Below are 72,089 nucleotides of genomic sequence, written 5' to 3' on the forward strand. Positions count from 1 at the left end.
CCCTGGGCTGCCCCACAGTCTAGCCAAGACCCATTCCTGGACACATGGTCACCTGGGCCAGCTCTGTTACAGCCCAGTGTCCATCCATTTCCCATCACACCCTCTACATCCAGGTTTTCTGACTGAAGCCTCAGACCCTCAGGGCCAGGCTCCCTCCTCCTTCCAGAGCCACCTCATTTATGGAAAAGCTGCCTCAGGTGACTGAGATGACACCAACTCTGCCTCCATCCCCTTTCCCTTTGGGAACCAAGATACCTAAAGAGAGCTTGTGAACTCTGGGCCTTTGGGTGTGGGAGACAAGGCACCAACATCATGAATAAAAGCACAGAAGAGACAATGAAAGTTGAATGGGACATTCTAGACAATTATCTCAGGGGCTGTTTCTGGTTATAGGCTAACAGGTGGGGGTTCTCACGAGAAAGCCCCTGGATGGATTCCACAATGTCCTAATCCTTGAACAGGGGGTCTTCTCTTTTCCCTAAAAATATCTGTATGTGGGCCGGGTGCAGTGGCTCAAGCCTGTAATACCAGCACTTTGGGAGGCCAAGGCGGGCGGATCACGAGGTCAGGAGATGGAGACCATCCTGGCTAACACGGTGAAACCCCGTCTCTACTAAAAATACAAAAAAATTAGCCGGGCGTGGTGGCAGGCGCCTGTAGTCCCAGCTACTCGGGAGGCTGAGGCAGGAGAATGGCATGAACCCAGGAGGCGGAGCTTGCAGTGAGCCGAGATTGTGCCACGGCACTCCAGCCTGCGCGACAGAGTGAGACTCCGTCTCAAAAAAAAAAAAAAAAAAAAAAAAGGAAAAGAAAAAAAAACTGTATGTTACAATTTTTTTGAATTTAAATTGCTTCTCTGGGGTTTGGAATCCACAAATTGCCATGTTGCAGATGTGACGATGATAATTATCAACAGTGTCATCATCATCTTTATCCTTTTCTGAATTCTCTCTATGAAGCAATTTATCATCATCAAAGTTCTCTTATCTCTATTGTTTCAGCATGTCCTCTAACATCCCTATGATATCGTCTAAATAGATATTAAAATCTACTTTTAAAATATTCAAAAACTGAGCATCACAGGATGCATTGAAGCCATACGGTTAGTTATGAAGCCAGTACGTTCTTAAAAAATCCATTCTAAATAATATTTGCAATGAGGTATACTAAGGCCAATAACACAAAACAAGATTGACAAGCTAAACCCTTGCACTAAAACCAGCTGGACAATTATTTTGAAAATTCTTAAGTGATAGTTTTTCCAACAATAAATCTTAGAAGAATAGACTGGAGGCATTCTAAATAAGATAATTTCCATGGAAAATAACCTGGAGGTTTTAGTTGAGCCAAAATCAATAAGAACCAATGGCACAAAAAACCTTTCACCAAAAAAAGCCCCTTTAACTCACGCTTTCTTAACAGAAGCCCTGGATCCAACAGGAAATAATATTCCCAACTCTCTGTAAGTTTACCAGAAACATAGATCAATTCCAGGGACTAGACTATAGGAAATATTGGCAATTTGGAGTGTTCAGTGGAGTGTAGCAAAGAATATGAAGGGAGTTTGTAAAATAATTATATATTATTATACATTATATAGAAAATAGTGAATGAACTAAATAAAAGCTTCAGAAAAAAGCTGCTTGGCAGTTATACAGATCTGAAGAAATTTGCTATCAGTTGATATGCAAAGCAGAAAACAGACAAATGGGTACATGTTTCAGAAATTTCTTCACCATGAAGGGAAATCTAAATAAGATATCCGAAGATGAAAGTGGGTAATGACAGCAAGAGAAGACTAGTGTTTGAAAAGGGAACTTAGAAAGCTTGATGACTTTAGCCATAAAGCTTGACGATTTCAACCATGAGTAAAACAGAGGTTAAAGTTCAGGCAGGAGAGTGATGTGAGGAGAGCTAATGTACCTTCCCATTTTACTAGTTTGGAATTCTGACTTTTGGTCTCACAGTAGGTTATCGGCAAGATCGGGACCACATAAAAACTTCCATGTGGTTTTTGAGAGCAAATGTTTTAATCTGCCCCCTTCACTCTCAGAAGTATCTCCTCCAGGAATCTTCTTCAGTGCTTACATTTCAAACTCTTAGGATTTAGGGTTTTATTAATTAAGACTCTGTAAAACCTGTGGTTTAGCACACATGAAACTATTTACTAACACCTGAAGCATGGACATGGGAGGTGATATGAGTATGAGGGAGAGAGAAACAGGCTAGAGAAACGGGCTTGAGAAAGTGCATGCACATGAGCAGGTCAGGGTTGAATCTCCAGGCAGCAGAGACAGTACAGCTATCTCTCCCACCCTCTCCCCAAGGAGACCTCACAAAGGCATTATCCCTCCCAGCCAGTCTTGATATATACGGTGGAGGGTTGAGTAGTGAGCTGTCGAATGGGAAAATCGTGCAGTACAGCCTCACCTGACGGTAAGATTTTAAGGATGTGTGTAGGCCTCTGTGAATTCAGTTTTCAGATCTTCCTGTGGCATTTCTCCATTTTTGCTCATGTGTTTAGCATTTGCCCAGTTTTGCACTGTGTCATTTCATGAAGATCAAATGGGATGCGAAAAGGACAATAAAATTATTTAAATGATTAAATAATAGAAAGAATAATGCAAAGACATGCTGAAGAAACAGTTATTTTCCAAACATCCAGTAATCTTTCAGCGACTTGACTGGCAGATTTCACTCCAAATACCTCACATGAGCAGCTGATGGGACACATTTACCAACTGTGCTCACCTTTAGCAACCTTGCCCAAAATCTAAATTCAGTCTGTTCTAGTCCACACCTGAAGCCCATTTTCTCCTCTCCTTTATTTGTGCAATGAATGGTATTAAGGTGTTCCTTGTGCCCCAGCTAAGGATTTATTATTTTCTCTTAGGCTGGTCTCCAGCTCCTTGTGGGCCAGTCCCTGGGTCCCCATGATGGCTCATGAGCTCCAATAAAGAATCACTGGGGACAGGTCTTGTATTAATTCCAAACATTCTTTCCATTAGACTGAGAGTTTGCTTGAGGTCAGAGATTCATGACTATCTTGTGGACATGTGATTTACAGAGCCCAGCAGAGTAAACACAAAAAATTATTAAGTAAGTGAATTCTGTTACATACTCTTTACACAGAAAAATCATTTTCCCTAGCAGAATCACACATGAAAAATTGAGTAAATAGAATTTATTACATATCCTTTACACACACAAAAGTACCCTATCTTTTTCACAGTGTAAATAGGTCTGTGCAGAGGAATTTTTTTTGCTTGTTAAAACTTCATTTCAACATAACTTTGCTTACAGAAATACACTCCTATTGGTTAATAGAATGCAATTTAAGTTTAACTTATCCTACACAATTTGGATCAAAAACTTGGTACATGGTTTAAGATTTTTAAAAAGGATTTGCAATCTGGTTTATTTTTTTCTATTACAAATGTATAAAAGATCCTTAATAAAATGCTGCTAAACAAGGCAGCAAGAACCTTGAGAAATTTACCTTTGGTTTGCTTCAGAAAAATAACACTTATTGCACTGCAAAACTTTATAAAATTGGTGCAACAAAACATTGTTGTATGCCAGAGACATTGTTTCAATGCCAGTTTAGAAAGTTCAATAACTAATGGGTATGGAAGGGACTGGGAGAGAACCTATGTACACATGTGAAACTGTAAAAGCTATCTGATTTAGTTAGTATTGCATGTAGATTGTAAATTCACACAAACCAAAATTCAGATACTTTCTAGAAGCAGAACTTCCGTTCAATCCAGAAATCATTACTTAGTACATACCCAGAGGCATATAAATCATTCTACCATAAAGACACAGGCACACATATGCTTATTGCAGCACTATTTACAATAGCAAAGACTTGGAACCAACCCAAATGCCCATCAGTAATAGACTGGATAAAGAAAATGTGGCACATATACACCACGGAATACCATGCAGCCATAACAAGGAACAAGTTCATGTCCTTTGCAGGAACATGGATGGAGCTGGAGGCCATTATCATCATCAAACTAACACAGGAACAGAAAACTAAACACCGCATGTTCTCATTTATAAATGGGAGCTGAACAATGAGAACACATGGACACAAGGAGGAGAACAACACACACTGGGGCCTGTTGGTTGGGCAGGGGGAGAGAGAACACCAGGATAAATAGCTAATGCATGCTGGGCTTAATACCTAGGTGATGGGTTGATAGGTGCAGCAAACCACCATGGCACACATTTACCTATGTGACAAACCTGCATGTCCTGTACATGTATCCTGAAACTTAAAATAAAATAAAAAGAATGTAGGTTATTATTACTTCCAAATAGGCAGTAAATCTAAAACTAAAACTGTCAGCAGTTTAGGTTTTCAGAACTCAGTCGTCAGATTCCTGCATGGCAGGTTAGGCCAGAGGCACCTGCTTCGACTAAGTGGTCATCTTGCCTACTCCTGAGGAAGTCAGAAATGGTCATTGTTGGGTCTGTCTGAATAAGGCCGTGTGTAGGTCTGTAGACTCAGAGAATAACTCTTCTGTCACCCTTGGGTCAGCACCAGCCTGAGGAGGGTCTACAGAGGGGCCTGAGCACAGTTCCGCAAGGTGTCCGTGGAGAGACTCCTCTTCATCCCAGTCTGGCCTTCCAGCCATCCAGAGCACATCCCATGTGTAGGGAGGAGACATGGGCCCCAGTTCTAACTCTGTCCTGCGTGGAAACCACACTGTATGTGAAGGCTGAGACAATAGATGGAGGAGGTGAGACAGGAAATGGCTGTTGCAGCCACAGGAAGTAGTGTTGCTGCATACACAGGTAAATTTACAATAAACAGACTTGCTATCATATCTTGAGAAGGTTCTGGGAAATAGGCTCACATCAGTTGTAGACCACGGACTTCCTGGGGACATGCTGAGAGGCACATGAACAAAAACCTATACACTGTGTAATAAAGAGGTACAAACTTCTACAAATGGTGGGTAACACTGGTTTAAGAAAAATGCTACATTGCCAAAGCAAAGGAAGAACTGAAACTAGGAGGAGACATTGTCTAAACCTAAGTGCAAAGTGCTTGGGGTGGAGGTGATCCTGACTCTTGGAGCCTTTTCTTCCTGTCCTGACCCTCCTGGGCACACTTTGCTCCCCCATGATATTGAGGAATAGGTCAGAAACCAGGGGCTTTCAAGGGAACAGTATGGTTTGTGGCAAGGTGAGATAGGGATTGGAACATGAAGAAAAGGGGGCTGAGCGCCCATGTCTTTCAGCACAACCTGCCTCCTTGGTTATTTTGCACCAAGAGGGGGACAAAGCTGACATGCTGGCACCTCAGTCTCTGCAAGTCAACACTGTGTGGAACCTCAGGGGTCAGATCCCAGAACTTCAGGGCTTTTACAAACACAGCTTCCTGGACAGGGCACTCTATTCCACACCTCCCAGGGTTGGCATTGTCACTCTCTTGGTCTGGTCACCAGGTATGGTCTCCATTAGGGATCACAGGTCCTTAGAACCAGCCCTGTGCAGTTCAGCTGTGTTCCCACAGCTCTCTGAGAACTGAGTCTGTGTTGATGGGTCATTTGGCCAGCCTGTGCTAATGGGTGAGTAGAGTTTCGTGCTCACTGGGTAAGGTCAGAAATATCAGAGAACTTTGGATGCTGATGTGGGAAGAGAACTTAGCTCATCTCCCACGATTCTCACTTTAACCATAAAACAAGCATCATGCCCCCAACCTTCATCTCCTGACCCCCAGGCTGCTGCTCTTTCCACGAGGTGGTGAACTTGTCAGTGGGAGGCACAGGTGCTAGGGTGCTAATGGCAAAGTCCATGTTGATGGGCTCCAGTGGAAAACCAGGGCTTCCATGCTAGCGAGGAGCCCACGGATGCAAACACAGTCCTGATGGGTGCTACTGTGCCACTCAGAGAAGGAAAGAATGAATGTGTCAATGCACCGCAGCAGAGACAATGCTGGGGTAGGCAGGGGGAGAAAGTCCCTACGTAATTTAATGCAGTACAACAAGGGCTTTTGGAGTTGATACCCTTCCCTTTGTTAATATCAATACAATTTTCTTAGTAGAAATTCCAGTTTCTGTCACAGTATGAGAATGTCTCATTGTCATGAGTCATGCTCACAGGCAAAGCGGCTTTGCAACCATCTCTGATCGCTCTAGCCTGGCAGTCTGCATATGCCCTGAAATGTTCTCCACCACTCAGAGACAGAAATCATTGCCTATTCTCCAGATTAAATGAACTCCTAAAGCATTTTTTCCCATAGAGATGCTAAACTCAGAAAGGATAAGACCTAAAAGTTGGAGAAGCTGGGAGGGGGCTGGGCCCCAGCATGGTGTGTGCACATGCGCTCTCCGGGTGGAGGCAGAGCAGGCTCTGAGAGCAGACAGGCAGGGTCTGGAGTGGCCTTTTCAGGAAAGCCAGTGTCTCTGCTCTACTTTCTGACCTTCAGGACCCACTGATTCTGGGTTCAGCGTGGGACTGAGGGATGGGTGTCCCATGAGGTTGGATATTCCCTAAGGTAATGAGGCTGGGAGCTGGGATCAGGATTAACAGGACACCACGCAAGAAAGAGAGAGGAAAGAGGGAAGAGCAGTGAGACAGAAAGAGGCACAAACTGACAGTGGGAGAGTGAAGTACAGGGTTTAGGGAGCAAAGGAGAGGCAGGAAAAGGGGAAGAACAGGGAGACTTTCTGTAGCTAGAAGGGACTTCTCTCTTCACTTCTCTAACGAGTCTGCACCCAGCAGATCAAGATTATGTAGCTCAGACCTACCATGTGTGTTGCTCAAGAAGCCATGATCACCTAGGTTACAGTTCACACTTCTTGGCCTGAAATTGACAGCTTTTGTATCAGGCTGCAAACTTTCTTCACAGCCCCCTTGCTTCTATTCTGCTACCTTATGAGACTCACAGCAAGGGGCTTGGGGTAGACAGACTCCATCTCTGATTCTACTTTCATTCTCTGAGTAACACTGGTTGAGTTACTCATCTTTCTGAGCCTTATTTTTACTTCTTTAGACATGGACAAGATAATTTCTACTTCCTACTGTTGCTGTAAGCATTAAATGAGAAGAAGATATAAAACCCAGTGCTGAGCCAGAATGAATTAAGTAAGCGGTAGCTGTATCTGCTCTATAAGGGGTACCCATTTACTTTTTCTTACCCAGGCAATGCTTGTTTTTACCTTAAAGCCATTCACACTATTTCCTTCCACCTGTCTATTTGTCTGTCCCCAAAGTTCTCCACATTTCCAAATCCTCCCTTCCTTTAGTGCAAAATTCCTACATGAAAACCTCCACAACTTGAGATTTTTGATCCTCTGCTGTCTGTCAATCAATGCCTCTTGGACTCCATTTCTCAATGTGTGCTGGTTTCATTTCCTCAGCAACATGGGAAGACATCTGTAGAGATGGAGCCAGGTTGGTTTCTTCTTCTTTCCCCTTACTCCATCCTCTGCCACATGACAGACACATCAGAGATTTTAAACCTTACTTGGAGTTCATGTAAATAGCCCAGTCATTCTGATGGTCCCCAGGGGTGCTAGTTTATAGTATTAGCTCCTTTTCAGACTTACTGTGTATTAGACCAGTGGTTCTCAAAATATGGGCCATGGATCAGCAGCATCAGTATGAACTGGAAACTTGTTAGGAAGTATGGGCTCCATCCTTAACTCACGGAATCAGAAACTCTGGTGGCGGAGTCCAGCAATCTAAGTTTCAGTAAACCCCCCAAGTGAGTCTGATGCCTGCTAAAGTTTGAGAACCACTGAGCTAAAGCTTTGTCTGTTAAAGGACTCTCGCCTATGATTAAATCAGCTGAAATGGAGATCATAAGAGAGTTTTTAAAAGCACATCTGAAATGTAAAAGTTTTAGGTAAGAAAAGTCAACATAAGACCCTCTCATCTAAGATCATCCTAGAAGAAACAAAATGGAGAGGTGCTGTGGGCCATCAGGAAACAGCCTAAATGCCCCTGAAAGTTGAGATGCCTCAGAAATAAACCTCCAACTTTTATTTGTAGCTGGGCACAGGCCCCAATTCCACTAGCCATGGCAGTGGCCCAACTTCAACAGTGCAAATGATACAGCAATGTCCAAGAGCAGTGGTTCTCAAAGTGAGGTCCCCAGACCAGTGGCATCATGGGAATTGTCAGAAATGCTATTTTCAGGCTCCATTCAAAACCTACTAATTCAGAAATTCCAGGGATGTTGCCTAGCCATTTGTATTTTAATAAACTCTTCAGGTGATTCTGATGCAGGCTAAGGCTTGAAAACCTCTGTGCTAGCCACTGGGAATTCATCCTTTACATGCACTTTTCCATTTAATTCAGACTGGATAGTTTAAATTGTTCCCATCTTAAGATGAAGGAAATTAGGCTCAAGTTTGAGTAAGGACACTTAGCTAGTCAGTAGCCCAGTAGAAACTGGAACTCAGTTCTGTCTAATTCCAGAACCCCAGTGAGAATATGGAGGACGTATTTTGGGTATATGTGATCACTGATGGACTGAGTAGTTAAAAATGTATGTGGGAGAACTGCAAGGCAGGATGAAGAAGGAAAGTTAGAGAAAGGCAAATAGAGCAGTCTCTGCTATTTTAATGGATGATATTCAAGCCCAGGATCTGTAGCAAGTTAAACCTATAGAGGTCATCTCTTTTACCAGATGTGGCCAAGATAACAGGCAACAGACCACATCAAAGAAACTTTCCAGTGGATCCCCAGCATTTAAGGACTTGATTTTTTGTTTGTTTGTTTGTTTTGAGGCAGAGTCTTGCTCTGTCACCCAGGCTGGAGTGCAATGGCGTGGTCTCAGCTCACTGCAACCTCTGCCTCCCAGATTCAAGCAATTCTCTTGCCTCAGCCTCGCAAGTAGCTGGGATTACAGGCACCCACCACCATGCCCAGCTAATTTTTTGTATTTTTAGTAGAGACAGGGTTTCACCATGTTGGCCAGGCTGGTCTCAAACTCCTGACCTCATGATCCACCCACCTCAGCCTCCCAAAGTGCTAGGATTACAGGTGTGAGCCACAGTGCCCAGCCAAGGGCTTGAATTGTTAACTCTTTACTTGAGCTATTAATATTTGATTTGTATTCAGCTCCTTTGACTTCCTTCTCAGTATCTCCCTGTGTATTATTTTCCCCTTACCTAGCCACTGTCCTGATGGAAAACCTTTACCTCTGAGAGAGGAATGACAGCTCCAGACCAATGGGGTGCATGTTTTACAGAGGGGAATTTCAGCCCTTTCAGATCACACAGGGTAAGACAGTTATCTACCCTCTCTGAGGACACAGCTTGCCGCTATAGCAGCCCTGGGTCTTGTGGTTTTTCTTTCACACACTGAAGTTATTTTTCACACTTGACAAAACACCTAGAAACCAAATGCCTCTCAACACTCAAGGAGATGAAACTCAGGAAGGACAGCCAGTGAAAATGAAAAGATATTATGGGAGAGTTTTTGGAGAGGAAATGGGGTAGGGACTGACAGGGTTATGAGCAAAGGAAACAGAATGGGCTGGTGACCCCAGTGGGTTCACCTCAAAGTTTACAGCCAGGGTTCCTCTATGCTCTCTTTGACTCACTTGTTCTGTTTCCATGCACTCAGAGGGTGGAGTTGGTGGGAGGCAGAGCAAGTGGAGGAGGACCACAATTAAAGCGACCAAAATTCAGATTATGTAAAGCCTGATGAGGGAGAAGGTTTTGAATTCATAATTCACACAGCCCACAATTACACATATCTGACTGTGACATACCCAGATTCAAGCCTGGAGTGTTTTTCCATTTTCCATAATAAAACATTCAGGATCCAAACTTAATTATGAGTTTCTGTAAAAAATCATCTGCTAAAATCTCCAGCCTCGTTTCTACACAATGTGACTTCCCACCTTGAGGATCTAGCCATCCTTGGCTTTCTTTGATTAACTGAGAGCTCCATGTCTTCACTTACCTTGGAATATGCTTTATCTTCTTCCCGGAAATACTTCTAATCTCTTTCCCTAACTTCTACTCACTATTCAATTTCAGCTCAAACAATGTTGATTTTTCTAAGAAGTCTTTTCCCACTACTCCTACTATTAGTTTAGCAGATCCTCTATACACTCTTAAAACATCCTAGTGTTCTCCTTAATAACATTCATTATCCTACAGTTTTTGTTAACTGTCGTGTTTTCCTGAGAAAGGAGGTAGTGACAGGGAAAAGGTGGTGATGGTAAAAATAGAAGAGGGAGGCTTTTATAGGATGGGCACAGAAGAAAATAAAATATTTGATTGGTTACAGTTATACAGTTACCTTATTTGGTCTACCCTGTTGTAAAGTCCATAGTTATGTTTGCTGGCTACTTCTAATTAGTTGAGCTTAAGTTCTGCTTTTATTTAATATTAAACATTTACAAGAAATAGCTCAAGTTAAGTCTTGCTTATCTTTGCAAATCAAGCAAGGTTGAGGTCATTTGTAAGGCCTAACTGCTTTTGTCTTCTCAGGGATTCTCCGGGTCTGGTCTCCATTTTAATTTACTTTAACAAAAAGAGATGAGACCCTGAAACCGGGTCCAGCTAGAACTAGCACAATTGAAGAGAGAATTGCTCTGTCTTAGATATGGATAAGATTACTTAAGAATATCAAGGCAAAAATCCTGAATTAGCTGTTAACAAATAGAATCAAGCAATACCTTGTATGATTAAGATTTGTCTAAGTATGCAAAGAATTCAATATTAGGAAATATTAGGAAATATTTTTATATAATTTAATGTATTACAAAGCTATGGAGCAACATAATCTGATCACCTCCTTAGCTGTTGAAAGGTAATTTGGTAAAATTAAATGTCTAATAATTGGTTCTTTTTCCCCATAATAAAATTTTCCATCTCAAGCTCAAAGTCTGCATCTAGTTTAATGGTAAACATTGAGATATTGCCACAAAAGTTAAGAACAAGCTAAGGAAGCCTACTATCATTGTGATTACTTATTTAACATTCTCTTAGATACTAGCCACAATAAATTAACAGTGAAAGAAATTAGAAGTTGTTTTATAAAAAATTCAAAAAAAGAAGGTAAATTATCATTTTTGGCCCCATAAAGAACTTTTACAAATCAATATCAAAATTATTCCCATCAGAATTGAAACATGGGCAATAAATATGTAAGACAGATATCAATAAAAAATATAGTTCTTTCTTTAATAAATAGACATATGACAAATGACTCAATCATATTCCCATTGAGTAACGTATATGAAAATCACACTAACATCATCGTTTACCTATCAGTTTGGCAAAGATAAAATTATGAGCAATCAATATAGGAAACTAATAAAATGCTGGTGAAACTAATTTGATTAAAATTTTTATTGTAAGCAATTCAGTAATATCTTTCAAAATTACAAATGCATGTACCAATTGTATAGCAATTCTCCTTGTAGGAACCCACTCAGGTGATTTGATTATCTGTTGCTGCATAAGAAACTACTCCAAAACTCAGTGGCCTAAAACAACATGTTTTTGTGTGTTAAGAATTTGGGCAGAGCACACTGGGTACAACTTGACTTCACTCCTCGCAGACTGGGCCTCATTTGGAGTGGCTCAAATGGCTCTAGATGGGGTGGGGGACCGATCAGTGAGGGCCACATGTGAAGCCTCTGATTGTCAACTGTGTCCCTAGCTTCTTCTCCATGTTGCGCCTGCTGAGCCTAGAATGTCCCAAATGGCTTCCACCCTCCTTCACAAAGGTAACAGACTCTTCTACTGGTGGTTTTACTTTTCCAGGTTCATCATAGAATTGTAAAGTCAGCAGAACTTAAAGGTACTATTGGTCAGCTTTATTCACTGTTTGACTCATAATAGCCAGGAAAACAGATTGTGTGTGAGAAGCAGGCTCTCAGATGCTCAGAGATCTTTATAGAGCCCTGACTCACCCACAACTCTTTGCCTTCATGGCCTGCTGAGTCTTTTACAATGCCACCCCATTACATCTCACAGTAGAGGAATCCCTTGCTCCAAATGTCATACATCCCAAAAAAAGTTACATAGCAAAATTCCACAATAGGGGCTCTATATTTCATCATTTAAAGGGGAAAAGCTGCAATACATTTCTAGCCCATCCAAAAACCCCAACAATTTCCTCCAGATATCACTAAAACACTTTTAAACAATCAAAGCAATATAATAACAATCACCAATGATTTCTGCAAAATGTAAGGCCATTAAGTGCCAATCAGCTAATTGTTTAGCTGATTATTTGCCAGTTATTTAACACTACACTTATGTCTGTCTCCAGTAAGCAATGATATAAATGCAAACATTCTCTTCTACTACACTTCTACAAGCATTCAGAAAAATTGATTAAATATAAAAATGGGTTCATATAGATAACAAATTCAAATTTCACTCACAAATTTAAAAAAGGTTTATTTACTAATTAGAATTGCCTAAATAAGGTTTAGAGGAGAGGAGAGGGAGACCAGAATCCTCACGGTGGCTGTTCAGTGGGGTGAGTGTGTGGGATGAGCTGATAAAGGAGGAGGTGGAATTGTTCACTCCTGGGGTTTGTCCATATCCAGTTCCAAGAGACTGGGAACTGTCTTTATGACACTTGACCCTCCAGAAGGAAATGATTGTGGCCTGTTGCCTGAAATCATAGTCAAAGCAATGTGATGGGAAAAACTCAAAATGGCCATGTCTTTGTGTTTCCTCTGCTTGAAAGCATACGGACCCCTGGGTAACAATGTAACACTGTGCTTGAGATTGCATCATCTAGTGGAATGCTTCTGGTGATGTCTTTTGTATGATTTTAAAGTTTCTTTTATTATTATTATTATACTTTAAGTTCTGGGATACATGTGCACAGTGTGCAGGTTTGTCACATAGGTATACATGTGCCATGCTGATTTGCTGCACCCATCAACCCGTCATCTACATTAGGTATTTCTCTGAATGCTATCCCTCCCCTAGCCCCCCACCCCACAACAGGCCCCAGTGTGTGATGTTCCCCTCCCTGTGTCCATGTGTTCTCTTTGTTCAGCTCCCACTTATGAGTGAGAACATGCGGCGTTTGGTTTTCTCTTCCTGTGTCAGTTTGCTGAGAATGATTATTTCCAGCTTCATCCACGTCCCTGTAAAGAGCATGAACTCATCCTTTTTATGGCTATATAGTATTCCATGGTGTATATGTGCCGCATTTTCTTTATCCAGTCTATTATTGATGGGCATTTGTGTTGGTTCCAAGTCTTTGCTATTGTGAACAATGCTGCAGTAAATATGTGTGTGCATGTGTCTTTATAGTAGAATGATTTATAATCCTTTGGGTATATACCCAGTAATGGGATTGCTGGGTCAAATGGTATTTCTGATTCTAGATCCTTGAGGAATCGCTACACTGTCTTCCACAATGATTGAACTAATTTACACTTGCACCAACAGTGTAAAAGCATTCCTATTTCTCTACATCCTCTCCAGCATCTGTTGTTTCCTGACTTTTTAATGATCACCATTCTAACTAGCGTGAGATGGTATCTCATTGTGGCTTTGATTTGCATTTCTCTAATGACCAGTGATGATGAGCTTTTTTTCATAAGTTTGTTGGCCGCATAAATGTCTTGTTTTTAGAAGTGTCTCTTCATATCCTTTGCCCACTTTTTGATGGGGTTGTTTTTTTCTTGTAAATTTGTTTAAGTTCTTTGTAGATTATGGATATTAGCCCTTTCTCAGATAGATAGATTGCAAAAATTTTTAAATTCAAAAATGTAGTCAATTAATCTTTAAGATTATTCTGCAAGATTGACTCCTTCTTGCAACTCTGAGCATCTGTTTGAATTGAATTCTCTGGCAGTAAGTCCTTTGCCATGTAAGGCTCATAGTTCTTCACATTCTTCACTGTACATGTCACCAATTCAGACCTCTTCAAAAAGATCCAAGAAGGGTTTTTCTGTTGGTGATGTTGGTGTTGGTGTTGTTGTTGTGTTGTTTTGAAGTGATCACTTCATGAAACTTTGGAAATTAGCAATACATTGTCCCTTTCTCATAGAAGAAACTTTCACTTAATAATGTGGAGAAAATGATTCCAACAATTAAAATACAATTTAGTTTTCCTTGAAGAGGTCCTTCACGTCCCTTGTAAGTTGGATTCCTAGGTATTTTATTCTCTTTGAAGCAATTGTGAATGGGAGTTCACTCATGATTTGGCTCTCTGTTTGTCTGTTATTGGTGTATAAGAATGCTTGTGATTTTTGCACATTGATTTTGTATCCTGAGACTTTGCTGAAGTTGCTTATCAGCTTAAGGAGATTTTGGGCTGAGACAATGGGGTTTTCTAGATATACAATCATGTCATCTGCAAACAGGGACAATTTCACTTCCTCTTTTCCTAATTGAATACCCTCTATTTCCTTCTCCTGCCTAATTGCCCTGGCCAGAACTTCCAACACTATGTTGAATAGGAGTGGTGAGAGAGGGCATCCCTGTCTTGTGCCAGTTTTCAAATGGAATGCTTCCAGTTTTTACCCATTCAGTATGATATTGGCTGTGGGTTTGTCATAGATAGCTCTTATTATTTTGAGATATGTCCCATCAATACCTAATTTATTGAGAGTTTTTAGCATGAAGGTTGTTGAATTTTGTCAAAGGCCTTTTCTGCATCTATTGAGATAATCATGTCGTTTTTGTCTTTGGTTCTGTTTATATGTTGGATTACATTTATTGATTTGCATATATTGAACCAGCCTTGCATCCCAGGGATGAAGCCCACTTGATCACGATGGATAAGCTTTTTGATGTGCTGCTGGATTCGGTTTGCCAGTATTTTACTGAGGATTTTTGCATCAATGTTCATCACAGATATTGGTCTAAAATTCTCTTTTTTGGTTGTGTCTCTGCCCGGCTTTGGTATCAGGATGATGCTGGCTACAAACCACTGCTCAATGAAATAAAAGAGTATACAAACAAATGGAAGAACATTCCATGCTCATGGGTAGGAAGAATCAATATCATGAAAATGGCCATACTGCCCAAGGTAATTTATAGATTCAATGCCATCCCCATCAAGCTACCAATGACCTTCTTCACAGAATTGGAAAAAACTACTTTAAAGTTCATATGGAACCAAAAAAGAGCCCGCATTGCCAAGTCAATCCTAAGCCAAAAGAACAAAGCTGGAGGCATCACGCTACCTGACTTCAAACTATACTACAAGGCTACAGTAACCAAAACAGCATGGTACTGGTACCAAAACAGAGATATAGATCAATGGAACAGAACAGAGCCCTCAAAAATAACAGTGCATATATACAACTATCTGATCTTTGACAAACCTGAGAAAAGCAATGGGGAAAGGATTCCCTATTTAATAAATGGTGCTGGGAAAACTGGCTAGCCATATGTAGAAAGTTGAAACTCGATCCCTTCCTTACACCTTATAAAAAAATTAATTCAAGATGGATTAAAGACTTAAACGTTAGACCTAAAACCATAAAAACCCTAGAAGAAAACCTAGGCATTACCATTCAGGACATAGGCATGGGCAAGGACTTCATGTCTAAAACACCAAAAGCAATGGCAACAAAAGCCACAATTCACAAATGGGATCTAATTAAACTAAAGAGCTTCTTCACAGCAAAAGAAACTACCATCAGAGTGAACAGGCAACCTAAAAAATGGGAGAAAATTTTTGCAACCTACTCATCTGACAAAGGGCTAATATCCAGAATCTACAATGAACTCAAACAAATTTACAAGAAAAAAACAAACAACCCCATCAAAAAGTGGGTGAAGGATATGAACAGACACTTCTCAAAAGAAGACATTTATGCGACCAAAAAACACATGAAAAAATGCCACCATCACTGGCCATCAGAGAAATGCAAATCAAAACCACAATGAGATACCATCTCACACCAGTTAGAATGGCAATCATTAAAAAGTCAGGAAACAACAGGTGCTGGAGAGGATGTGGAGAAATAGGAACACTTTTACACTGTTGGTGGGACTGTAAACTAGTTCAACCCTTGTGGAAGTCAGTGTGGTGATTCCTCAGGGATCTAGAACCAGAAATACCATTTGACCCAGCCATCCCATTACTGGGTATATACCCAAAGGACTATAAATCATGCTTCTATAAAGACACATGCACACGTATGTTTATTGCAGCACTATTCACAATAGCAAAGACTTGGAACCAATCCAAATGTCCAACAATGATAGACTGAATTAAGAAAATGTGGCACGTATACACCATGGAATACTATGCAGCCATAAAAAATGATGAGTTCATGTCCTTTGTAGGGACATGGATGAAACTGGAAATCATCATTCTCAGTAAACTATCGCAAGAACAAAAAACCAAACACCGCATATTCTCACTCATAGGTGGGAATTGAACAATGAGAACACATGGACACAGGAAGGGGAACATCACACTTCGGGGACTGTTGTGGGGTGGGGGGAGGGGGGAGGGATAGCATTGGGAGATATACCTAATGCTAGATGACGAGTCGGTGGGTGCAGCGCACCAGCATGGCACATGTATACATATGTAACTTACCTGCACATTGCGCACATGTACCATAAAACCTAAAGTATAATAATAATAATAATAATAATAATAATAAAAGAAAAATAAATAAATAAATAAATAAATAAAAAGAAAAAAGAAAACAAAACAAAACAAAAAACACAACACAACAACAACAACAACAAAAAACAATGAGAACACATGGACACAGGAAGGGGAACATCACACTCTGGGGACTGTTGTGGGGTGGGGGGAGGGGAAGGGATAGCTTTAGGAGATATACCTAATGCTAAATGACGAGCTAATGGGTGCAGCACACCAGCATAGCACATGTATACATATGTAACTAACCTGTACATTGTGCACAGGTACCCTAAAACTTAAAATATAACAATAATAATAATAATAATAATAATAAAGAATAAGTAAAAGGCGCTTTTCACATGTCAAAAAAAAAAAACCAATTTAGACAATGTGGGAACAAGACAGGATCTTGTCAGGAAACAACTGAGCTATGACTGCAGTTTACTTCGCTTTCACCCTACAGACTCAAGGGCAATATCCATGTTTTATTGGTGTACACAACCAGATTTGCTTCAGTGGAGTTTCAATTCAAATAATGAATTTTGGGTGAAATCAATTGAAAGTTATTTATGGCAAATATTTAAATTTGGGGAGTTTAAATGGTGCAGGAGAGCTTGAAGTTAAACATCTCCTGAATTCTTAATTATTTCAAAATATAATGATGAATTGAAAACTGCCTAGTAAGTCAGGAAGCTAAACAAGCCTAAAAGAAGTCACTGCAATTTTTTTTTTTTTTGAGAAATTTTCCTGGACTAAATTTTCTTTTTAATTATTGTTATTGTACTTTAAGTTTTAGGGTACATGTACACAACGTGCAGGTTTGTTACATATGTATACATATGCCATGTTGGTGTGCTGCACCCATTAACTCATCATTTAGCATTAGATATATCACCTAATGCCATCCCTCCCTCTCCCCCAACCCCACATCAGTCTCCAGTGTGTGATGTTCCCCTTCCTGTGTCCATGTGTTCTCATTGTTCAATTCCCACCTATGAATGAGAACATGCGGTGTTTAGTTTTTTGTCCTTGTGATAGTTTGCTGAGAATGATGGTTTCCAGCTTCTTCCATGTCCCTACAAAGGACATGAACTCATCATTTTTTATGACTGCATAGTATTCCATGGTGTATATGTGCCACATTTTCTTAATCCAGTCTATCATTGTTGGACATTTGGCTTGGTTCCAAGTCTTTGCTATTGTGAATAGTGCTGCAATAAACATATGTGTGTGTGTGTCTTTATAGCAGCATGTTTTATAATATATACCCAGTAATGGGATGGCTGGGTCAAATGGTATTTCTAGTTCTAGATCCCTGAGGAGTCACCACACTGACTTCCACAATGGTTGAACTACTTTACAGTCCCACCAACTGTGTAAAAATATTCCTATTTCTCCACATCCTCCCCAGCACCTGTTGTTTCCTGACTTTTTAATGATCGCCATTCTAACTGGTGTGAGATGGTATCTCATTGTGGTTTTGATCTGCATTTCTCTGATGGCCAGTGATGATGAGCATTTTTTCATGTTTGGCTGCATAAATGTTTTCTTTTGAGAAGTGTCTGTTCATTTCCTTTGCCCACTTTTTGATGGGGTTGTTTCTTTTTTTCTTGTAAATTTGTTTGAGTTCATTGTAGATTCTGGATATTAGCCCTTTGTCAGATGAGTAGGTTGCAAAAATTTTCTCCCATTCTGTAGGTTGCCTGTTCACTCTGACGGTAGTTTCTTTTGCTGTGAAGAAGCTCTTTAGTTTAATTAGATCCCATTTGTGAATTGTGGCTTTTGTTGCCATTGCTTTTGGCGTTTTAGACATGAAGTCCTTGCCCATGCCTATGTCCTGAATGGTAATGCCTAGGTTTTCTTCTAGGGTTTTTATGGTTTTAGGTCTAACGTTTAAGTCTTTAATCCATCTTGAATTAATTTTTTTATAAGGTGTAAGGAAGGGATCGAGTTTCAACTTTCTACATATGGCTAGCCAGTTTTCCCAGCACCATTTATTAAATAGGGAATCCTTTCCCCATTGCCTGTTGGCCACCATAGCTTCAAGTCAACACTGCAAGGTCTACTGGGTATTGGAGCATGTGCTAAACACCTTTGGTCTTTCTTCTATTTGTGTTTTCACTTGGTAATAAGGTTCTCACGGGCACCACTTTTGGCTCCACTGGCTGTTTATCCCTTCCTTCCTGGGTTTCCTATTTTGCAAATGGTGCCATAATCTGTCCAGTTGTCCAAGCCAAAAGCCTTGACTCTTTCTTCCAATAAATAACAAAAGAGTTGTATATTATAAAGGCTTCATATCTCTCTGGAGCATCCACTTTTTTTTCCCTTATCTCTACTTGAGTTATGGTCACCATCATTTCTGGACTGGATTGTTGCAACGGTTTCTTTGGATTGAACCTGTTTCGAGGCTTGCTTCTCTCAAATTACCTTTCACACTGCAACCATAATGCTATATATTTATAAGACAAATATAACTGTGAGATGATGTCAGTGGGAATAGCAGAATAATGCCCTCCAAAAATCTCCACAAAAATAGAGAACACTGTCAAAAAATAATCAGAATCAACTCTTTTTTTTTTTTTTTTCAGAACTCTGGGTATCAACCCAATGCTTGAAGCAATATAGAGAGTGTTCATTCAAGAAAAATAGTAAGAATAGTTGAGTTCTGTCATGTTTCAACTTGCCCCTTTCTCATTACCCCCAACTCTGTGGTAATCTTGAAAACCAAAAAACTAAAATCACTACGAAAACTGGCAACCTGGAAGCCACTGAAGGGAGCTGAATGGAGTTAGAGCCCCTTAAAAGTCCCATTTCTAGAAAAATGTCATTATTTGACCTGTCTAGTGGTGCCCTGAGAGATCTCACTTGCAACTCAGGAATGGAAAACCAAATAGTGTATTTTCTCATTTCTCAGTGGGAGCTAAGCTATGAGGACGCAAAGGCATGAGAATGATATAATGGACTGAGGAACTGGGAGGGGGGAAGATTGGGAGGGGGATGAGGGATAAAAGACGACACATTGGGTCTAGTGTATTCTGCTTGGGTGATGGGTGCACTAAAATCTCAGAGATCACCACTAGATAACTAATCCATGTAACCAAAAACCACATGTACCCCAAAAACTATTGAAATAAAAATAAAAATTAAAAAAGGAACAAGGTAATGAAAAAGAATAAATATAGTACTAATTTAAAAGAAAGAAAAATCCTGAAATCCTCCCCACTGTTTCTAAGAGTCCTCTTTTTCCTCAGCCTTTTCTCTACCTCCTCAGTCCTACAGAATTATGTACTGTTTCTTTCTTGGTGCAAGACTCCAAAAGCCTAAAATGTGGTGTTTTTACTGTTACTTTAAAAAAAAAAAAACCACCCTGGTATTCACACACAGAATTATTCCTATTTGACTTTTTCTTTACTGTTGTTTCAGTTTCAGGAACTTTTACTGGAGATTCTGCAGAGAACATGCAGAGTCAGCATGCAGCCTTCCTTCCTGATTTTGATCACTCTTCCTTTTGCTCCTTCCTCTTTTAAAAAAGTGTAAGATGCTTTTATATGTGTCTTTGAGAGACTGTTCTTTAGTGGATAATAATATCTCTGTTTTAGTCTGTCAAGCTTTGGTTAAAAAAACTCATTCCTACCCACTTCCACATTATATTGAAAGGTAGAAAAAGTCAATTTAATAAACATTTAAAAACCCCACATATTCAGAATATTGGATACGTTATAAATGATCATCAAGTATGGGCATAAGAATGTTTAGAGTACCCCATCAGATTTAACAAAAAGATATATTTATACTGATTTCTGGCATTCAATTTCTGTTCTTTAAATATCTCAAAGACTCATTTCTAAATCTTCTAGCTCCTGGAGAAGGGCTGTCTCTTTTTGAATTTTCTCCAGCTGCTTTTTTTCCTAGCTGTTTGCCGGTTGCTGCTTGTTATTTCAGTTGTTTGATTGTTTTTCAGTTTCTTAGGTTCTCATGTTTTCCCCGCTATCTTAAAATCTCTTCATGTTGGCAGAGAGAAGGTATTTTGGGGTGTGTTTCCTGTTTTGCAGCGACTGGCCTCATGCTTCCTTTGTTCTTAGGAGATGTTTTGGGAAATGGCTTATTATTTGCCCTTGTAGTTTCATATTCTCTGCGGCCCCACCTCATGCAGCTTAAGACCAATGACTTGTTCATTTCTTCTAACTGGAGTTCTAAAAGTCATTGCAATATTGGCTCCTCACAGGGTACTTAGAACTGCTTGATAAGTTATTGATTTTATTGGAAATACTATGTCCAGAATTTTTTGCTAAGGATTTCTGCATTTGATGGCATGATATTCTTGTGCAGGACAGAGCTAGTATAATGGAAAATCTCGCACCCATTATTAACACATAACCTGGGGGCACATGTAGTAGTTGTTGCAAGACAGGTTCAGTATACAAGTATCAGTCATGTATTACACCATATTAATAGAAAGAAGGACAAAAATTACATGATCATCTCACTGGATGCAGAAAAACACTGTACAGCTCTTTATCTGGGCACCAAGCAAAGTATGTAAAATTTGAAGCCATAGGTTTGGAAATGTTTGTGGTTTTTAACACCCCACAATTTGTCCCCTTGATTTCCAAACCCATACAGTGGTAATATGTATGAAGGCTACAGCAGACTGTATTACAAGAGCCAGTTCCAAAGTCAAGTTTACAATCACACAGCAAGTAGAGAATTGCTGCTTTGACAAGAGTTTTCCTAGAGGGCCCAACTCATTATAAATGGGATCACTCTTCAGTATTTACATTATAGCATTTTATTTGTTGCAATATAGAAACACGTTTGTTATTGACAGTAGGAAACCATGGTTTTGTCGACATCTGCACTACCTATTACCAACTCACCGGTAGCTTTTAGATTGTATTTTAGTTCTCACTGCTAATGTTACTTTGCCTCAAACCAGGAAACAGGCACCATCTTGGAAGCAAGGAGTAAGCCTTTACTAGGCACAGAATCTATTGTGGGATACTATTTGTAGAATAATATATCCAGTGAAAATATATTTCAAAACGAAGGTAAGATAAAGACATTAAGATTGAAAAAGAAGGAATTGCTGTGAATACAGTCACACTTCAAGATAAGAAAATTTTCCTTCCTTCCTTCTTTCTCTTCTTTCTCTTCTTTCCTCTTTCTTTTTTTCACATTTATTCCCCTTTTATTAACTGATTTAAAAGGCAACTTTACAAAACAATATGTATATTATTGTATTGTAGAATGTATAACATAGAGAAATGTAATGTTTACTAATAAAAGCACAGAGAAGGTGATGGGAATATAGCTATATTGGAGTAAGAAAATGACAAGAGCGGGGAGGAGCCAATGGCTGAATAGGAACAGCTCCAGTCTACAGCTCCCAGCATGAGCGATGCAGAAGCCGGGTGATTTCTGCATTTCTAACTGAGGTACCAGGTTCATCTCACTGGGGAGTGCCAGAAAGTGGGTGCAGGACAGTGGGTACAGTGCACCATGCATGAGCCAAAGCAGGATGAGGCATCACCTCACCCAGGAAGTGCAAGGGGTCAGGGAATTCCCTTTCCTAGTCAAAGAAAGGGGTGACATATGGCGCCTGGAAAATTGGGTCACTCCCACCCTAATACTGAGCTTTTCCAATGGGCTTAACAATCGGCACACAAGGAGATTATATCCCGTGCCTGGCTCGGAGAGTCCTACACCCACGGAGTCTCGCTCATTGCTAGCACAGCAGTCTGAGATCAAACTGCAAGGCAGCAGCGAGGCTGGGGGAGGGGCGCCTGCCATTGCCGAGGCTTGAGAAGGTAAACAAAGCAGCTGGGAAGCTCGAACTCGGTGGAGCCCACCACAGCTCAAGGAGGCCTGCCTGCCTCTGTAGGCTCCACCTCTGGGGGCAGGGCACAGACAAACAAAAGGCAGCAGTAACCTCTGCAGACTTAAATGTCCCTGTCTGACAGCTTTGAAAAGAGTAGTGGTTCTCCCAGCTCGCAGCTTGAGATCTGAGAATGGGCGGACTGCCTCCTCAAGTGGGTCCCGACCCCTGAGTAGCCTAACTGGGAGGCACACCCCAGGAGGGGCAGACTGACACCTCACATGGCCAGGTACTCCTCTGAGACAAAACTTCCAGAAGAACGATCAGGAAGCAGCATTTGCAGTTCACCAATATCCACTGTTCTGCAGCCACTGCTGCTGATACCCAGGCAAACAGGGTCTGGAGTGGACCTCCAGTAAACTCCAACAGCCCTGCAGCTGAGGGTCCTGACTGTTAGAAGGAAAACTAACAAACAGAAAGGACATCCACACCAAAAACCCATCTGTATGTCACCATCATCAAAGACCAAAGGTAGATAAAACTAGAAAGATGGGGAAAAAACAGAACAGAAAAACTGGAAACTCTAAAAATCAGAGAGCCTCTCCTCCTCCAAAGGAATGCAGCTCCTCACCAGCAATGGAACAAAGCTGGATGGAGAATGACTTTGACAAGTTGAGAGAAGAAGGCTTCAGATGATGAAACTACTCCAAGCTAAAGGAGGAAGTTTCAACCCATGGCAAAGAAGTTAAAAACCTTGAAAAAAAATTAGATGAATGGCTAACTAGAATAACCAATGCAGAGAAGTCCTTAAAGGAGCTGGTGGAGCTGAAAACCAAGGCACAAGAACTACATGATGAATGCACAAGCCTCAGTAGCCTATTCGATAAACTGGAAGAAAGGGTATCAGTGGTGGAAGATGAAATGAATGAAATGAAGCAAGAAGAGAAGTTTAGAGAAAAAAGAATAAAAAGAAATGAACAAAACCTCCAAGAAATATGGGACTGTGAATAGAACAAATCTACATCTGAATGGTGTACCTGAAAGTGACGGGAGAATGGAACCAAGTTGGAGAACACTCTGCAGGGTATTATCCAGGAGAACTTCCCCAATCTAGCAAGGCAGGCCAACATTCAAATTGAGGAAATACAGAGAATGCCACAAAGATACCCCTCGAGAAGAGCAACTCCAAGACACATAATTGTCAGATTCACCAAAGTTGAAATGAAGGAAAAAATGTTAAGGGCAGCCAGAGAGAAAGGTCGGGTTACCCACAAAGGGAAGCCCATGAGACTAACAGCTGATCTCTTGGCAGAAACTCTACAAGCCAGAAGAGAGTGGGGGCCAATATTCAACATTCTTAAAGAAAAGAATTTTCAACCCAGAATTTCATATCCAGCCAAACTAAGCTTCATATGTGAAGGAGAAATAAAATACTTTACAGACAAGCAAATGCTGAGAGATTTTGTCACCACCAGGCCTGCCCTAAAAGAGCTCCTGAAGGAAGCACTAAACATGGAAAGGAACAACCAGTACCAGCCACTGCAAAAACATGCCAAATTGTAAAGACCATCAAGGCTAGGAAGAAACTGCATCAACTAACGATCAAAATAACCAGCTAACATCATAATGACAGGATCAAATTCACACATAACGATATTAACCTTAAATGTAAATGGGCTAAATGCTCCATTTAAAAGACACAGACTGGCAAAATGAATAAAGAGTCAAGACCCATCAGTGTGCTGTATTCAGGAAACCCATCTCATGTTCAGAGACACACATAGGCTCAAAATAAAGGGATGGAGGAAGATCTACCAAGCAAATGGAAAACAAAAAAAGGCAGGGGTTGCAATCCTAGTCTCCGATAAAACAGACTTTAAACCAACAAAGATCAAAAGAGACAAAGAAGGTTATTACATAATGGTAAAGGGATCAATTCAACAAGAAGAGCTAACTATCCTAAATATATATGCACCCAATACAGGAGCACCCAGATTCATAAAGCAAGTCCTTAGTGACCTAAAAAGAGACTTAGACTCCCACACAATAATAAGGGGAGACTATAACACCCCACTGTCAACATTAGACAGATCAACGAGACAGAAAGTTAAAAAGGATACCCAGGAATTGAACTCAGCTCTGCACCAAGCGGACCTAATAGACATCTACAGAACTCTCCACCCCAAATCAACAGAATATACATTCTTTTCAGCACCACACCATACCTATTCCAAAATTGACCACATGGTCGGAAGTAAAGCACTCCTCAGCAAATGTAAAAGAACAGAAATTATAACAAACTGTCTCTCAGACCACAGTGCAATCAAACTAGAACTCAGGATTAAGAAACTCACTCAAAACCGCTCAACTACATGGAAACTGAACAACCTGCTCCTGAATGACTACTGGGTACATAATGAAATGAAGGCAGAAATAAAGATGCTCTTTGAAACCAGTGAGAACAAAGACACAACATACCAGAATCTCTGGGACACATTCAAAGCAGTGTGTAGAGGGAAATTTATAGCACTAAATGCCCACAAGAGAAAGCAGGAAAGATCTAAAATTGACACCCTAACATCACAATTAAAAAAACTAGAAAAGCAAGAGCAGACGAATTCAAAAGCTAGCAGAAGGCAAGAAATAACTAAGATCAGAGCAGAACTGAAGGAAATAGAGACACAAAAAATCCTTCAAAAAAATCAATGAATCCAGGAGTTGGTTTTTTGAAAAGATCAACAAAATTGATAGACCGCTAGCAAGACTAATACAGAGGAAAAGAGAGAAGAATCAAATAGATGCAATAAAAAATGATAAAGGGGATATCACCACTGATCCCACAGAAATAAAAACTATCATCAGAGAATACTACAAACACCTCTATGCAAATAAACTAGAAAATCTAGAAGAAATGGATAAATTCCTCAACACATACACCATCCCCAGACTAAACCAGGAAGAAGTTGAATCTCTGAATAGACCAATAACAGCCTCTGAAATTGAGGCAATATTTAATAGCTTACCAACCAAAAAAAGTCCAGGACCAGATGGATTCACAACCGAATTCTACCAGAGGTACAAGGAGGAACTGGTACCATTCCTTCTGAAACTATTCCAATCAATAGAAAAAGAGGGAATCCTCCCTAACTCATCTTTTGAGGCCAGCATCATCCTGATACCAAAGCCGGGCAGAGACACAACAAAAAAAGGGAATTTTAGACCAATATCCTTGATGAACATTGATGCAAAAATCCTCAATAAAATACTGGCAAGCCAAATCCAGCAGCACATCAAAAAGCTTATTCACCATGATCAAGTGGGCTTCATCCCTGGGATGCAAGGCTGGTTCAACATACGCAAATCAATAAATGTAATCCAGCATATAAACAGAACCAAAGACAAAAACCACATGATTATCTCAATAGATGCAGAAAAGGCCTTTGACAAATTTCAACAGCCCTTCATGCTAAAAACTCTCAATAAATTAGGTATTGATGGGATGTATCTCAAAATAATAAGAGCTATCTATGACAAACCCACAGCCAATATCATACTGAATGGACAAAAACTGGAAGCATTCCCTTTGAAAACTGGCACAAGGCAGGGATGCCCTCTCTCACCACTCCTATTCAACATAGTGTTGGAAGTTCTGGCCAGGGCAATTAGGCAGGAGAAGGAAATGAAGGGTATTCAATTAGGAAAAGAGGAAGTCAAATTGTCCCTGTTTGCAGATGACATGACTGCATATCTAGAAAACCCCATCGTCTCAGCCCAAAATCTCCTTAAGCTGATAAGCAACTTCAGCAAAGTCTCAGGATACAAAATCAATGTGCAAAAATCACAAGCATTCTTATACACAATAACAGACAAACAGAGAGCCAAATCATGAGTAAACTCCCATTCACAATTGCTTCAAAGAGAATAAAATACCTAGGAATCCAACTTACAAGGGATGTGAAAGACCTCTTCAAGGAGAACTACAAACCACTGCTCAATGAAATAAAAGAAGATACAAACAAATGGAAGAACATTCCACGCTCATGGGTAGGAAGAATCAATATCATGAAAATGGCCATACTGCCCAAGGTAATTTATAGATTCAATGCCATCCCTATCATGACTTTCTTCACAGAATTGGAAAAAACTACTTTAAAGTTCATGTGGAACCAAAAAAGAGCCCGCATTGCCAAGTCAATCCTAAGCCAAAAGAACAAAGCTGGAGGCATCACGCTACCTGACTTCAAATTATACTACAAGGCTACAGTAACCAAAACAGCATGGTACTGGTACCAAAAGAGAGATATAGACCAGTGGAATAGAACAGAGCCCTCAGAAATAATGCCACATATCTACAACTATCTGATCTTTGACCAACCTGACAAAAACAGGCAATGGGGAAAGTCACCGCGATTGTTAAATTCACAGTAACAAGCCTCCCCACCCCGTGTTTTGGAATTTTGGGATGTTAAATCCACTTGTTCCTTTTGTTTTGCAATTTCTCATTATATCTTTACCTGTGCATCCCTCTCCTTTGACAAACACAATGTTTTGTATCATTTTATTAAGAATTATATACTCTATAACTGCACTGTTCAAAACGGTAACCACTAGCCACATGTGGCCATTTAATTATATGATTTAAAATTAAAATGTAAAATTCAGTTTCTCCATCACATTGGCCACCTTGCAAGTGCTCAACAGCCACATTTGCTAGTGGCTGCCATATTGGACCGGGCAGACTGTAAACATTTCCATCACAGAATACTCTGTTGAACAGTACTGCTTTATAAATAAACACTTTACAAGAAACCACAGAACAATTGTCAAATACATCTCAATATGACTGCAGGAAATCTGTGGTCTATTCTTTTGGCTTGACCCATTTTCCAAAATTGCCTTGGAACCATGGAAATAAAATGAATTTTAAAATGTCATAGTACTCTAAAACATGCACCTCTACTCAGCCACTGCCCTCTCCTTCCTCACCTCCTCCCAACATCTATCTTACTCCTCATTTAAGGCTGTAGTCACATCACTTACGAGAAGCATGGGACATAGGGGAAATGTTCCATGTATGCTCATGTTCAGAAGGGACAGGAGTGAGAAGGCTTGAACAAGAAATTTCATCAGGGAGATATTTAAAACTGTGCTTGGAAGTCTGTACAGATGATCTAAAAGATGAAGCAGGAGAAGCAATATTTGCATCTCCAAACCTAGAGGAACAGTGCAAAAACAGAAGTACCTATCTCCAGTTGCTGGGAGTGAGGCCAGTTGTTAGCTCTCAGCTGTTGAGCCGTCAGACCTGTCCAGAAATTAGCTTGTGCTGAAGAGAGATGCCCTACGTAAGTCAAGTGTCTTCTCCTGGGGAAGTTTGCATCCGATGGGGATTATAAAGTCCTGCTCACTCTCCTTCATTCTGAAAGTCCAGCCAAACTTTAGAACTCCCTGTAGAGTCTATACTTGTTGTGACTACATCTCAGTCTCACTTCTCCCTGCCTAATCCTGGGTTCTTCCCTTCCCCCTCCAGCACTTTTCCTGAGAAGATTCCCTAATAAACTTCCTTCATCCATTTTATCTTCATCTCAACAGTCTGTATTCCTTGGAACCCAAACTTTTGAACATGTACATGTACATATCACTTATGTTAGGAAACACAGTGATGTAATTTGCAATATTAGTACGTCAAAAGGAAAAAGACATGGAATTATATCAGTCAACATTAAAATAAATTTTTCTAAATTTATACCTCAGATAAAAGACTTTAATAAAATAGGACTAAGCAGAGTATAGCCACACTGATTTTAAAATAAACTAATTAATTGCCAATAACCAACATCAATATTAATGATAAGATATTAGGTGCCCTACAGGTAAATAAATAATAAAAACACATTAACTCACTTTTGAAAAGGTAGCAAGCAATTGTAATTATACAAGAGAAAGCAACATAAGATATTTTTGGAAACAAGGAGGGAAAATTATCACTATTTGCAACTGAGTCTATGATAAACCTAGAAACTCCGAGACAATCAAAAGGAAATTTTTTAAATGCTAGGATGTGGAGAAATAGAAACACTTTTACACTGTTGGTGGGACTGTAAACTAGTTCAACCATTGTGGAAGTCAGTGTGGCGATTCCTCAGGGATCTTGAACTAGAAATACCATTTGACCCAGCCATCCCATTACTGGGTATATACCCAAAGGATTATAAATCATGCTGCTATAAAGATACATGCACATGTATGTTCATTGTGGCACTATTCACAATAGCAAAGACTTGGAACCAAGCCAAATGTCCAACAATGATAGACTGGATTAAGAAAATGTGGCACATATACATCATGGAATACTATGCAGTCATAAAAAATGATGAGTTCATGTCCTTTGTAGGGACATGGATGAAGCCGGAAACCATCATTCTCAGCAAACTATCGCAAGGACAAAAAAACCAAACACTGCATGTTCTCACTCATAGGTGGGAATTGAACAATGAGAACACATGGACACAGGAGGGGGAACATCACACACTGGAGACTGATGTGGGGTAAGGGGAGTGGGGAGGGATAGCATTAGGTGATATACCTAACATTAAATGACGAGTTAATGGGTGCAGCACACCAACATGGCACATGTCTACATATGTAACTAACCTGCACGTTGTGCACATATACCCTAAAACTTAAAGTATAATAAAAAAATTTTTAAAAAAGAGAAGTTACTGACCCAGGAGTATGAGACTTTTACACCCATGAATCTGACATACACGGAGTTATATAAGGGTGGGAAAAACCCTGTATCAAATGGTGCATTAAAAATATTTATTCACCTTCAAAAAAAATTAAATGCTTTAAAATATTGAAATAAGTAAATTAGCTGTTTATGAAATTAATTTACTAATTTTATTTTATTTCTCTTATAAAATAAAAGCCCTTTAGATAATAAGGTAAAAGGATAAATTCTGATTTAGAATAGCAACTTAAAAAGTTAAAGTCTCATGAACAAACTGGGTAAAAACCGTTATGTGCTCTCTATGAATAAAGACTTAATACTCCACCAAAGGGCACAAAACCTGCCACATACTTTCCAGAAGTGTTGTAACATTTTACACTCCCATCAACTTTGTATGAGAGTTCTGATTGTTCAAAATTCCCACTTGTTGCCTGTCATTTTGAATTTTATTTTAACCATTCTGAGTAATGTGCAATGTTATGTCATTCTGAAATAAACTAGGTATTGAAGAAACATACCTAAAAATAATGAGAGCCATCTATGAGGAACCCACAGCCAACATCATACTGAATGAGCCAAAGCTGAAAGCATTCCCCTTGAAAACTGGCCCAAAACAAGAATGCCCTTTCTCACCACTACTATTCAACATAGGATTGGAAGTAATATTGGCTGGAGCAATCAGCCAACAGAAGGAAATAAAGGGCATCCAAATAGGAAGAGAGAAATTTACACTATCCTTGTTTGCAGACAAGGTTTCTATATCTAGAAACCCCCATAGTCTGCCCAAAAGCTTCTTCAGCTGATAAACAACTGCAACAGAGTCTCAGAATACAAAAATCAATGTACAAAAATCACCAGCATTCTTATACACAAACAACAGTCAAGCCAAGAGCCAAATCAGAAATGCAATCCCATTCACAATTGCCTCAAAGAGAATAAAATACCTAGGAATAGAACTAACTAGGGAAGTGAAGGATCTCTGTAATGAGAACTACAAAAACACTGCTCAAAGAAATTTGAGATGACACAAACAAATGAAAAAACATTCCATGCTCATGGATAGGAAGAATAAATATTGTTAAAATGGCCATACTCTGCCTGTATTAGTCAGGGTTCTCTAGAGGGACAGAACTAATGGAATGTACATATATATTTCACACAATAGGCCGTCTGCAGGCTGAGGAGGAAGGAGAGTCAGTCCAAGTTCCAAAGCTGAAGAACTTAGAATCTGATGTTTCAGGGCAAGAAGCATCCAGCATGGGAGAAAGATGTAGGCTGGGAGGCTAGGCCAGTCTCTCTTCAGATTTTTCTGCCTGGTTATATTTTAACCATGCTGGCAGCTGATTAGATTGTTTCCACCCAGATTAAGGGTGGGTCTGCCTTTCCTGGCCCACTGACTCAAATGTTAATCTTTTTGGGAACACCCTTACAGACATGCCCAGGATCAATACCTTGTATCCTTCAATCCAATCAAGTTGACACTCAGTATTAACCATCACACTGCCCAAAGCAATTTAACACTTCAAAGTTATTCCTATCAAACTACCAATGACATTCTTCACAGAACTAGAAAACAAACTATTTTAAAATTCATATGGAATCACAACAGAACCTGAATAGCCAAGGCAATCCTAAGTAAAAAGAACAAAGCTGGAAGTACCATGCTACCCAACTTCAAACTATACTACAGAGCTTCAGTAACCAAAACAGCATGGTACTGGTACAAATATAGGCACATAGACCAATGGAACAGAATAGAGAGCCCAGAAATAAGGCCACACACCTACAACTTCTGATCTTCAAAATAGCTGACAAAAACAAGTAATGGGGAAAGGACTCCCTATTCAATAAATGGTGCTGGGCTAATTGGCTAGCCATATGCGGAAGATAGAAACTGGACCCCTTCCTCACACCATATACAAAAAATCAACTCATGCTGGATTAAAGACTTATATGTAAAACCCAAAACTATAAAATCCTTGGAAGATAACCTAGGAAATACCATTCTGGACAGAGGAACTGGCAAAGATTTTATGATGAAGTTGCCAAAAGCAATTGCAACAAAAGTAAATTTGACAAATGGAATCTAATTAAACTAAAAAGTTTCTCATAGCAAAAGAAACTATCAACAGAATAAACAGACAACCTATAGAATAGGAGAAAGTTTTTGCAAACTATTTGTTCTTTATAGATGCTGGATATTAGACCTTTGCATCTGACAAAAGTCTAATATCCAGTATCTGTAAGGAACTTAAACAAACGTACAAGAAAAAACAAAAGACCCCATTGAAAAGTGGGCAAAGGACATGAACAGACACTTTTCAAAAGAAGACATACATGCAGCCAACAAGCATATGAAAAAAAGCTCAACATCACTGACCATTAGAGAAATGCAAATCAAAACCACAATGAGAGACCATCTCACACCAGTCCAAACGACTATTATTAAAAAGTCAAAAAATAACAGATGCTAGTGAGGTTGCAGAGAAAAGGGAACACTTATACACCGTTGGTAGGCGTGTAAATTAATTCAACCATTGTGAAAGCAGCGTGGTATTTCCTCAAAGATCTAAAAACAGAACTACCGATCACGCACCTCCCCTCTGCCTGCCGCCATGTACCGCTACGTGGGCGAAGTGCTGCTGCTGGGCCTGGCAGCTGCCCTGGGCTCCGCGGCCGCGGACTCGGCTAGGTTGCTGGGCCGGGCCCGGGGACAGCCCGCCGCCGCCCCGCAGCCGGGGCTCGCATTGGCCGCCCGGCGCCACTACAGCGACGCGGTGGCCGACCGCGAGGACGACCCCAACTTCCTCAAGATGGTGGAGGGCTTCTTCTATCGCGGCGCCAGCATCGTGGAGGACAAGCTGGTGGAGGACCTGAGGACCCGGGAGAGCGAGGAGCAGAAGCGGAACCGGGTGCACGGCATCCTGCGGATCATCAAGCCCTGCAACCGTGTGCTGAGTCTCTCCTTCCCTATCCGGCGTGACGACCGCTCCTGGGAGGTCATCTAAGGCTACCGGGCCCAGCACAGCCAGCACTGCACACCCTGCAAGGGAGGTATCCATTACAGCACTGATGTGAGTGTAGATGAAGTAAAAACTTTGGCTTCTCTGATGACATACAAGTGTGCAGTGGTTGATGTGCCGTTTGGGGGTGCTAAAGCTGGTGTTAAGATCAATCCCAAGAACTATACCGATAATGAATTGGAAAAGATCACAAGGAGGTTCACCATGGAACTAGCAAAGAAGGGCTTTATTGGTCCTGGCATTGATGTGCCTGCTCCAGACATGAGCACAGGTGAGCGGGAGATGTCCTGGATCGCTGATACCTATGTCAGCACCATAGGGCACTACGATATTAATGCACACGCCTGTGTTACTGGTAAACCCATCAGCCAAGAGGGCATCCATGGACGCATCTCTGCTGCTGGCCGTGGTGTCTTCCATAGGATTGAAAACTTCATCAGTGAAGCTTCTTACATGAGCATTTTAGGAATGACACCAGGGTTTGGAGATAAAACATTTGTTGTTCAGGGATTTGGTAATGTGGGCCTACACTCTATGAGATATTTACATCGTTTTGGTGCTAAGTGTATTGCTGTTGGTGAGTCTGATGGGAGTATATGGAATCCAGATGGTATTGACCTAAAGGAACTGGAAGACTTCAGATTGCAACATGGGTCCATTCTGGGCTTCCCCAAGGCAAAGCCCTATGAAGGAAGCATCTTGGAGGCCGACTGTGACATACTGATCCCGGCTGCCCGTGAGAAGCAGTTGACCAAATCCAGCGCAGCCAGAGTCAAAGCCAAGATCATTGCTGAAGGTGCCAACGGGCCAATCACTCCAGAAGCTGACAAGGTCTTCCTGGAGAGAAACATTATGGTTATTCCAGATCTCTATTTGAATGCTGGAGGAGTGACAGTATCTTACTTTGAGTGGCTGAAGAATCTAAATCATGTCAGCTATGGCTGTTTGACCTTCAAATATGAAAGGGATCCTAACTACCACTTGCTCATGTCTGTTCAAGAGAGTTTAGAAAGAAAATTTGGAAAGCACGGTGGAACTATTCCCATTGTACCCACGGCAGAGTTCCGAGACAGGATATCGGGTGCATCTGAGAAAGACATCATGCACTCTGGCTTGGCGTACACAATGGAGCATTCTGCCAGGCAAATTATGCGCACACACATGAAGTATAACCTGGGATTGGACCTCAGAACAGCTGCCTATGTCAATGCCATTGAGAAAGTCTTCAAAGTGTACAGTGAAGCTGGTGTGAGCTTCACATAGATGGATCATGGCTGACTTCCTCACTATCCTCTTCAAGTGTAACTTCTGCAGACCTATCACAAGTTTACATGTAACCACAGAAATCCCTTTCTCTCCTGACTCATTAATAATGGATACCATTCTCAACAAGTCAATCCAAATCAGCCCGTTGAGAAAGAAATTAAGGTTAGGGGATCATGTACAAGCTGAGTGTGAAAGTAGAAATCACCTACACCAGAGAGCCATTTTGGTATTTTGCCTTTAAATAAAAAGCCTCCTCCATCTGGCTGTGCAGCCTTGCTCTGTGGCTTTTCCCAACACAATCAGTGCTAGTGCTGGGGAAGGGATAGTCAAGAGCACTCAGTTGCTTACTTATTTTGCTCTGGGTGAGTCTGGGACACGCTGTAACTTTAACACATTTAAGAAGTAGGTGTGTGGCCTTTTCAGAAGGTGGCATGGTCCTCAAGTGAGTTCTTAGTATTTTATATCAGCAAAATAACTCAATTTTGCAGGTCGCAAACAGATATAAAAGCTGTTTCTGTTTATGAATTTTATTCTTTTAGAATAGAGTAAGTACATGCTGCTGTAATAAAATTGCCTTTAATCACTTAACAAGCCTAACCTTGACTCAAACCGTGAATGCCTATAGAAATAATAAATGAAAAAAACTAGCATTTTTATATCATAAAACAATGTCATTTATAGCTTATCATTCATGTATTGTTGTCCAGCAGACATTAAAAGCCCTGTGGATAATTATCTTCATACCTGCAAAATGGTGGAGGCTATTTTCGTTAAAACTGTCAGAATTTGCTTACTATAATTATGACACAGTCCAAAGAAGGCAGTAATCTTTTTATCATGTTAACTAATTGTTCTCTTTTGAAGATCTATGGTTGACTAATTAAACAATAATTCAAGTAGAGTGTCCCAGAAAAAAACCACTTGGGCTCCCTGTTTGGAGTCTGGCTGGCTCTGAGCATTGCCAATGGCCCCTACTCACCTGACTTTGTATCCTCTCCTTTTAGAGGCTTTGCATTCTGCACCCAGCTTCACTAACAGTGGGCTGAAAACAACCTTGGGTTGAGTGTTTCATTTGGGAGTTATTTGGCCAGGGCCTTTTGAACAGTAGTGTCCCCATGAAGTGCTAGATAATATATGTGTAAGAATCAGCTTTTATTTTTTTTAACTATAACACCCTTCAGAAATTTCTAACTACTTTGTAACTGCATGGCTTAACCTGGTGATAAAAGCAGTTATTAAAAGTCTACGTTTTACCAAAAAAAAAAAAAAACAAAACAGAACTACCATTTGAACCAGCAATACCATTACTGGGTATATACTCAAAGAAATATAAATCATTCTATCATAAAGACACATGCACATGTATGGTCACTGCAGCACTATTCACAATAGCAAAGACATGCAATCATCCTAAATCCCCAACAATGGTAGACTGGATAAAGAAAATGCAGTACATATGCACCATAGAATACTCTGCAGCCATAAAAATGAATGAGATCATATCCTTTGCAGGAACATGGATGGAGCTGGAGGCCATTATCCTTAGCAAACTAACACAAGAACAGAAAGCCAAATACCACATATTCTCACTTATAAGTGGAAGCTAAATGATTAGAACAGATGAATATATAGAAGGGAACAGCAGACACGGGATTACCAGAGGGTGAAGAGTAGGAGGAGGAGAGGATCAGAAAAAAGAATTAATGAGTCCTAGGCTTAATATTTGGGTAACAAAATAATGTGTACAACAAACTTCTATGACACGGGTTTACCTGTGTAACAAACTTGCACATATACCACTGAACTTAAAATAAAAGTTAAAAAAAATGATGTTAAGCAACTTAGTTATTCATATATCTCCTTTTCTGAAGTATCTGTTCAATTTTTGCCCATTTTTGTTAGGTTATGTGTCTTTTTTAAATTATTGAGTTATAAAAGTTCTTTATCATGAATAACATATTTTTCTAGAAAGATTTTTCAGAATTTTTTCTCTCAGCTGTGGCAAGGATTCCTTCCTTTCTCTTTCTCTTCCATACTTCCTTTCTATCATTTTTGTATAAACACCTACAGCTCTATACTACCTTTTAAGCACTGATTTAACTACATTCAATTAGTTATGATGTTTTATTTTCATTATCAGTTTTCAAATTTTGCCACGTTTGGGCATTATCTAGACATCATATTGTTATTGATTTCTTTGCATCATTCAATTGTTGTCAGAGAACATACTTTGTGTGGTTTCAATAGTTTCAAATTTATTGAGACTATTTTCCATCATATTATGTCTTCATGAAGGTAGATGTGCAATTGAAAAAGAATAGGTATTCTGCAGTTGTAAGGCATAATGTTTTGTAAGTATCAATTATCTCAAGATGGTTAACAGTACTTTTCTGATCTTCTATATCATCATGTATTTTTTATCAAGTTATTCTATCAATTACTAAAAAACGAGTATTAAAATCTCCAACTATCTGTGGATTTGTTTCTCTCTCCCTCTAGTCCTGACAATTTTGAAGCTCTGTTATTATATATATTTATCATTTTTGTTTTTTATTAAAAAGTTTATTTTTTCCTTAAAAAACAGTCACAGAAAAGGAAAATTATAACTTTTCTCTAGACACTGCCATTCCTGAGCATAATTTATGGAACTACAAATCCATCTTTCTACCGAAGTAAGGTAAAGCCAACACAGAAAATGGACAGTTAGAGAGACGAAATGAACATGGGTCATGCAGACGATCCACTGAATTCATCAGTCCTGTAGATGCCTTGCACTCCCACTTACATTATCCAATATTTTTTATTTATAAACCTAAATTATTGGGCCGGGCGCGGTGGCTCACGTCTGTATTCCTAGCACTTTGGGAGGCCAAAGCGGGCGGATCATGAGGTTAGGAGATCGAGACCATCCTGGCTAACACGGTGAAACCCCGTCTCTACTAAAAAATAATAATAATAATACAAAAAATTAGCCGGGCTTGGTGGCGGGCGCCTGTAATCCCAGCTACTCAGGAGGCTGAGGCAGGCGAATCGCTTGAACCCAGGAGGCTGAGGTTGCAGTGAGCCGAGATCGCGCCACTGCACTCCAGCCTGGGCAACAGAGTGAGACTCCATCTCAAAATAAAATAAAATAAGCCTAAAGTATTTTTTTGGTATTCAGAAAAGCATGTATTATAATTCTGGTATTCTAAGTTGACAGTTTTTCTCATATATAGGTGCTTTACAGAATTTATTTATGATTTAGAAAATTGGTAAGCTTTCAGTTTGATGCATATTGCATTATATTTGTTTTACACATAAAACAATAAGAAATAGGCCCCAGTTAGTGTTTTTACATAGAATGTTTTATTTTTCGGACTAAATTATAGACTTTCAGATTATAGATATCAAGCAGTAGTTGCCTGTGTTGTATTGTTTTTCAAGCACGCTTACGAGATTGTACAGTAAAGGATCTGGAAGCAAATGAAACAAAGCAACAGTCACATGTTATAAAGGTGGTAGTGTTCACCCAGGTTCCATAGGGTCCACTGCATTCTCCAGCCTCCCTCATAGGACAGCCATGTGATCAGGAGCCTAGGGCTATGTGATTATTCTTGACCAATGAGTTTGAAAAGAAAGCAATGTGTGTCACTATTAATCTGGGGGTATTTAAAGGCAATACAAATTCCATGTCTTTCTTCCCCTGCTGCGGCAACTGCCCTATGTATAAGAAAAAGAATATTTGGATGATTTCAACTTCAATTATTTGCATTATTCTTCTTGAATATAAACACTCCAGATTATTACTATAGACATTTCCTAGACAATTTCTCCCCACAGGGAGGTTCTCTGAAATTACAGAGCTGGACAGGGAAGAAAGGCCCAGAATCCTAGAAGTCATGAATTAGTTATGTAAAAATGTTTTGAAGGTTAATGATCCTTACAATCAGACTCAGATAAAAACGGCCCCTCTCAGGTTCCCCTTTCTGTGCCCTTCTTCCCATGGGCAGTGCCTATCAGAGGCTCCTCTTCTCTCCCAGTGGCATCTGCTTTAGAACAATCCCTGCTGCCGGTGTCAATAAGGTTTAAGCCCTTCTTAGGGGGCCATTTGCATCTAGACAAACTTCTAACTGTTGGGACATATCCCAGCTGGGAAGGACTGAAATCCACCAACTTCCTTGGCATTTGTGCCTTTCTTTCCAGTCCAGATGAAATCATTAAAACACTCTTTTTTCACTTTTAAGAAGAAGAGACAGTTGGCCCATATGACAGCAAATAACTACTGATTAACTTTCCATTTAAACTGTTGATTTTGTCTAATGGCATGAAAGAGAATTTCAAACACAGGCACGTGGTGGGATTTGTTAGCAGTCAGGAAGCTCAGTGAAGATTCAAGAGAGGAAGAAGACTGACTGGAGTCTCAGTTTTACTTTCTTTTTCTCTTGGAGCTGAGCTATAAGACAACAGGACTGAACAGGGAGCCAACTGTTTCTTTACACAGTAAATCAGGTAAGCCTAGATTTATGAAAAGGTCTGCAGTGTTGATTTCTAGGTCCCAAGCCATGCACAAACGTTTTCATTTTTCTTAGAACAAATTTGTCCTATTTTAAGAGAAGCAATTTAGAGTGACTGCCTTTTCCTTAAGTGAAGCCAGTTTACAGGAAACCGATGTAATTTACTTTACACATTACTGGCAAAGAAAGAATTTCCATAGTATAAAGCCAATAAAAAGTGCTAACTGGGAAGAATTTGGGCATTAACCTGTGGCTTTCAGTTTTCTGTGCTTGTAGGCTTGGTCTATGCCTGCCAGATTTAAGCAAGAGAAACTAGCTGATGAAAACGTACTGATATTTCTCACTCCATAGTAGTTCCTACATTGCAAGGGCTTCATAACCAGTGGCTGTTGGGGAATGAGAAAAATTCAAGCAATTAATAGATCAAGTGAAGTGTATTTCTGGCTTAAAGGACTGCACGGTTTCCCAGAGTCATAATCTTCATTCACTGAGTCTCTCAGCAAAGACTCAACATGAGGGAGGAGGTTTGGAGAGAGTAGAGGAGGGAAGGAGGCAAGGTGGGAAAAGAAAGAGAGGGAAAGGGAGGACTGAGCCTCAGGTGTAAGGGAAGGCACACCTACAAAGAAAGGTGACAGAAGGGAAGAGTGTGCAGGCAAAACAAAAACAGAAGGGAGCCGGGCTGATCTGTGAGAGGACGGGAGGAAGAAAGCGAGAGAGAGCTGGGCGTGAGGCTTACGAATGAAACCCTCTTCTCAGCTCCTCAGCAAGTGATTCCAGTTCTCTGTAAAGTATGAAGTCATTCCTTTCCCACCCACCTTGTCCCTTATGAGTAGACAAATGAAACATGGTTGTTTAGAAATATAAGGATCTTGGCCTAGCGCGGTGGCTCACACTTTTAATTCCAGAACTTTGGGAGGCCGAGGCTGGTGGATCATTTGAGGTCAGGAGTTCGAGACCAGCCTGGCCAACATGGTGAAACCCTGTCTCTACTAAAACTACAAAAATTAGACGGGCATGGTGGTGCACACCCATAATCCCAGCTACTCGGGAAGCTGAGGCAGGAGAATCACTTGAACCCAGGATGTGGAGGTTGCAGTGAGCCAAGATCGCACCACTGCACTCCAGCCTGGGTGACAGAGTGAAACTGTGTTTCAAAAAAAAAAAAAAGAAAGAAAAAGAAAAAGAAAAGAAAAGAAATATAAGAATTTTTCATGATTTAGAACTGAAAAATAAGTTTCTTGTCTCTCTGTTTCTCAGGAACAGCAATGGACCAAAATGAACACAGTCACTGGGGTAAGAAAGTGACTTCACGTATGTGTGTGTGTGTGTGTGTGTGTGTGTGTGTGTGTGTGTGTGTGTTTGGCTCTCCTGATGATGTTGGGGCAAAATAAACAAGGGTGAAGGATCTTATTCTAACTCCCACAACTACCACCACCAGCAGCTGAAAATTGTGGGGTTTTGTTTTGGTTGGTTGGTTGTTTGTTTGTTTTGAGACAGTCTCTCTCTCTGTCACCCAGGCCGGAGTGCAGTGGCGCAATCTCAGCTAACTGCAACCTCCACCTCCCAGGTTCAAGTGATTCTCCTGCCTCAGCCTCCCGAGTAGCTGGGACTAAAGGCACACACCACCACGCCCAGCTAATTTGTTTTTGTATTTTTAGTAGAGACGGGGTTTCACCATATTGGTCAGGCTGGTCTCAAACTCCTGACCTTGTGATCCACTCACCTCGGCCTCCCAAAGTGCTGGAATTACAGGCATGAACCACAAGTCTGGCTCGAAAATTGTTAAAATACTCACCAGGATCCAAAATATGCATCCAGGCTTTTCCCTTATGCACAAATCTTTCAGATCTCTTTGAAATACTCCTTCTCCTACCATTCAGTCTTCTCTTCCTTCTCTCACATTTCTATAGGTTCTTTGTGTGTGTGTGTGTCTCTCTCTCTGTCTTTCTGTCTGTCTCTATCATTCCCTTCTCTTCCCTTGTCCTTTCTCTCTCTCTCCTCTTCTTGCACCTGTTTCTGCTATCCGTATGGTATGGGCATCTCTCACTCTGTATCTTGACCTCCCCTTTCCCACTCCCTCCCCCTCACTCTCTGCCCCTCACCAGCCCTGTCTTCAGTCTCTTACATCAAGAAGAGCCCAGATCTTCCTCCTTACCAAGTTCCCTTCACACTCAACCCTCACCTGTGAGAAATAGGAGGTCTCTGGCTTCATTGTGTATGGAACTTGTTTATTGATCAAGCTGAACTCTGAGATCCAAATGAGAAACAACTTTTTTTCCTCCCAGCCACTGCCTCTTATTATGCAACCCTGATTTCCTTTTGTTTTGGTTGGGGGGTGGAGGGGATGGAGTCTGGCTCTGTGGCCCAGGCTGGAGTGAATTGGTGCAATCTCAGCTCACTGCAACCTCTGCCTCTCAGGTTCAAGTGATTATCCTGCCTCAGCCTCCTGAGTAGCTGGGATTACAGGCATGTGTCATCATGCCTGGCTAATTTTTATATTTTTAGTAGAGACAGGGTTTCACCATGTTGGCCAGGCTGATCTCAAATTCCTGACCTCAAGTGATCTGCCCACCTCGGCCTCCCAAAGTGCTGGGATTACAGGCGTGAGCCACCGCGCCTGGCCACAATCTTGATTTATTGATGCCATCTCAGGCAGTTGCCTTTCTGATTAATAGAGACTAGAAGAATAGTCTATTAAAGTCACTATGACACATGTATCAGGTGTTGTACTGTTCGGTGCCGTCTAACATCAAACTTACATTCAATTTGAGTTTCTCCTTCCTCTACCTCAGCCTCAGCCTGAACTCTGGGACCTTCCAAAAGTCCTCCTCTCCCTTCCAGCTCTGCCCCCTCAACCCTCATGCTAGTCCCTCCTTCCCCATCAGGCAGGAGGATGGGTGACTGGAGAAAGAAGGTGGAGTGCTTGAGTCCTATTGTCCTTGCAGTCATCTCCTGGCTGGTCCTCACCGCCATCCCATGCCCCATTACAGCAGACACCCTCCACTGTGCCAGAACACTGTGGATTCCCCACAGGGTTAAGTTGCACGCTTCCCGCCAGAGGCTGTGCCCTCTCTGGCTGAATTCTCCAACTAGGCCTCTGCTCCAACCCTCATGGCACCCCTGGCTTCCTCTTACTATTGCACTCCCCTTGCCATACAAGGCAGGCCTTTGGACAGGGCCTCATCAAGGCAGCTGTGCCTAGTTCTTTTCTGTAAGATCCCTTCTGTGCATGGGAAACCCCCTAAGCCATTGCTGCTTACTTCTTATGCTGGTCTCTTAGGTGGTTCTAGTCAGCCTTCAAAATTTCGAATTCTCCAGAAAGGAAATAGACACCAATTTCCACGTTTATACGTGTCTCCAAACTTCGGGTTACATCTACCTCCTCCCAAACATTTGCTCAAGAATTCTCTTCACTTTGCTGCACTTGGATAGGCTTACCAGTTTCTGTCATTCAGCAGACACCCATCTGGGAAATGACCTACCTATTTCTCAACTTTGGTGACATGCCCAATATTTATGAGTGGGTGTTTTAGAGACCCTCTCACTTGACTTTGGATGCAGAGAATTCTCTTCCCTATACCCTCCCCATGGGAGAGAATGAGGTAGCACTCCCTAGGAGGCCAGCAACTCAGGACTCCCACCGCTTCTGTTCAATGACTCCCTTGATTTCTGTTTTCATAGGCGAGAGGAAGGTTAAAGGTGCAATTTGGCCGCCTCTAAGCAAGCTCCAGCGTGGTGTATCAGGAGCTGCCTGGCTGCTGTTTTCAGAATATAGAAATGTGTAATGTAATGCCTGCTTCCTTTTAAGTAAAAATGTCCATTGCATGTCTACTGTGAGGCCATAACTTCACTGGCCTACAGAAAATAAGATTAAATGTCCATAAATTTTGGCCAATTTGGCTGGAAGAGAAAATACTTAAATATATGCAACAAGTGTTGGCGTAGCAGCATGGCAAAGCACTAATACTTCAGGCATAGAAAACGGGCAGGTTCAAATGCCAGCTTTTTCATTTACAAAACTGGTTACTTTTAGTAACTCTAAGTTCTTGGGGAAGTTGCAGATTTATGTGTAAAATAAGGTGAATAAAAGGAACCCATGGGTAAAAAGGTTGACAAACCCTTTCCCTTTCTGCCTGAGAATTTAATCTTTGGTTAAATGTTTTAGCTCCGATTCTCTAATAATTTAATAAGAGTAAAATGTCTATAACATTATTAGGAACTTTGCTTATGGTTGAAAACTTCTCTTGATGGGTGAATTATATCTATGCTAGAAGAACTATAAATACATGCTAGGAAGCTATGTTTCGAACTTCCCCGAGCAGGGTGACTCTTGTAACTCTCATGCTCCTTGCAGGGAATCTGGAAGCTAAACCCCGGAGTTGCTACAAGAGACACTGGCTCCTGTGAGTCCAGGTGGCTTCTATAACTGCTCAAGATGCCATCTCCTTGCCCTGGGACCTCCCTAGGTGACAGTTTGCAGTGTTCCATGAATTGCTGCATAGACTTCCACTAGGTGAAAGGCCCAACATTGTCCCTCTGGCAAGTGAAGTTTTCCATTCTTCTGAGTAGACTAGTGTCCCAGTGAGGCCCATGGCAGTCCTGTGAGCCCGAGAGGTCATTTGAACCAACTAAGAACAAGACCCCTGGTGGACATTGCATCACCTAACCCTAAATCATATCATTGCTAGGAGGAGTAAATTAGGTAATGCAGGTAAACCACTTGGAACAGATCCTGGTACATTAAAAGTGCTCAATAAATGGTAGATTTCACTAACTATTTAGGTGACTCTGTCCAAGTTACTTAACCCTTGCATACAAGTTACTTCCTCTATAAGGAGGTTGCTATAAACAATCCTAGCCTAATTTTCACCAAGTGCTTAAGTGCACCAGCACTCTTTTAAGTTCTTTACATATATTAACTTATTTAATCCTTTTTTTTTTTTAGGAAAAATTTTTTTTTAAATTATTATTATTATTATACTTTAGGTTTTATGGTACATGTGCACAATGTGCAGGTAAGTTACATATGTATACATGTGCCATGCTGGTGCGCTGCACCCACTAACTCGTCACCTAGCATTAGGTATATCTCCCAATGCTATCCCTCCCCCCTCCCCCCACCCCACAACAGTCCCCGAAGTGTGATGTTCCCCTTCCTGTGTCCATGTGTTCTCATTGTTCAAAACTTATTTAATCCTTAGAACACCACCACATGGAGTAAACCATCATCTTCTCCAGATGCAGAGAAATTAATCAGTTGTCCAAGATCATATGACTAGCAAAGGAAAGACAATTAAAACTAAGCAATCCAGCTCCAAATTCTTTTTTTCTTCACCACTGCATGCTGCCTCTCAGAAAGCTCATTTTCTTTGTACAGTCTAAGTTCTTTCTAAGCTCTGATATTCTGTAGTCAATGTAGACTTTCTTTCTCCAACTTTCTCTCTGCAACATGAGAGTAAGGAACAGCTAAACCCCAAAAGGCAATGGGCTTAGCAGGAGAGTCTTAGTTTGTTTGGATATTCCCTCCAGAAAGATTCTTCTGTTATCATGGTATTCCATTTCATTCATATAGGTCAAATGTTCCTCCCTTACAGTAAAGGAATCAAGGGGTTAACCCTCAAGAGCCAGAGTCACCCTTGCCTTGCAAGTTAAATTGCTCCTCTCTCCACTACAAAGCTGCATCTTGATTCTTCCATGAACCCACCCTAGACAAGTCATTCCTTTCACTGCCATATGGACCAGCAGAAATGGCACCATGGCTCCTATGCCTTCCCCTTTTATGTGTCTGAAACACATTTTTTCCCTAAAGCCTCAAGCTCGTTCATACCTCTGTCCCCATTCACTCCTCTCCCCAGAACCTTACCCATGTTGAAGGGAAATGGGGAAGAAGAGAGGGAAGTTTACCATATTCTGTGACTATTTTATACAAAAATTATGCCATCCTTTCTAAGCAAAATTATGATATCCTTTATAAGATATCAGTTGTTTCTTCACTAATAAAAATAATTTTACTCTGCTCATTTTAACATTTTGCTGGTCCAGCCACTTCCCTGGTAGTCATGACCCCACTCTGCCCAGCCAAGGTCAAAGTAGCAACGTCTGGCGTTGAAACAGAGCCAGGTCACTTGGCCCACATTGAGATGGAACCCATGGCTTTGCCTACACGTCTCTGATCTCCAGAAAACTTTTTTTCTAGAGATCCAGGACTGAGTGATTCAGGCAACCATTACATGGTGAGAAATGTTTCTAAATCCATCTCATCCCCAAGCATGTTTTCCTAGGCTCCAACATGGCAATACCCTGCATTCCTAGAGAAATCAAGTTAGCTTTCATTTCATACATGAAATAGATGTGCTAGTATCTTTTTACATAACGGGGAATACCGCCTTATCATTAAAAATATTCCACTACTGGCCGGGCCCAGTGGCTCACGCCAGTAATCCCAGCACTTTGGGAGGATCACGACGTCAGGAGATCGAGATCACGGTGAAACCCTGTCTCTACTAAAACTACAAAAAAAAAAAAAAAAAAATTAGCCGGGCGCAGTGGTGGGCATCTGTAGTCCTAGCTACTGGGAGGCTGAGGCAGGAGAATGGCGTGAACCTGGGAGGTGGAGCTTGCAGTGAGCCGAGATCACGCCATTGCACTCCAGCCTGGCGACAGAGCGAGACTCCGTCTCAAAAAAAAAAAAAAAAGAAAAAAAGAAATGAAAAGAAAAAAAAATATTCCACTGCCATGATCAGTGTAGTGATAACACAGTAAACTTGCTCCTCACAGGACCACATGCAAAGGGCCAATGTGCCAGCAGATCTGAGCTGAGAATCATCCTGGTGGGCAAAACAGGAACCGGCAAAAGTGCTGCAGGGAACAGCATCCTCAGGAAGCAAGCATTTGAATCGAAGCTGGGTTCCCAGACCTTGACTAAGACTTGCAGCAAAACTCAGGGAAGCTGGGGAAATAGAGAGATTGTCCTTATTGACACACCAGATATGTTTTCTTGGAAGGGCCACTGTGAAGCTCTGTACAAAGAGGTGCAGAGGTGCTACTTGCTCTCTGCACCAGGACCCCATGTGCTGCTCCTGGTGACTCAGCTGGGCCGCTATACCTCACAGGACCAGGAGGCTGCACAGAGGGTGAAGGAGATCTTTGGAGAGGATGCCATGGGACACACAATTGTCCTCTTTACCCACAAGGAAGACCTCAATGGTGGCTCCCTGATGGATTACATGCGTGACTCAGATAACAAAGCCCTAAGCAAGCTTGTGGCAGCATGTGGTGGGCGAATCTGTGCCTTTAATAACCGTGCTGAAGGGAGCAATCAGGATGACCAAGTGAAGGAACTAATGGACTGTATTGAGGATCTGTTGATGGAGAAAAATGGTGATCACTATACCAATGGGCTGTACAACCTAATACAGAGGTCTAAATGTGGACCTGTGGCATCAGATGAAAGATTAAAGGAATTCAAAGAGAGCCTTATAAAGTACATGGAAACTCAAAGAAGTTACACAGCCTTGGCTGAAGCAAATTGCCTAAAAAGAGCCTTAATCAAAACACAACTGTGTGTTTTATTTTGTATTCAGTTGTTTCTCAGATTGCTAATTCTGTTGCTTTGCATACTGCACAGCATGTGCAATTTGTTTTGTTGCTTACTCTTTAGTATGTGCAATTTATTCTGCAGCTTGCTGCTTATTATACCCAAAAAGTTAATGATATTTTTGAGAACAGTTATTAGACTAGAACGCAGGACTCCTAGGTTATAGTTACAGATCCCAGTTATTATTTACTCACTATCATTTAGTGGGCAAATCACAGTGCTTTCCCTGTAAAATGTGGTACCTGAAGTCATATTTGAGATTCTATGAAATGTTTAAATCTTAACATCACTCCAATTATTAATGAACCAAATCATACGATAAGTTACTGTTTGCATTGAAATATAATATCAAAGCCTTTTGAAATCCGTAAACATAAAATTCCTCTCATTTTCAAATATCTAAAGACAGTTTTATGTTTCTAAAATCTCATTTTCTTCTTTCTAGTACTACTATTTCTACTGAATATAATGAAAATGGCAATAAAATAATATTACATAAACTGTAAAGTTCCTTTGATCATATGTTGTTAATTCTCTTCTATAGTTTTCTCCTTAGAAAATGGTAAGTGGACACATGACTCATTTTAGCCAGATTTTAGCCCTGACGTCCTTCAGATTTATCACTGAAACACAGGTAAAGACAAATGTCAGAAAAGATAGCAAATTGGACTGGATATTCTGAAGCATCATCTTGCTAGATGCAAATAGAGGCTACATTTATTAAAAGAAACAGAATTTTTATAATTGATGAGTTCACCAGAAAAATAAAGAAAATTCCAAAGGTGGAGCAAACAATATTTTTTTTTTAAATGAGGGGCATGAACTGGAGTCGAGGCCCATGAGGAATACACGAACAAGGAAGGCAGAGTTGACCGATAGACAAATGCCGGTACCAATCCTAAGATGAAGAAACCAATCTTGGGCTGTCAGTAAAATTGGAGAGCTGATTTGGAGCGTTCTGTATTAATCTAGGCCCTTCCAGGAGACTAAAGTTATCCAAAATTAGTTGAATTCTTGACATCCAGTAGAAGCAAATACAAATCTTCTCTAGAGGAAAACGTCTCCAATTTACTTGAGTATTCAGATGGAATTAATTCAGTAAAGTGAACCCAAATCATGTCCCTATGAACAAGATCAAAAAGATTAAAAAACCCAACACAAGTAGACACAGAAACTTTAATATCACAGTACTAGTTGCAGTGTACTAAGTAGCTATGAAATATTTCTTAAAATATCATACACACAAAGCCCAAATTAAAAAGGAACAAAAAACTACCAAAGATGATGAGCTGTTTTTGAAAAAACTCATGAAATTTTAATAAATCAAATTATAATTGATTTCTTAAAAGTTAATGATGAATACTCCTATTAATGATGGAGAAGCATATTGATTACATAAATTCCTCCATGGGTAGCAGTTATAAAAATTTTAAATCAATGTAAAGATACTGGAAAACATCTAAAAGTGGACAGATGAAAAAAGAGAGTTTCTCTCAAACATTGCAGGGATTTGTATTAAAATTTGGAGCAACAAAAGATGCAGACTATCACTGCTTTTATTTAGCATTTTACCACAGGTCTTATCTATCTAATAACTTAAAAAAAAGAAATAAAAATAAAAGGTATGAGTACTGATGAGAAAGAAAAATAATAATTTTAGATAGATAATTAAAGGTAATAAAAGAAGAGCAACGAATCTCAATATAATATCAACTTTTTAAAAGCTACAACACTTCCATATCCTGACAACAGACAAAAACTGAATTTAAAAAATAGAGTTCAGGGGGGAGGAGCCAAGATGGCCGAATAGGAACAGCTCTGGTCTACAGCTCCCAGCGCGAGCGACGCAGAAGACGGGTGATTTCTGCATTTCCATCTGAGGTACCGTGTTCATCTCACTAGGGAGTGCCAGACAGTGGGCGCAGGTCAGTGGGTGAGCGCACCGTGCGCCAGCCGAAGCAGGGGCGAGGCATTGCCTCACTCGGGAAGCGCAAGGGGTCAGGGAGTTCCCCTTCCAGGGGTGACAGACGGCACCTGGAAAATCGGGCCACTCCCACCCGAATACTGTGCTTTTCCGACGGGCTTAGGAAACGGTGCCCCAGGAGAGTATAGCCCGCACCTGGCTCAGAGGGTCCTACGCCCACGGAGTCTCGCTGATTGCTAGCACAGCAGTCTGAGATCAAACAGCAAGTCGGCAGCGAGGCTGGGGGAGGGGCGCCCGCCATTGCCCAGGCTCGCTTAGGTAAACAAAGCAGCCTGGAAGCTTGAACTGGGTGGAGCCCACCACAGCTCAAGGAGGCCTGCCTGCCTCTGTAGGCTCCACCTCTGGGGGCAGGACACAGACAAACAAAAAGACAGCAGTAACCTCTGCAGACTTAAATGTCCCTGTCTGACAGCTGTGAGGAGAGCAGTGGTTCTCCCAGCACGCAGCTGGAGATCTGAGAACGGGCTGACTGCCTCCTCAAGTGGGTCCCTGACCCCTGACCCCCGAGCAGCCTAACTGGGAGGCACCCCCCAGCAGGGGCAGACTGACACCTCACACGGCCGGCCAGGTACTCCAACAGACCTGCAGCTGAGGGTTCTGTCTGTTAGAAGGAAAACTAACAGAAAGGACATCCACACCAAAAACCCATCTGTACATCACCATCATCAAAGACCAAAAGTAGATAAAACCACAAAGATGGGGAAAAAACAGAGCAGAAAAACTGGAAACTCTAAAAACCAGAGTACCTCTCCTCCTCCAAAGGAACGCAGTTCCTCACCAGCAACGGAACAAAGCTGGACGGAGAATGACTTTGACGAGCTGAGAGAAGAAGGCTTCAGACGATCAAATTACTCCGAGCTACGGGAGGATATTCAAACCAAAGGCAAAGAAGTTGAAAACTTTGAAAAAAATTTAGAAGAATGTATAACTAGAATAACCAATACAGAGAAGTGCTTAAAGGAGCTGATGGAGCTGAAAACCAAGGCTCGAGAACTACGTGAAGAACGCAGAAGCCTCAGGAGCCGATGCGATCAAATGGAAGAAAGGGTATCAGCCCTGGAAGATGAAATGAATGAAATGAAGCGAGAAGGGAAGTTTAGAGAAAAAAGAATAAAAAGAAACGAGCAAAGCCTCCAAGAAATGTGGGACTATGTGAAAAGACCAAATCTACGTCTGATTGGTGTACCTGAAAGTGACGGGGAGAATGGAAACAAGTTGGAAAACACTCTGCAGGATATTATACAGGAGAACTTCCCCAATCTAGCAAGGCAGGCCAACATTCAGATTCAGGAAATACAGAGAACGCCACAAAGATACTCCTCGAGAAGAGCAACTCCAAGACACATAATTGTCAGATTCACCAAAGTTGAAATGAAGGAAAAAATGTTAAGGGCAGCCAGAGAGAAAGGGCGGGTTACCATCAAAGGGAAGCCCATCAGACTAACAGCGGATCTCTCGGCAGAAACCCTACAAGCCAGAAGAGAGTGGGGGCCAATATTCAACATTCTTAAAGAAAAGAATTTCCAACCCAGAATTTCATATCCTGCCAAACTAAGCTTCATAAATGAAGGAGAAATAAAATACTTTACAGACAAGCAAATGCTGAGAGATTTTGTCACCACCAGGCCTGCCCTAAAAGAGCTCCTGAAGGAAGCACTAAACATGGAAAGGCACAACCGGTACCAACCACTGCAAAATCATACCGAAATGTAAAGAACATCGAGACTAGGAAGAGACTGCATCAACTAACGAGCAAAATATCCAGCTAACATCATAATGACAGGATCAAATTCACACATAACAATATTAACTTTAAATGTAAATGGACTAAATGCTCCAATTAAAAGACACAGACTGGCAAACTGGATAAAGACTCAAGACCCATCAGTGTGCTGTATTCAGGAAACCCATCTCACATGCAGAGACACACATAGGCTCAAAATAAAAGGATGGAGGAAGATCTACCAAGCAAATGGAAAACAAAAAAAGGCAGGGGTTGCAATCCTAGTCTCTGATAAAACAGACTTTAAACCAACAAAGATCAAAAGAGACAAAGAAGGCCATTACATAATGGTAAAGGGATTAATTCAACAAGAAGAGCTAACTATCCTAAATATATATGCACCCAATACAGGAGCACCCAGATTCATAAAGCAAGTCCTGAGTGACCTACAAAGAGACTTAGACTCCCACACATTAATAATGGGAGACTTTAACACCCCACTATCAACATTAGACAGATCAATGAGACAGAAAGTCAACAAGGATACCCAGGAATTGAACTCAGCTCTGCACCAAGTGGACCTAATAGACATCTACAGAACTCTCCACCCCAAATCAACAGAATATACATTTTTTTCAGCACCACACCACACCTATTCCAAAATTGACCATATACTTGGAAGTAAAGCTCTCCTCAATAAATGTAAAAGAACAGAAATTGTAGCAAACTGTCTCTCAGATCACAGTGCAATCAAGCTAGAACTCAGGATTAAGAATCTCACTCAAAACCGCTCAACTACGTGGAAACTGAACAACCTGCTCCTGAATGACTACTGGGTACATAACGAAATGAAGGCAGAAATAAAGATGTTCTTTGAAACCAATGAGAACCAAGACACAACATACCAGAATCTCTGGGATGCATTCAAAGCAGTGTGTAGAGGGAAATTTATAGCACTAAATGCCCACAAGAGAAAGCAGGAAAGATCCAAAATTGACACCCTAACATCACAATTAAAAGAACTAGAAAAGCAAGAGCAAACACATTCAAAAGCTAGCAGAAGGCAAGAAATAACTAAAATCAGAGCAGAACTGAAGGAAATAGAGACACAAAAAACCCTTCAAAAAATAAATGAATCCAGGAGCTGGTTTTTTGAAAGGATCAACAAAATTGATAGACCGCTAGCAAGATTAATAAAGAAAAAAAGAGAGAAGAATCAAATAGATGCAATAAAAAATGATAAAGGGGATATCACCACCGATCCCACAGAAATACAAACTACCATCAGAGAATATTACAAACACCTCTATGCAAATAAACTAGAAAATCTAGACGAAATGGATACATTCCTCAACACATACACCCTCCCAAGACTAAACCAGGAAGAAGTTGAATCTCTGAATAGACCAATAACAGGAGCTGAAATTGTGGCAATAATCAATAGCTTACCAACCAAAAAAAGTCCAGGTCCAGATGGATTCACAGCCGAATTCTACCAGAGGTACAAGGAGGAGCTGGTACCATTCCTTCTGAAACTATTCCAATCAATAGAAAAAGAGGGAATCCTCCCTAACTCATTTTATGAGGCCAGCATCATCCTGATACCAAAGCCTGGCAGAGACACAACAAAAAAAGAGAATTTTAGACCAATATCCTTGATGAACATTGATGCAAAAATCCTCAATAAAATACTGGCAAACAGATTCCAGCAGCACATCAAAAAGCTTATCCACCACGATCAAGTGGGCTTCATCCCTGGGATGCAAGGCTGGTTCAATATACGCAAATCAATAAATGTAATCCAGCATATAAACAGAACGAAAGACAAAAACCACATGATTATCTCAATAGATGCAGAAAAGGCCTTTGACAAAATTCAACAACCCTTCATGCTAAAAACTCTCAATAAATTAGGAATTGATGGGACATATCTCAAAATAATAAGAGCTATTTATGACAAACCCACAGCCAATATCATACTGAATGGGCAAAAACTGGAAGCATTCCCTTTGAAAACTGGCACAAGACAGGGATGCCCTCTCTCACCACTCCTATTCAACATAGTGTTGGAAGTTCTGGCCAGGGCAATTAGGCAGGAGAAGGAAATAAAGAGTATTCAATTAGGAAAAGAGGAAGTCAAATTGTCCCTGTTTGCAGATGACATGATAGTATATCTAGAAAACCCCATTGTCTCAGCCCAAAATCTCCTTAAGCTGATAAGCAACTTCAGCAAAGTCTCAGGATACAAAATCAATGTGCAAAAATCACAAGCATTCTTATACATCAATAACAGACAGAGAGCCAAATCATGAGTGAATTCCCATTCACAATTGCTTCAAAGAGAATAAAATACCTAGGAATCCAACTTACAAGGGATGTGAAAGACCTCTTCAAGGAGAACTACAAACCACTGCTCAAGGAAATAAAAGAGGATACAAACAAATGGAAGAACATTCCATGCTCATGGGTAGGAAGAATCAATATAATGAAAATGGCCATCCTTCCCAAGGTAATTTACAGATTCAATGCCATCCCCATCAAGCTACCAATGACTTTCTTCACAGAATTGGAAAAAACTACTGTAAAGTTCATATGGAACCAAAAAAGAGCCCGCATCGCCAAGTCAATCCTAAGCCAAAAGAACAAAGCTGGAGGCATCACACTACCTGACTTCAAACTATACTACAAGGCTACAGTAACCAAAACAGCATGGTACTGGTACCAAAACAGAGATATAGATCAATGGAACAGAACAGAGCCGTCAGAAATAATGCCACATATCTACAAGTATCTGATCTTTGACAAACCTGACAAAAACAAGAAATGGGGAAAGGATTCCCTATTTAATAAATGGTGCTGGGAAAACTGGCTAGCCATATGTAGAAAGCTGAAACTGGATCCCTTCCTTACACCTTATACAAAAATCAATTCAAGATGGATTAAAGACTTAAATGTTAGACCTAAAACCATAAAAACCCTAGAAGAAAACCTAGGCATTACCATTCAGGACATAGGCATGGGCAAGGACTTCATGTCTAAAACACCAAAAGCAATGGCAACAAAAGCCAAAATTGACAAATGGGATCTAATTAAACTCAAGAGCTTCTGCACAGCAAAAGAAACTACCATCAGAGTGAACAGGCAACCTACAAAATGGGAGAAAATTTTCGCAACCTACTCATCTGACAAAGGGCTAATATCCAGAATCTACAATGAACTCAAACAAATTTACAAGAAAAAAACAAACAACCCCATCAAAAAGTGGGCGAAGGACATGAACAGACACTTCTCAAAAGAAGACATTTATGCAGCCAAAAAACACATGAAAAAATGCTCACCATCACTGGCCATCAGAGAAATGCAAATCAAAACCACAATGAGATACCATCTCACACCAGTTAGAATGGCAATCATTAAAAAGTCAGGAAACAACAGGTGCTGGAGAGGATGTGGAGAAATAGGAACACTTTTACACTGTTGGTGGGACTGTAAACTAGTTCAACCCTTGTGGAAGTCAGTGTGGCGATTCCTCAGGGATCTAGAACTAGAAATTCCATTCGACCCAGCCATCCCATTACTGGGTATATACCCAAAGGACTATAAATCATGCTGCTATAAAGACACATGCACACGTATGTTTATTGCGGCATTATTCACAATAGCAAAGACTTGGAACCAACCCAAATGTCCAACAATGATAGACTGGATTAAGAAAATGTGGCACATATACACCATGGAATACTATGCAGCCATAAAAAATGATGAGTTCATGTCCTTTGTAGGGACATGGATGAAATTGGAAATCATCATTCTCAGTAAACTATCGCAAGAACAAAAAACCAAACACCGCATATTCTCACTCATAGGTGGGAATTGAACAATGAGAACACATGGACACAGGAAGGGGAACATCACACTTTGGGGACTGTTGTGGGGTGGGGGGAGGGGGGAGGGATAGCATTGGGAGATATACCTAATGCTAGATGACGAGTTGGTGGGTGCAGCGCACCAGCATGGCACATGTATACATATGTAACTTACCTGCACATTGCGCACATGTACCATAAAACCTAAAGTATAATAATAATAATAATAATAATAAAAAAAAAAAAATAGAGTTCAGACTTCCTTGTCAGATCAAAATAGCACAACAAGGACCAGATACCCCCTTCGTGCCCCATGTGAAACAATCAAAAAATGGACAAATGGTATAAAATGACAGTGTTGAAGACACTGAACATCAGGTAACAAAAGACAGTAATCACTGAGAATTGGAAAACAAGACAAGAGTTTCAATTTTCCCAGCCTCCTGTCTTGAGAGAATTTTCAGATCACAACACAGAGAGGATATAACAGACAGACCCTATGTTGACTTCAAATGACTCCTAGCTCCTGGTGTTCACACCTTTGTAGAACTCCTCCCTTGAGTGTGGGTGGGAGCTGAGACCTATTTCTAACCAATAGAACATGGCATAGGTGACAGAATGTCACTCCAGTGATTCATATAGCTGCACAAAGACTTGCTTTTCCTCTCCTCCTGCCCTTCAAGGAGCAAATTTCCGTTTTGTGAATTGCCTATGTACAGGGGTAACATGGCAGAGAACTGCAGGTGGCCTCTAGCCAACATCCAGGAAAAAGTCAAAATCCTTGGTCACAGCCACAAAGAAACAAATTCTGTCAACATCCTGAGGGTTCAGATCTTTCCCCAGGTCAAGCCTCTGATTAGACTTAAGCTAGCATTACAGGCTGGTGAAACCCTAAAGCAGAGAACATACACTTAAGCTATGTCCACACTCCTTGCCCACACTAATCTTGAGATAATAAATCTATGCTGTTTTAAGTTGCTAAGTTCGTGGTAATTTGTTATGCAGCATTAAAAAACTAACATTTATGGAAACCAGGTGGAGCCTGGCAGACTCCCTGATTTGAGAAGATAGAGTTGAGATTCTGGAGATACGAAGGTGGCTAAGAGTTCACATAACAGAATCTGAGAGAGGAGAGAGCTATACGGAGAGAAATCCAGACACCTGCAGACAGTCCCCCTTGAGTCTTCAATTGAATACTGATCACCATATGCATGTGGTGAAACCCTCTGAGGTGACAAAAAGAACCAGTCAACAAAATTAGAGGAAACAGTGTCCTGCACTCACCACGGACCATAAAAACTGAAAAAGCCTGTGATTTGTGGGGCACTGGGTAGATTTCACAGAAGAGCCTTGCCTCACTAGTGGGAAATAATTGGTTCTAGACTGAAAACTTATCAAGTATGCCTACCAAATATTAAAAGCAAGACCTGAAGGATCAAACTGTTTCCAAGTAACTTAAATGCATCCCAGAAGAAAGCTCAAGAATATTTACAGGAGTATGAAAATATTCAGCACATAAGAAAGTCCAAACCAGATGTCTGGCATCCAATAAAAAAATACCAAACATGAAAATTAGCAAGAAAATATGACCAATGGTGAAGGGATAAATCAATGAATAAATACCAGCCCAGACTGAAAAAAGTGTTAGAATTATCAGCCAAAGACATTAACACAGTTATTACAACTGTGTGCTATATGTTAAAACTTATATGCTTAAGTCATAAGATGGAAGACATTAAAAAGATCCAAGTTTAACCTCTAGAGATAAAAACTACCATAAAAGATATAAGAAGTACATTGAATAGGGTTAGCAAAACATTAGGCTGAAAAAGAAAAGATTAGTGAACTTCTGATCATCTAAATAGATGCAGAAAAGGCTTTTGATAAAATTCAAAAATCCCTTCATGTTAAAAACTCTCAATAAACTACATATTGAAGAAACATACCTTCAAAATAATAAGAGCTGTCTATGACATACCCACAGCCAACATTATACTGAATGGACAAAATCTGAAAGTATTCCCCTTGAAAACTGACACAAGACAAGGATGTCCTCTCTCACCACTTCCATTCAACATAGTATTGAAAGTCCTGGCCAGAGCAATCAGACAAGAGAGAGAAATAAAAGAGAGTAACAAAAGAGAGTTTGTTTCTCTCTTCCAAATGGGAAGAGAGAAATTTACACTATCCTTGTTTGCAGACAACATGAGCCTGTATCTAAAAAATCCCATAGTCTCAGCCCAAAAGCTCCTTCAGCTGATAAAGAACTTCAGCAAAGCCTCAGGATACAAAATCAATGTACAAAAGTCACTAGCAGTCCTATATACCAACAACAGTCAAGCCGAAAGCTAAATCATGAATGCAATCCCATTCACAACTGCCTTAAAAAGAATAAATATTTAGGAACACAGCTAACAAGGGAGGCGAAAGATCTCTATAATGCGAACTACAAAACACTGCTTAAAGAAATCAGAGATGACACAAACAAATGAAAAAACATTCTATGCTCATGAATAAGAAGAATCAATATCGTTAAAATGACCATACTGCCCAATGCAATTTATAAATTCAATCCTATTCCTATCAAACTACCAATGACATTTTTCACAGAACTAGAAAAAAACCTATCTTAAAATTCATATGATATCAAAACAGCCTTAATAGCCAAGGTGATCCTAAGCAAAAAGAACAAAGCTGGAGGCATCATGCTACCTAACTTCAAACTATACTACAGAGCTACAGTAAGCAAAATAGCATGGTACTGGTACAAAAACAGACACATAGCTAATGGAAGAGAATAGAGAGGCCAAAAATAAGGCCACACATCTACAACCATCTGCCGAAAATAAACAATGGGGAAAGGACTTCCTATTCAATAAATGGTGCTGGGATAACTGGCTAACCAGGCTAGCCATATGCAGAAGATTGAAGCTGAACCCCCCCTTCCTTATACCATATACAAAAATCAACTCAAGATGAATTAAAGACTTAAATGTAAAACCCAAAAACTATAAAAACCCTGGAAAACAACCTAGGCAATATTATTCTGGACATACGAACTGGCAAAAATTTCACGATGAAGATGCCAAAGGCAATTGCAACAAAGGCAAAAACTGACAAATAGAATCCAATTAAAGAGCTTCTGCACAGCAAAAGAAACTATCAACAGAGTAAATAGACAACCTACAGAATGGGAGAAAATTTTTACAAATTATGCACCTGACAAAAGTTTAATATTCCGCATCTGTAAGAATCTTAAGCAAATTTATAAGAAAAAAAGACAACCCCATTAAAAAGTGGGCAAAGGACATGAATAGCCACTTTTCAAAACAAGACATACATGTGGCCAGCAAGCATATTTTAAAAAAGCTCAGTATCACTGATCATTAGAGAAATACAAAACAAAACTACAATGAGATACCATCGCACACCAGTCCAAATGGCTATTACTAAAAAATCAAAAACTAACAAATGCTGGCAAGGCTGCAGAGAAAAGGGAACACTGATATACTGTTGGTGAGAGTGTAAATTAGTTCAACCAGTGTGGCGATTCCTCAAAGAGCTAAAAACAGAACTACCATTCAATCCAGCAATCCCATTACTGGGTATATACTCAATATATACTCAAAGGAATATAAATTATTCTATCATAAAGACACACATGCATATGTATGTTCATTGCAGCACTGTTCACAATAGCAAAAACATGGAATCAACCTAAATGCCCATCAATGCTGGACTGGATAAAGAAAATGTGGTACATATACACTATGGAATACACACAGCCATAAAAAAGAATGAGATCATGTCCTTTGCAGGAACATGAATGGAACCGGAGGCCATTATCCTTAGCAAACTAATGCAGGAACAGAAAACCAAATAGTACATGTTCTCATGTGGGAGCTAAATGATGAGAACGTATGGACACAAAGAGGAGAACAACGGACACTGGGGCCTATTTGACGGTGCAGGATGGAAGGAGGAAAAGGAACAGAAAAAACCTAGTATTGGGTACTAGGCTTAGTATCTGAGTGACAAAACAATCTGTACAACAAACCCTTGTGACACAAGTTTACCTATATAACAAACCCGCATATTTACCCCTGAACCTAAAAATTTAGAAAACAGAGAAGATTAATGAACTTGAAGACACAGCAATAGAAATGTCCCAACATAGAAAACACAAAAGAAAAAAAAGAATAATAGTCACTTTCAAAGAACAGAGCTTCAGTGAGCTCTGGGACAACCTCAAGTGGAATGTATATGTAACTGGATTCACTAAAAATAAAAGCGGGTCAGGACAGAAAAAATATTGGAATCAATAATGGCCAAAAATTTTCCAAATTTTATGAAAACTGTAAGCACAAAACCCAAGAAGTTCAATGAACCCCAAGCAAATAAAACATCCACACAAAGAAACATTATAATCAGGTTGATCAAAATGAATGATAAAAGGACAATTCTTAAAGCAGCCAGAGGAAAAAAAAATATGTTATGTCCAGAGAAACAAAGGTAAGGATGACAACAGATTTTTCTGAAGAATTAATGTGACAGAGAAGACAGTGAAACAACATTTACAAAGTACAATCATGTGTCATTTAACAATGGGGATATATTCTGAGAAGTGCACCATTAAGCTACTTCATCATTGTGTGAACATTGTAGAGTGTACTTACACAAACCTAAATGGTACAGCCTAACTACACACCTAGGCAATATGATATGGCCTATTGCCCCTAGACTACAAACCTGTAGAGCATGCTACTGTAGTGAATACTGTAGGCAACTGTAACACACTGGTATTTGTGTATCTAAACATATCTAAACACAGAAAAAAAATGCAGTAAAAATAGGGTGTTATACTCTTATGGGACCAACATCGCATATGTGGTCTGTTGTTGACCAAAACATCATTATGTGACACATGACTGTATTAGAAGAAAAACTGTCAAATTAGAATTATTTTTCAAAATTACCTTTCAAAAATGAAGGCAAAATAAAAGCTTTTCCAGACATTCAGTAGCTCAGTTTGTTGCCAGCAGACCTGAACTACAAAAAAAAAAAAAAAAGTTAAAAAAGGAGAATGATATCAGAGAAAAATACTGATCTATTCAAAGGAATTAAGACATCAAAAATGGTAACCACATGAGTAAATATATAGGGTATTTTTCTTATTAATTAAATACCTTTAAAATATAATTCACTGCTTAAACAAAAATAATAACAATATAGATTGAGGTTTGCAATATATGCAAAAGTAAAACATGTGAGAACAATAGGACAAAAAATCAGGAGAGGAAAAATGAAAAGATACTATTATAAAATGTTTATGCTCTATGTAAAGTGATATGATATCACTTCAAGGTGAACTAAGTGAAAGCTCTATACTATAAACTCTAAGTCAACCAATAAAATAACAAAACGAAGAGTTATAGATAATAAGCCAACAGAGAGAGGAAAAATGGAATTTTTAAAAAGTTCAATTAATATAAATGAAGGCAGTAAAAAGGGAAACAAAGAACAAATGAGACAAATTTTAAAAATAGTAAGATGATAGATTTAAATCTAAAGAAGTCAATAATCTAAATATTAGAGTACATGGTCTGAATATCCTCAGTTAAAAGGCAGTGATTGTCAGAGTGGATTTAAAAAGCAAAGCTTATCTATATTTTGCCTACATGAATCTTGCACTAAATATAAAGACAGCTGGCTTAAGCAGAAAAGGATGAAAAAAGATATTCTATAATGACACTAATCAAAATATACTTGGAATGACAATATTAATATCAGACGAAGTAGACTTCGAAGGAAACAATATTATCAGGAATGAAGAAGGACATTCTACAATGATAAAGCCATCAATTCATCAAGAGGACATAACAATCTAAAACTTTTATGTGTGTAATAACAGAATTCCAAAACACATGAAGCAAAAATTGACAGAATTGCAATAATAAAAAGAAAAACTCACAAATATGACCAGAGATTTTAATGCCCCTCTCAATAATTAATAGTATAGAAGATAGGTATGGAAAAATAATAATAATAGTACAAGTAGACAAAAAAATTAGTAAAGATAGAGAAGATTTGAACACCATTGTATTAGTTTCCTATGGCTGCTGCAAGAAATTCCTACAAGCTTCGTGTCTTAATACAACCCATTTATTCTCTCACAGTTCTGGAAATCGAAAGTCCAAAATCAGTTTCATGGGGCTGAAATCAAGGTGATGGTAGTGCCCTACTTCTCCAAAATCTCTAAGGGAAATATTTTTTTGCTTTTTGCAGCTTTTAGAGCTGCTCATTGCCCCTCCCTTCATCTTCAAAGCCAGCAGCACAGCATCTTGCTTCAGTCCCCACATTGCCCTCTTTTTCTGTGGCTTCCCTCTGCTTCTCTCTTAAAATTTATATTTAGAGTCCATCTGGACAATCAAAAATAATCTCTTTATCTCAAGATCCTTAACTCAATTACATTTTCAATGTCCCTTTTTGACATATAAAGTAACATCCACAGGTATGTCCTGGGCAATAAGACATGGATATCTTTGGGGGCATTATTCAGTGTGCCAACATTGTCAACCAATTTGACCTAATTGACATTTATAGAACATTCCACTTAATAACAGCAGAATACACATTTTCAAGTCCAATATGCTAAGTTTCCTGTTGCTGCTGTTACCATAAATTTAGTAGCTTAAAACAACAAAAATTTATTATCTTACAGTTTTGGAACTTAGAGGTTCAAAATGAGTCTCAAGTTGTTGGTGAGGATGAGTTCTTTTCTGGAGGCTGTACTGGAGAGTCAATTTCCTTGCCTTTTGCAGCTTCTAGAGATCACCTGCATTCCTTGCCTTATGGCCCACTTCCATCTTCAAAGCCAATGACAATGGATCGAGTCCTTCTCACATCAAATCACTATGAACTTCTTTTCCGCATCTCTCTCACTTTTAAGGGCCATTGTGATTACACTGGGGTACCCAGACAATCCAAAATAATCTATTTTAAATGCAGCTAATGAGCAACCTTTTCCCCCAGATTACTCCAGCAGTAAAACCAAGCCTCTAGCTTCTGCCTGGAAGGGGCTTGTCTGCACATTGAGCACCCCAACTTGTACAGCTCCCACTTGAGAGACTAGCTCCTAAATCACTTATCTCTGGGAACTGACATGACTTGGCATTTACAAGTCCCCCCAGACCACAGAGAACGAAGAATTGATTTGATTTTAAATGGGAATAGGAGCACTTGTAGTGGCTATTTCCCCTGGCTCAGCACAGAGCAAGAAGGCAAAACACCCAGTTTCCAGTTTCTCCCTGGAAGGGGTTCAACTGCACACCTAACATCTCAACTTTCACAGCTGCTTCCCAGGGTCAGGCCTTTAATTAGCCTGCATCTGGGAGCTGACGGGGCAGGCAATAAGTACTTCTCTGGGAGCCTGAGTGGAACTATAGTCACTTCCCACAAATCCTCTTCTCGGCTTGCTCTAGAGATAGTACCAAGCCTCCATCTGACTCACCTGTCTCTGACAGCCAATGGGAATCAATATTCATTAGGCCCCTGAGGGAAACAAAGAGCAGACCAAAGGGTTGAAAGAGTGTACAGTCTGAATGAGATTACAGGAATCTGACACAGATAGTCTCCATGCCTTATTCCAGAACAAGGGCAAATACACTTCAGTTCCAAGCTTCTCCCTGAAGACAGAAAAAAAAACTGGACCACACATCTAGCACCACAAATTTTCCAGCTTCTTCTCAAAGTATTGACTTCTTTTTGAATTGTCTCAGGGCACTAATGGGATCTGGAACATATTAATCTTCTGGGGCCCATGAAGAACATAGGCAATGGTTTGGACAAGCACAAAGGTTTGGGAGGCATCCAGAATCACTGGCCAGCCTGATTTGTGTGGTTTATTCTACACAAGAATGGAGAGGTAGCTGTTTTATCTAATGCACAGAAACCAACACAGAATCAAGGAAAATGAAGAAACAGGAAAATACGTTTCAAACGACAACGACAACAAAACAAAAAACAAAACAAAACAAAAAAAGATAAAACTCCAGAATTCAACTTAATAAAATAGTGACAAGTCATTTACCCAGCAGGGAATTCAAAATAATGGTCTTAAAAATATTCACTGAGGTCAGGAAAGAAAGGCACGAACAAAGTGAGACTTTCAACACACAGATAGAAAATATTTAAACGTACCAAACAGAAGTGATACAGCCGAAGAATACAATGCCTGAACTGAAAAATTCAACAGAGAAGTTCAGCAGCAGACTAAACCAAGCAGAAGAAAGCATCAGTGAACTTGAAGACAGGCCAATGGAAATCATCCAATCAGAGGAGCAAAAAGAAATAAGAATGAAAGAGTGAAGATACCTTAAGGGACTTATGGGACACCATAAAACGTACCAATGTATACATTATTAGAGACCCAAAAGAAGAGAAAAAAGGAAGTGAAAGAAAATATTAAGTTGGTGCAAGAGTAATTGCAGTTTTTGCAATACATCTGCAAAAAAATGCAATTACTTTTGCACCAACCTAATATATTCCAAGAGATAATAGCTAAAAACATCCCAAGCCTGGGGGAGTAAATAGAAATCCAGATCCAGGAAGCCCAAAGGATGCCAAATAAAGTGAATCCTAAAAGACCCATTATAATTAAATTGTCAGAAGTTAAAGACAGAGAATTTTGAAATCAGAAAGAGAAAAGCAACCTACTACATACAAGGGAATCTTCATAAGACTATTAGTAGATTTTTCAGCAGTAACCTTGCAGGCCAGAAGTACATGGTATGATATATTCAGAGTGCTGGGAGTGGAAAACTGCCAATCAAGAATACTGTATCAAGCAAATCTAACCTTAAAAAATGCAAAAGAGATTAAGACTTTCTCAGAAAAACAAAAGCTCGGGGAGTTTATTACTGCTAGACCTACCTTACAAGAAATGCTAAAGAGAGCTCTTCAAGTTTAATTAAAAGAGTACTAAACAGCAACACACGTGCATAAGAAAGAATGAAGTTCACTGGTAAAGGTAAATATAGACAAAAATAGAATATTGTATTACTATAATGGAGGTAGTAAATCACTTTTAATTCTACTATAAAAGCTAAAAGACAAAAATATTAAAAATGTCTATAACTAAATGATATTAATAGACACATAATACAAATAGATGTACATTGTTACATCAACAGAATATAATGTGGAGGGAAGAGGGATCAAAGCAGTTATTGTATGCAAATGAAGTTATTATCAGCTCAAAATAGACTGTTACAACTATAAGACATTTTATGTAAGCTCCTTGGTAGCCACAAAGAAAATACCTATAGAAGTTACACAAAAGAAAAACATAAAGAAATCAAAACCAATTAATTAAAAATGAAACAGAGCAAGAGATAAAAATAGGGACAAAAGGGTTGTAAGACAAAGAGAAAACAGTTAATCAAATGGTAATAATAAATCCCTCCTTATCAATAATTATTTTAAATGTAAATGAACTAAACTTCCAAATAAAATGATATAGAGTCACTAAATGGATTAAAAAAATCAAGATCAAACTATCTGCTTTCAACAAGAAACTCACTTTAGATTTAAGGACACACAGAGGCTGAAAGGAAAGGGATGAGAAAGGATATTTCATATAAACAGTAACCAAAGGACAGCAGGAATGGCTCTGCTTACATAAGATAAACCAGATTTTTGGTAAAAAAAAAAAACACTGTTTTTAGATACAAAAAAGATCATTACATAATGGTAAAAGAGTCAATTTAACAGAAACATATAACAATACTAAATATAAATGTGTCCAACATCAGAGCATCTAAGTATATAAAGCAAATATTGACAGATTGGAAAGGAGAGGTTGACAGCAATACAATAATAGTAGAAGACTTCAATATCCTAATTTCAATAGTGAATAGGACATCCAGACATAAAATCAACAAACAGACAATGGAACTAAACTATAGGCCAAATGGACCTAATAGACTTATACAGAACTTTTTAACCAACATCAGAAGAATATATATTCTTCTCATTCATACATGGAACATTCTCCAGAACAGATCACATTTCAGGTCACAAAGCAAATCTTAACAAATTTAAGAAGATTGAAATCATTCCAGATATACTATCCAATCACAATAGAATGAAGCTAGAAATCAATAACAGCAAGAAAAATGGGAAATTTCACAAATACATGAAAACTAACACACTCTTGAATAATCACTGGGTAAAAGAAGAAATCAAATTTTAAAACTATCTTGAGAAAAGTAAAAATGAAAATATAATTTATCAAAAGTTACAGGATACAGCAAAAGGAGTTCCAAGAAGGAAATTTATAGCAACGTGGATGCATCTGAAGACCATTATCTTAAGCAAACTAACACAGGAACAGAAAACCAAATACCATATGTTCTCACTTATAATGGGAGCTAAACATTGAATACACATGGGCACAAAAATGGGAACAATAGACACTGGGGATTACTTGAGTGGGGAGGGTGGGAAGGAGGAGAGGTTGGAAGGCTACCATTGGGTACTGCGCTCACTACCTTGATGATGAGATCATTCATATACCAAGCCTCAGTGACACACACTGTACTCATGTAACAAACCTGTTACATACACTCCCTTAACCCAAAATAAAACTAGAAAAAAAAGAAGAGCAATCTCAAATAAGCAACCTAACTTTACACGTCAAATTACTATAAAGACAACAAAGAGATATGGATAGCATTGAATCTATAAATTACTTTGGGCAGTATGGCCATTTTCACACTAAGCAAAAAGAACAAAACTGGAGGCATCATGCTACCTGACTTCAAACTATACTACAACGCTACAGTAACCAAAACAGCATGGTACTCATACCAAAACAGATAAATAGACCAGCAGAACAGAACAGAGGCCTCAGAATAACACCACACATCTACAACTATCTGATCTTTGACAACCCTGACAAAAACAAGAAATGGGGAAAGGATTCCCTGTTTAATAAATGGTGATGGGAAAACTGACTAGCCATATGCAGAAAACTGAAATTGGACCACTTCCTTACACCTTATACAAAAATTAACTCAAGATGGATTAAGGACTTAAACCTAAAACCTAAAACCATAAAAACCCTAGAAGAAAACCTAGGCAATATCATTCACGACATAGGCATGGGCAAAGACTTCATGACTAAAACACAAAAAGCAATGGCCACAAAAGCTAAAATTGACAAATGGGATCTAATTAAACTAAACAGTGTCTGCACAGCAAAAGAAACTATTATCAGAGTGAACAGACAACCTACAGAATGGGAGAAACATTTTGCAATCTATCCATCTGACAAAGGGCTAATATCCAGAATCTACAAAGAACTTAAATAAATTTACAAGAAAAAAACAAACAACCCCATCAAAAAGTGGGCAAAGGATATGAACAGACACTTTTCAAAAAAAGACATTTATGCAGCCAACAAACATATGAAAAAAAGCTCATCATCACTGATCATTAGAGAAATGCAAATCAAAACCACAATGAGATACCATCTCACACCAATTAGAATGGCAAACATTAAAAAGTCAGGAAACAACAGATGCTGGAGAGGATGTGGAGAAATAGGAACGCTTTTACACTGTTAGTGGAAGTGTAAAATAGTTCAACCATTGTGGAAGACAGTGTGGAGATTTCTCAAGGATCTAGAACCAGAAATACCATTTGACCCAGCAATCCCATTACTGGGTATATACCCAAAGGATTATAAATTATTCTGCTATAAAGACACATGCACACCTATGTTTATTGCAGCACTATTCAAAATAGCAAAGACTTGGAACCAACCCAAATGCCCATCAATGATAGACTGGATAAAGAAAGTGTGGCACATATACACCACGGAATACTATGCAGCCATAAAAAGGGATGAGTTCATGTCCTTTGTAGGGATGTGTATGAAGCTGGAAACCATCATTCTCAGCAAACTAACACAAGAACAGAAAAGCAAACACCACACGTTCTCACTCATAAGTGGGAGCTGAACAATGAGAACACATGGACACAGGGAGGAGAACATCACACACCAGGGCCTTTCGAGGGGTGGGAGGCTAGGGGAGGGATAGCATTAGGAGAAATATCTAATGTAGATGACAGGTTGATGGGTGCAGCAAACCACCATGGCACGTGTATACCTATGTAACAAACCTGCACATTCTGCACATGTATCCCAGAACTTAAAGCATAATAAGAAAAAATTTTAAAAAGAAAAAAAAGAACAAATAAAACCCAAAGGTAGCAGAAGGAAGAAAATAATAAAGATCAGAATGGAAATAAATCAAAGAGAAAATAGGCAAACTATAGGAAAAACAACCCAAAATTAAGAGTTGGTTTTTCAAAAAATAAATAAAGTCAACAAACCTCTAGTTAGACTGAAAAAAAGAGAAGACTTATATAAATAATATCAGAAATGAAACAGAAGACATTACAACGGATGCCTCAGAAATTAAAAGAATCATAAAGGACTATTTGAAAAATTATATGTCAACAAACTGGGAAACTAGAAGTGTATAAATTCCTAGAAATATACAACCTACAAAGATTGAATCAAGAAGAAATAGAAATCCTAAACAGATCAATAACAAATAAAATTGAAGCAGTAATAAAAATCCTCCCAACAAAGAAAAATCCAGGACCAGACAACTTCAAGGCTAAATTTTACTAAACATTCCAAAAATAATTAATACCAATGATTTTTAAACTCTTCCAAAAACAGAATTAGAGATTAGACTTCCAAACTCATTTTATGAGACCAGCATAATCCTGATGCCAAAGCCATGCAAAATTACAAGAAAAGAAAACTACAGGCTAATATCTCTGGTGAACACAGATGCAAAAACTCTCAATAAAATATTAGCATACCAAATTCAACAACACATCAAAAAGATTATACACCATTACCAAGTGGGATTTATCCCTGGAATGCAAGGTTTGTTTAACGTATGCAAATCAATGTGTTACACCACATTAACAAAATGAAAGATGAAGACCACATGATCACCTCAATAGACACAGAAAAAAGAACATTTGACAAAGTTAAACATCCTTTTGTGATAAAAACTCTCAACAAAATAGTCATAGAATAAAATTTCCCCTGACACAATAAAGGCCACTTATTTAAAGCTCACAGCTAACATTATAATCAATGGGGAAAAACTGAAAGCTTTTCCTCTAAGATCAGGTACAAGTCAAGGTTGCTCACTCTCACCACTTCTATTCAACCTAGCACAGGAAATACTAACAAGAGCAATCATACAAGAAAAAGAAATAAAAGGCAATCCAGTCAGAAAGGAAAAAGTAAAATGATCCCTGTTTGCAGATGACATGATCTTATGTGTAGAAAACTCTATAAACATGCCACAAAAAAACCCTGTTAGAAATGACAAGTGAATTCAGTAAAGTGGCAGGATACAAAATCAACCCATAAAAATCAGTTGCATTTCCTTACCACAATAACAATCTATCCAGAATGGAAATAGTGAAATAATCCCATTTTGATAACACCAAAAAGAATAAACAATGAATAAATTTAACCAAGGAGGTGATAGATCTGTACACTGAAAACTGTAAAACATTGACAAAAGTAACTGAAGAATATATAAATAAATGTAAAGATAGCCATGTATATGGTTTGGAAGAATTAAGATTTCTAAAATATCCATACTAACCAAAGTAATATATAGATTCAATATAATCCATATCAAAATTCCGATGGCCTTTTCCAGAAATAAAACAATTGGATGTATTTATAATCCTTTGTATGTATGTAACTACAAAAGACTGAATAGCCAAAGCACTCTTTAGGAAGAAGAGCAAAGTTGGAGGTATCACATTATATTACAAGACTATAGTAATCAAAACAGTATGATACTAACATAAAACAGATACATACACCAGTAGAACAGAATAGAGAGCCCAAAAAGAAATCCACTCATGTATCATCAACTAAATTTTTACCTGGGTGCCAAGAAGACACAATGGGAAAAGAATAGTCTCTTCGATAAATAATGTTGGGAAAGCTGGGTGTCCACATGCAGAAGAATGAAATTAGGCCCTTATCCTACATGATACATAAAAATCAAGCCATAATGGATTAAAAACTTTAACATAAGGCCTGAAACCATAAAACTCTTACAAAAAAAACCAGAGAAAAAGCTCCTTGATATTGGCCTTGGCAATGATTTTTTGAATATGACACCAAAAGCTTAGGCAACAAAAGCAAAACTAAACAAATGGGACTATATCAAACTAAAAAGAACTTTTGCACAGCAAAGGAATCAATCAACAAAACAAAAAGGCAACCTAAAGACTGGGAGAAAACATTTGCAAACCATGTATCTGATAAGGCGTTAATATCCAAAGTACATAAGGAACTCACACAATTCAATAACAAGAAAACAAATAATCTGATTTTTTAAATGGACAAATGACCTGAATAGATACTTATCCAAAGAAGGCATATAAAAGGCCAATAGGTATATAAAAAGGTACCCAATATCACTAACCATCAGGAAAGTGCAAATCAAAACCATAATGAGATACCACCTCACACCTGTTAAGATGTCCACTGTCAAAAAGACAATAGATAACAAGTGTTGTGGAGGGTGTGGAGAAAAAGGAAGTTTTGTACACTGTTGATGGGAATGCAAATTGGTACAGCTATTATGGAAAACAGAATGAAAGTTCCTCAAAAGAATTAAAAATAGAACTACCATATGGTTCAGAAATTCCTCTTCTGAGTATATATCCAAAGGAAAACTAACCATGTTAATTGCAACATTATTCACAATAGCCAAGATTTGGAAACAACCTAAATGTATGTCAATGGACAAGCTGATAACCATGTCTTTATCTGCTCATCCACTCATGTCCTCTTAGAATATTATTCAGACTTCAAAAAGGAAGGTTCTGCCATTTGCAACAACATGGATGAAACTGGAAGACATATGCTAAATGAAATAACCCAGATATCCAGATATAGAAAGAAAAATAGTGCATGATGTCACGTATATGTGGAATCTAAAAAAGTTGAATACATGAAGCAGAGAGTAGAACAGTGATTACCAAGGGCAGTTATTATATTTAATAATAGTGTATTGTATCCTGGAAATTGCTAAGAGAGTAGATCTCAGGTGTTCCTACCATAAAAAAAGTAACTATCTGAAGAGAGATACATTACATGCTGCTCTATAAAAACTGCTGTAGAAAATTGAGAAGGAAGGAAAACCTCCCAACTGCTCACCTGAGGTCAGCATAGGCCTCCTCTGCTAGACAATGTGAAGAAGCGGTTTTCACTAACGAAATACCAACATGTAGCATGCTTTAAATGATAATGAATGAACCACTAGGGAATAAATAGTGAAAAATGACATAAAAAGACCTGAGTGTTCATCTTTTCTCTGCCACTAAATCTATGGGCCAACTGGCACAGGTCGTTTAACTATCAGCCGTAATGTAATCATCTCTAATATTAATCTGTTAAATTATATGAGTGATATTCAAATATTAGAAGAGTATAGAGGAGAAATGTATACTCATTTCAAAGTTTCCATGGTTTGATAATGTCTACTCAACCTTATGATTTTCTGTTTCAAAGATACCCACCACTTTTTTTTGCCGTTCAAAAGAAAACAGTAAGACCTAATTTTTTTAATGCCCTGATGAAAATTCACAGAAGATAGAGCCTCCTTTGAAAGGCAAAGCACAATCCCTGAGACTGTAAAACTTTGTATATCAGAGGCATGAATTTATTTTTTTAAAAACTAAGTTTGTGAAAAACCGACTAGATGTTTCCCTAAGCAGTTTTCAGTCCTCCCACTCTTTCCTAATGGTCCCCAGCACCTCGGCCTCTTGCCTCTTCTCAGATGTCCCGTCCCTACAGAGGTCAGAAGGGAGGTTGAGGTAGCTGAGGCTGTGGGTTTCCTGAAGAGACCACAGGACTTATGACACAGGTTGGCTTCCTATCGGATGGTTCCTGAAACATTTCCAACGCTTCTGTACAGAAAACCTTCATGGGATATCTTCCTTCTGTGGCTGGTTTAATTTTAGTTCTCACCATGCCAGCTGATTCAACATCTGCTGTCTTCCTCCAGACCAAATGGGAAATGAAGTGAGTACAGGGGAGAATCTACACCTATCTTACAACACAAAATAGTTGGGGCCCAGATACATTTGTAATTTTTCAACACAAGGTTATTAAGCCTTGTATTAAGCCTATCAAGGTTATGATGCCTCTACTGAGTTGGAAAGCTCCCCTCCTCCTCTATTTTATAAGAGCTGTGTAAAACTGGTGTAATTTCTCCCTAAGTATCGGACCGAATTCATCAGTAAAGCTATCTGAATCTAGAGTTTTCTTTGTGAGAAAACCTTTAATTACATATTCAATTTTTAAACTAAATATATAAAGCTGTTCTTATTTTTTATTTCCTCTTGTGCTTATTTTGGTAAGTTATCCTTGTAAAGGAATTTGTTGATCATATTAAAATTATTGAATTTCTTTGGACAAACTCATAAAATCTTCTTATTATCCCTTAAATACACATAGGAACTATAGTAATTTTCCTCTTTGAAGTCTGGTATTAAAAATTCAGACTTAATCTCTTTTCTTCTTGATCAACCTAACTAGAGGTTTATCTATTATTTTAAACTTTATAAAAATCTAGCTTTGTTTTAATCTATTGTATTTTCTGTGTTCTATTTTATTATGTTCTTAAAAGTGTCTCTTGCAGAGCAGAAGTTTTTTATTTCATTGAAGTCCCACTTACCAATTTTTTTCTTTCACGAATTGGGCTTTTAGTATTGTGTATAAAATGTTATCTCTAAACTCAAGGTCACCTAGATTGTCCCCAGTGTTATCTTCTAGGAATTCTATAGTTCCGCACATTTTACATTTACATCTATGATCTATTTTGAGTTAGTAAAAGTACAGTTGTTCCAGAGTCATTTGTTAAAAAGACCATCCTTTCTCCATTGAATTACTTTTGTTCCTTTGTCAAAAATCAGTTACATTTAATGCAAGTAGAGCTATGGTTGGATTTCAGTCTACCGTCTTGCTCCTGCTTTCTGTTTACCCCATCTTATCTTTGCTCCTTCTTATCTCATTCTTTTCTATTAATTGGTTTTTAAAACTTATTCCATTTTATCACCTCTTTGGGCTTTCATTGTTTTAGTGGTTGGTCTAGGGACTAAGGTATTTATTCTCTACCTTGAGTTAATGGTGTTCCACTTCAAATAAAATGTAAGAACCTGAAAGTGGTGTAGCTCCATTTAACTGCTACCCTTCCTTAATGATAGTGTAGTCATTTTTTCCTCATTCATATGTTTAAAACTCACAATATGTTCTTATTTTTTGTCAATTTAATTTTAAAGAAATTAAATAATCAAAATAATAATTTTTTCCTATTTCCCACATATTTTAAATTTCGAGCAATCTTTATTCTTTCTTGTTGATCTAAGTTTCTGTCTGGTATCATTCTTCTTCAACCTGAACAATTTCTTTAATTTCTTTTAATACAAGCCTTGTGAAACAAGATAATTTATCTCTGGTTTTCATTTGTCTTTTTAAAATTTTCAATTTTTTTTTAAATTTTCAATTATTTAAGGGTAGTTTTGCTGAATATAAAAATCTAAGTTGATTTGTTACTTTTCTTCAGCAAAGTATGAACATATGCCAGTGTTTTCTCACTTAAATTGTTTCTTATTTTTTTAAAAAGCAGCCATTATTCTTATGTCATTCCCCTGTGTGTAATGTGTCTTTTTATTCTCCTCTCCTTTATTTAACATTTTTATTTTCATCTTTTTCTTTGGTTTTCAGCAATTTGACTATAAAATACCTGTGTTTGTTTTTCTTTGTATTTACTATTCGAGGTTCTTCAAGATTTTTGGATTTATGAGTTTAAGTTTTTCAAGAAATTTTAAACATTTTGTCTATTATCTCCTCAAATATTTTTTCTAGCCAGTTCATTCTTTTTTCTTCTTCTTATATTTTATTTATATTAGATTGTTTGATATTATCTTACTGATCATTAATGCCATGTTCATTTTTTTCAATTTTTTTTCATTTTAAGCTTCAGTCCAAATAATTTCTGTTGAACTTCCTTCAAATTAATGTATCATTTCTACAATGTCCAGTATGCTATTAGATCCATCCACTTAAGTTTGTTCATTTCAGATATTTTATTTTCTAGTTCCAGAATTCGTTCTTTTCAGAGTTTATATTTCTGTCCTGAAATTCTTCATCTCTTAACCCATTATATTTATTTTTCTTTAAATTCCTTATCACATTTATTATAAAGTTCTTATATGGTGATTACAATGAATGAGTCATCTGTGGTTCTGTTTCTACTAACTGTTTAATCTTTTGATTATGAGTCATATTTTCCTGATTCTTCATATGTCATGTAAATTTTTATTGTATTGCACACAATAAAGCTGAAATCTAAACTACATGTTTAGTCTGCTTCAGTTTTTTCCTGGAGAATGCAAGTTCATTTATCTGCCTAGTGGTTAGAGTGACCACACCATTTGCTCCTAAATTTGATTTGAAGTTTGAATAAGCCATCATTTTACATAGATTTAGTTTATTTCTGATTCATGCAACCCACAACAACCTCTTATGCAACTACTGCCTGCTTTTCTATCTAGTCAACATTTGAACTGGGAGGGTAAAGGACTTCAATTTAAAAATGGCTTTACTTCACTAGTAAGACCTATGGATAATTATGAAATGGAATAGTTTCTCTCTGATTTTTTGATCCTTCGTTGCTGCTCTCAGGGAAAAAAATTGTGATGGGGGAGGGAGGATCACATAGATTCCAATCTATTTTAATAACACACATTGTTATCAAAGGCTTATCTAATTTCTCTACTCTGCAAAGTCTGTCTGCAGTAGGCCAATGCCTCCATTTATTTACATCCAGGGTAGATATAGAAAGCACCTCAGCCCTCTGATCACCTACATAGAGCTCTCTTCCCTCTGGAATT

At 39.1% G+C, this 72,089-nt stretch overlaps 2 protein-coding genes across 2 annotated transcripts; both read left to right on the plus strand.

Moving 5' to 3' along the window:
• Positions 1 to 31,732: 31,732 nt before the first annotated feature.
• Positions 31,733 to 33,721, plus strand: LOC129040674 (glutamate dehydrogenase 1, mitochondrial-like). The gene is given in 1 exon segment (XM_054495444.2): positions 31,733 to 33,721. A coding segment is annotated over 1 exon segment (1,671 nt). The 3' UTR covers positions 33,404 to 33,721.
• Positions 33,722 to 37,813: 4,092 nt separating this feature from the next.
• On the plus strand, positions 37,814 to 46,003 carry GIMAP2 (GTPase, IMAP family member 2). Its single transcript, XM_054495846.2, has 3 exons — positions 37,814 to 37,894; positions 39,157 to 39,192; positions 44,677 to 46,003. The coding sequence occupies exons 2-3, from the start codon at positions 39,165 to 39,167 to the stop codon at positions 45,660 to 45,662; spliced, it is 1,014 nt and encodes a 337-aa protein (XP_054351821.1). The 5' UTR covers positions 37,814 to 37,894; positions 39,157 to 39,164; the 3' UTR covers positions 45,663 to 46,003.
• Positions 46,004 to 72,089: the final 26,086 nt, after the last annotated feature.

This window comes from Pongo pygmaeus, chromosome 6 (genome assembly GCF_028885625.2).
Source record: "Pongo pygmaeus isolate AG05252 chromosome 6, NHGRI_mPonPyg2-v2.0_pri, whole genome shotgun sequence".
NCBI classification, from domain to species: Eukaryota; Metazoa; Chordata; class Mammalia; order Primates; family Hominidae; genus Pongo; species Pongo pygmaeus.

Bases quoted from the DNA above. Each gene is read 5' to 3' on its own strand.
- GIMAP2 (XM_054495846.2), top strand. From the start codon at position 39,165: ATGGACCAAAATGAACACAGTCACTGGG. The intron at 39,193-44,676 runs GTAAGAAAGTGA...TGCTCCTCACAG, and splicing joins AAATGAACACAGTCACTGGG to GACCACATGCAAAGGGCCAA.